Below are 72,089 nucleotides of genomic sequence, written 5' to 3'. Positions count from 1 at the left end.
ACTTTGGGAGGCCAAGGTGGGCAGATAACCTGAGGTCAGGAGTTTGAGACCAGCTTGGCCAACATGGTGAAACCCAGCCTCTACTAAAAATACAAAAAATAAGAATTAGCCAGGTGTGGTGGTGCACGCCTGTAACCCTAGCTACTCAGGAGGTTGAGGCAGGAGAATCATTTGAAATCAGTAGGCAGAAGTTGCAGTGAGCAGCGATTGCTCCATTGCACACCAGCCTGGGTAACAGAGGGAGACTCTCTCAAAAAAAAAGCAAAACAAAACCCAGTTATTGTTTATTTAACAGTCTTATTTATAATAGGGTCAGCTGGTAAGGACACTTGACCTATCAAAAAGATTAAGTACCCAATATATATGTATCGGCAATTAAGAAAAGTTACAAATCACCATGTACCTAGAATTATTCCATTTAAAAATTTTTTTCTTTAAAATAATAGTAGAGACAAGGTCTCACTATGTTTCCCAGGCTGTTCTTGAACTCCTGAGCTCAAGTGATCCTCCCATCTCAGCCTCCCAAAGTGCTAGGATTATAGGCATGAGCCATCATGCCTGTCCTCCATTTTTTTTAATTACATAAGCAATTAATGTCCTTATAAGTCAGAATTTCAACTCTCTTCCAAAATCTACAAAAGTGTGTGGCAGTGAGACAGCCAAGTAAAAGGGCCCCCTGGCAGAACCTTCAACCAGCCTGCACGCTGGGAGGAAAGGGTGGAGCCTCAGGAAGTTCATGCCATTTGCAGGTGGGAGGAACCTGGCCTCTCCTGTTCCAGGGTGGAACCTGGGATTCAATCTGTGAGGCAGGAAGCCAGCTAGCAGGACTTTTGCTTTGCTGAGAGTCCCTGTTTCCTGTTTTTTCCCTTTTTGCCCAATAAATTCCATTTTTCTCAAACCTTCAAAGTGTTTGCGAGCCTAATCTCTCATGGTTGTGTGACAAGAACCCTGTTGTTAGCTGAACTAAGGAGAAAGTCCTACAACAGCAGGGATCCTGCACACACTCACATCCCCTGTTTCACTCCAAGTCAGCCCCACTGGCTTCCTCCTCTTTTTCCTCTTCCTGGAAAGAATATCAAATATGCCAACCTCCTTCCTGCTGTAGAAGAGGAAAGACTTTTCCTCTACCCCCTTAGGTTCTGAGTCTGGAGATGATAGCTTGAACTGACAAAAAACAGACTAACAGGAGGAAAAGTATACACATTTTATTTGATATTAATTAATATTTTTATATAACATGGGAGGCTTCATAGAAAAAAGTGAAAATCCAAAGGACCGTTAGACCTAGGGGCTCATATACCATTTTAACAAAGGGCAATAAATTGTAGAGATGTGGCAAGATAAAGGAAAAAAAGGCTTGGGCTAGGGGTAGTGAATTGTGAGAAAGTGACTAGAAAATATATAAAGAAACGAATGGAAGATAAAAGTTATTTTAGTAAGACATGTTTTCATAGATTCATCTCAGTGTCAATTCTCCATCTCCAATGATAAGAATGTTCTACTCTTCTTGCTGGTACAGGGAGGGTACTTTTCTTATGGGAAATTTGTACTCTGCTTTTAGGTAGAAGGAGGGAGGGCAGAGAGCCCTTCCTGCATATGCTGTTTCTCAACTGCCTTCATCTGAAAATAATCAATACGCCAAAGCAGCATATTTTGAGATGGTACATTCTAATCCTTTACACTGCCCTGACTGACCCTTGCCTGGACACTCAGCTCCTTGTATCACTCCTTCCATTCTCATCTCAGCTGAAATGTCACCTCCTCAACAAGGACTTTGCTGACCTCCCTAAGTTAGGATATTCCCCCACACCTCCCTGACCCCATTATTCTATATTCTAAAAGCCTTCTCTCTTTTTAATGGCATTTTGTTTCAAATATCTCAATTTGTGGTCAATATGTTTGCTGATTTGTTTATTGACTTTCCCCTTCTCTAGACTAAGGGCAAAAGATAATATCTGCTTATTCTCCAAATTTCTTTTCTTTTGCCTACCTATATTTTCCAAGTTTTTTTCAAAAGCTCTGTTTTGTAATAAGAAAATAAGATTTCCTAGCCCTTTGGGTGGCCAAGGCAGGAGGCTCACTTGAGCCCAGGAGTTTGAGATCAGCCCGGGCAACATAGTGAGATCTCATCTCTACAAAAAATAAAAACACATTAGCTGGGTGTGTTGGCACAGGCCTGTAGTTGTCTCAGCTACTCTGGAGGCTGAGGCAGGAGAATCACTTGAGCCTGAGAGGTTGAGGCTGCAGTGAGCCATGATCACACAACTGCACTCCAGCCTGGGTTTCAGGTTCAGCCAGATTCAGGTTCTCATTATGACCCTTCCAGCTCCCAACTGTGTGCATGTGGGCAAACAGTCTAAACTCTCCAATCCTTAGTGTTCTTAGATATAAATTATTTTAAAACATCAATTTTCAACTATTGCTCTATATTTAACATTTTGATACTGGTAATATTCATGCTAGCTATTTTAAGAAGTTAACTCTTCAAAAAATCATGAAAATTGAAAACTCACCTATACCTTGAACCAAATAAAACTGGCAATATTTGATTATTTTTAAACTTTTTTTAAAATGACAATTTGATATGGTACAACATAATTTATGGTGGTTTTGACTTGGGGGTTCAGTGGGAAGCATAAAAATTTGGACTCTGCAAATAGCTGATGGATAGCTGAACCTCCATTGTCCAAGTCAATGGAGGTTCCCCAAATAGCACAACTCAATGGAAACCTCTGCTTTTTGCTTCCTACTAGTTCAAGGTCCAGGGGCATTGAGGAGAAAGCATTATTTTAATGTCCCATGGCTCCAACTAGATTGATAAGTTCCCAACTTCATGACTGTGTGCTTCATGAGAAGTCCTATAAGAAGAAAAGAAAAAGTATGACTCACTTAAAATTGAAGAAAAATAATTTTCTCATAAAGCCAAGGTTCACAAATCTGTTTATCTTAGCTCATAGATTACCACCTCCCCACTGTCTGCTCACATTGCCACAGCCACCCACAGTTTTTACCCCTTTTAAAAAGAATTTCCTTATTCCTTTATTGCTAAGAAGGTAAGTAAAGCATAGTTTAGACAATGAGTATATACGGGAAACCACCAGTTATAGAAATAAAGGAACACTTCAATGTTTTTTCTTCCAAATAAGGAAGCTCGTATTTATATGAGCTAAGTTAAATGAGGCAATAATAAAAATTTGGCCAAGTGCAATGGCTCACACCTGTAATCCCAGGCTGAGGCAGGCGGATCACTTGAGGTAAGGAATTCAAGACCAGCCTGGCCAACAGAGTGAAACCCTGTCTCTACTAAAAATACAAAAATTAGCTGGGAATGGTGACTAGCGCCTATAATCCCAGCTACTGGAGAGACTGAGACAGGAGAATTGCTTGAATCCAGGAGGTGGAGGTTGCAGTGAGCCCAGATCATGCCACTGCACTCTAGCTTAGGTGACAGAATGAGACATCATCTAAAAATAATAATAATAAAATTATTTAAGACATAATAGAAATTGAATTCTGTGACATAAAAATAATAGGAGAAAAACTTTTTAAAAAAATCACAATTGGTTGCCTTCCCCTTATGTCTGAGAGTGAAAAAAATACCAAGGTGGGCGTATTAAACTTCCTGCTTTGTTGCCAGTTGCACTTACATAGATATTTTGAGCCTAGCATGATGTATTCAAATATATCAACATTTTAATGTACTAATAATATTATTACTATTCCTAAACCAGTGAGTAAGAAGATAAAAAGGGGAAATGCCCCACATTTGTAAGTGAATAGATATGAAATAAATTAACAAAGAATATAAGCTTAGTTAATTCTAAACACCTCTAAACTGGCATGGTTTTCTATGGTCATCCTACCTAGATCTAGATTTTTATTTTCATTTTATTTATTTTTATTTATGTTGACTGATTGATTGAGACAGGGTCTCTATCTGTCACTCAGGCTGGAGTACAGCTGACGTGACTATGGCTCACTGCAGCCTAGGCCACCTGAGCCCAAGCGATCCTCCTGCCTCCACCTCCCAAGTAACTGGGACTACAGACACACACCACCATGCCCAGCTAAATTTTTTTTTTCATTTTTCATAGAAATGGGATCTCACTATGTTACCCAGGCTGCTCTTGAACTCCTGGGCTCAAGCTATCCTCCCACCTCGGCCTCCCAAAATGCTGTGATTACAGGCATGGACCATTGTATCCAGGCTTGGATTTAGATTTTTTATCCCAATCTCTCCCTGGTCTTCACAGACACAAATGTTAAACCAACATACCTGTTATGACTAGATTTGGCTGCCAGTGATTTAAAAAAAAAAAATGAACAAGATAAAGGTTAAGAGTCTACAGGTAGGCAATTTGGAGCTGGTCTGGTGGTGCCTAGAAGTCCTCAGGAACCCTGTCTACTTTTTCACCTGGCCATACCTCCAGTCAGGAGGCAGAAGAGGCTGACTTTATTCCAAGCAGCTATGTGCCCACCCTAGAACAGAGGGGATGAATGTGGGGTAGAAAATAGCAGTCTCTGCCATAATCAAATTCTACCAAACACGTAAAAAGACGCCAATACCTCCACAAATTCATCCATTTATTTGCATATTCACAAATGTGAACTACTTTCACACTATATGCCAGGCTTGCTCAATGAACACAGGAAAGCAAGAGAGCATGAACAAACTAGACAAGGTCCTGCCCTCACAGAGCATCCACTGAGTGGGTGAAACAGACATGAAAAAATCAGGGTGCATTGCATCTGTTGGGGACAAAAAGAGGGAGAAGTTAATTTGACTCTGGGATGAGGATGGTCACAAAAAGCTTTCTGTAACCTTCCTTACTGTTAATAAGCGATACACACAAGAAAAAAGAGGTACATGTTATAACAAACCAGAAATAACCCTGAAGTGAATTTTCTGTAGTGACTATGTAACCCTAAGCCACAGTGCAGCTTGCACTATGCTGCTTAATATAGTAAACAAAGTTCAGCCAAGGATCTTTTGCTGGAGGGAATAGCTTGTCCAATTAGAAAGCTCCTTTTGTTTCTGAAAGCTACTAAAAACTCAAGCCCTTCAAGTCATTTTAGCAACTCTGAGGGAACAATTACACTTTTGTGCACAGACTTTAAAGAAAGCATTTTACAGAGAAAAATCTTGGTGGTGGACAGAATGGATGGCACATTGCCCAGGTTTTTTATAAAGATGCAGGACTGAACGGATGTGATAACTCCAGCCATTTAGTCACAGAGGCACACAGGTTATAAAATGTCAACAGTAGGGCAGCCTTCTTGTGTAGATTAGAAGTTCTGGGAGGCCACAGTGGAGAGAGCCCTGGGAAGGCTAAACTAGCCACAGCTGGGGTAGTTCTGTGCTTCCGGTGAGCAAGAATAAAATGAAATCCCTCGAGAAGGAAAGGAGGCAATGTGTTTACCAGAAAAGTCATAGTTAAATGTAGAGGTCAAAAAATAAAAGGAAGGGAATGAGGCCAGGGGTGCTAAGCTTACCTGCATTCACAGAAAATACTACATGATTTGTGATTTACTTTACTTGGCAGCTGGGGCTGATGGCAGAGAAAGTCAAGGGCAAGCAAACCCCTTCTCTTGGTCTGCTCCTTGCACAGGGCAAACACGAGAATAAAAACTCATTGAGTTATTGCTGCAGGTTCTATGGTCTAGAAGCTATACAAAACTGTCTGATGCTTTTCATTTACCTTTTTTTTTCTTTGAGACGGAGTCTCACTCTGTCTCCCAGGCTAGAGTGCAGTGTGTGATCTCGGCTCACTGCCATGTCCCGGGTTCCAGCGATTCTCGGGCCTCAGCCCTCCTGAGTAGAAGGGACTACAGATGTGCACCACCACACCTGGCTAATTTTTGTTTTGTATTTTTAGTAGAGACGGGGTTTCACTATGTTGGCCAGCTGGTCTAGAACTCCTGACCTCAGGTGATCCGCCCACCTCGGTCTCTCGAAGTGCTGGGATTATAGGCGTGTGCCACCGTGGCCGGCCTCTTTTTTTTTTTTTTTTTTAATTTCAGACGGTTAAAATCACTTGATCACTCTCTTTGAGGCACCTGAAATCTGGATTTAAAACACCAGGGAAACATTGCAATGATTTTGCATAATTTTTTAGGTTGGAACAAATTGTTTCTTCAAGGAAGGAAAAAAATCTTCAATGAATCATGCTAATTCTTTCTTTTTCCTTTTCTTTTTTGACATGTAGCCAAAGATGAACTTTTTTCCTTTTTTATTTTTATCCATTTGCTCACTTATTTTCAGATATAGCATCTCACTCTGTCACCCAGGCTGGAGTGCAATGGCACAATCATAGCTCACTGCAACCTTCAGTTACTGAGCTCAAGTGACCCTCCCGCCTCAGCCTCCCAAGTAGCTGGGACTACAGGCATGCACCACCCCATCTGGCTAATTTGTTTACTTTTTGTAGATACAGGGTCTTGCTATGTTGTCCGAGCTAGTCTCCAACTCCTGACCTCAAGCGATCCTCCCTCCTCAGCCTCCCAAAGTGTTGGGATTACAAGCATGAGCCACTGTGCCCAGCTGTTATTTTTTCTTTTTTTAATTAAAGCTCTTAATACTGAGGGATGTAGTATAAAACTAGCATCTGATTCTCTAAGGTTCTCCAGTACAAAATAGGAGCAAGCTGATGTTCCTTTATACTATCCCCAGAAAAGATAAGTCAATGTGTCCTCTAGGCCCAAGAAAGGGCACAGGGCACAGAGCAAGTAAATCTTCTCTCCCTGACCCTGTTTGAGATTGTGAGCACAGTTCACCTTCCTAGCTCACAGCCTTAGAAGAGATGTAGCTGGCTGGGCGCAGTGGCTCACACCTGTAATCCCAGCACTTTGGGAGGCCGAGATGGGCTTGATCTCTTGAGGTCTGGAGTTCGAGACCAGCCTGGCCAACATGGTGAAACCCTGTCTCTACTAAAAATACAAAAATTAGCTGGGCATGGTGGCACACGCCTGTAATCCCAGCTACTCAGGAGACTGAGGCAGGAGAATCACTTGCACTCAGGAGGCAGAGGTTGCAGTGAGCCGAGATCGTGCCACTGCACTCCAGCCTGGGCAACAGAGCAAGACTCCATCTCAAAAAAAAAAAAAAAGAATTGTGTCTTTCCCAGTGTTTCCTGGCTAAAAGTTGGGAATTAAATGCCGGTCTCCTGACAGGCCTGGTGCCATAGATTAAGAATCTGCTGAGCCAGAGCATAGCAAATGGAGAAGAGGCCATGCTGAAGGAAGCTCCTGCACTCGGCACTAGCCTCTCCTCCCTTATCAGCACTATGTTTTCCATCCACTCTTTCCATCCTGCCTACTGGCTCCCCACAGGGTTTCCTATCTTTGCCAGTCCTATCTCTAACTGTCCCGTTTGTCCAAATTTACCTCTTCTACCTCCTACTCTCTTCCTAATAATTTTGAAATTTTCCCTGACTGGCTGCCTTTGGAGGCTGATTACTTCTATTTGTTACTAAGGGATGAGGGATGGATAGCTCCAGGGAATGGTGGCAGAACCTAAATGAATTCTTAACTGGCAACTCTCTGATAGTATAAGGAGATGAAAATGAATGCAACAGAGGATATTCCAGACAGTGGGTGGAGAGGCGTGTTTTCACAAATACTGTGGCAGAGGCCACGAGTTTCTCCCAGTATCCATTCTGTCCTCTTTCAGCATCATAGAGCACCCAATTCTTGACTGAGTGTGTGGCTCCCAAGAGTAAATACTTGCTTCTCAACCTCCCTTTTGGCTGTATTTGCTGCATGGCTAAGTGTTGCCAATGTGGAGTGAGTGGAAGTGATGTGTGCCACCTCTGGGCCCCACCCTGGAATGGAAGGGTTGACCCACCCCTAATGACCAGCTGACACATGGACAGGGCAGTGAGCCATGCTTGACGCGGAACAGCAACGCAGAAGGAGCTGAATGCCTAGACACCATGGAGTCACGCTGGACTCATGTTTGTACCTGGGCTCAGTGAGAAACTACCTTGGTTATTTTTTATTCTTTGAGGTCTCTGTTAGGGCAGCTAAAATAATGTCCTAAATAATACCAGGGCCCTACTTGCAAGTCTAAGACTATTTCATTCTTCTAGGTAGAAAGACTGTCCTTAGCCAAGAAGGGGTCGTTGGAGGTGTGCCTAATTCATCAGTGCCTAAAGGAGAAAGCCATTGAATCCTTGAGCTAGAAGAGGCTTGAAATGTAACTTAGCCTAGAGAGGGAAATTTATAAAGTTGGGAAAGATGGTCTGAGCTGTCGCCCACCTGGGGCTAATTGGAGTGCATAGCCTCCAACTAAAGAAACTTAAATTTGATTTTTTGAAAGTTGTCTCCTGGCCTGGTGCAGTGGCTAACGTCTATAATCGTTAAATGGGAGAGTTCCCTGACCCCCCTCAGAGACGCGTGACAGAGTGTGGCTCATCTCTTCGGCCACTGTGCACTCAAACCCTGCAGAGGAGAGGGAGCATGCAGGAGCTGGGGCAAGCGCTTTTTGGCTCCAACCCCACAGTAGCATCTAGGGGTGGGTGTCTGCAACTCCTGAAGCCCCAGTGGGCATATTACAATACTTTTTTAGCTCTGCCATCACAGATGGCTTAAGTGTTAACTAGCTCAGTGCCCTCTTGGTACCCGGGTCCTTGTCCAGCATCCAGGAAGAATCAGGTCACATGGACAAATTGAAGTGTGGCAAATGAGGAGGATTTTATTGCCAGATGGAGGTGGCTCTCAGCGGGATGGATGGGGAGCTGGCAAGGGGATGGAGTGGGAAGATGATCTTCCCCTGGAGTTAGGCAGACCCGCAGCCAATCTCCTCTCCAACCATCCTCAGCCAAACTCCTCTCGACGTTCAGATGTTCCTTCCCTTCTCTCCTCTGCTGCACTCTTATGCTCCTCTGTTCTTCTGCTCGTGGAGCCTGAGGTTTGGGGTTTATATGAGTACAGGATAGGCGGCATGGTGGGGCAAAAGGCAACATTTGGGCACAAAAACAGGAATGCTTGTTCCCATTTAGGGCCATGGGTTTCCAAGCTTAAGGGCGGGGCCTTTGACAGGGAACCGCCCTCTTCTACACAGTATCTCCCTGCCTTCTGTCTGTATCACTCCCAGCACTTTGGGAGGCTGAGGTGGGTGGACTGCTTGAGCTCAGGATTTTGAGACCAGCCTAGGAAACATGGAAAAACCCTATCTCTACAAAAAATACAAAAATTCACCAGGCATGGTGGCACGCACCTGTGGTATCAGCTACTTGGGAGGTTGAGCTAGGAGGATTGCTTGAACCCGGGTGGTCAAGGGTGCAGTGAGCCATCATCACACCACTGCACTCCAGCCTGGGCACAGTGGGAGACCCTGTCTCAAAAAAAAAAAAAAGAGATGAAGTTGACTCCCAAACAAAATAAGGACTTAGGCCAATTTTGGCCATGGGGCACCAGTCTTTGATTTAGATTTGGTCCAATTCCTTATTGGAAGAGCAGGGGCACAAAGAGATCAAATTACTTTTCTAAGATCACTGGCCCCTTAGAAACAGAGCTGTGCCTGGAATGCAGGTGCTCCACCTCTGGGACCTGTGCCCACCCCGCCTATTCCACTCTTCCAGCTTAACTCCAGGCATCTCTCCTTCCTGCCCCAGAACAAGCACGCATGGGGAGTCAAGTACTATTTTGATTCTGACTCGAAATTCTGCATTTAAGGAAAGATCCGTCTTCTTTCTCTACCTCTTATCTTCCCAAACAATTCAGTCCTGAAGCCATTAGATGGGTGAGAAGGGTGCCTCCATGTCGAAAAGCTGTGCAGGGGTGTAAGAGCCTGAACTAGGTGATGAGGGCACTCACATGAGGACAAGTCCAGCACCATCAGAACCGGAGAGAGGTGAGGAGGGTGTCCTCAGGGGATGAGAGATAAGTGATACACAGGGAGTGATCTACAAAAAAATGCATCAAGGGTAGTGAGGCAGGTTTCTCATCAGAGAGAAGTTGCAGATACTGAAAGGAAAAAAACTAAAAAGGAACGCTGTGGTGTTGGATAGGATTTGGATTTGGAAGTTTTCATGTAAACTCACACTTGTCTATGTAAACAGATTTAGAAATAAATGTAGATGTACATGTCTGCCAGCTGCAAGAGCCTGGGAGCAGTGACATCCCCACATCAACAGGCATCCCTATACCAGACTCTGGCTTATAAACATGATGCTTTACCAAAAAAGATCTGGGCTCCTGGAAGAAATGGCTGATTCCAGGGCTGGGGCAGGAAAAGTGCAAACTGAGCCCGGAACATCTTGTACCAAAAAGAAAGGAAGTGCTCAGAGAAGGACAGAAACATGTTGAAAGGACAGTGAAGCCAGCTTGAAGGGAGTCCTGCTGACCAAATCAGGGATATAAAAATTTATTTTGAGCATCAAAATAAGTAATGTAATAAATGGATTATAACTCATTAGATAAAATAGAAAAATTTAAGTACATACAAATATAAATAAGTGAATCAATGGGAAGTTTGATGGAGAGCAGGACATGTACATAGTTTCAAAGTATCTCCCTTCACAAAGACCTACTAATTTACAAAGGGTAACAGAGATGCTTCACAGTGGAGAACGCTGGCAGATACCATGTTAATCAAGAAATCAAAGTTAACATCATTGGTATGGGCAAACGGAAATCACATCGCACACTGCCTGATAGGATGCAGGTGAGAATACGGTGTTTTTCTGTGAGTGTATGGCTTAAGATGCACACCTGAATTTAATTATGAGGAAACATCAACTTGAGGGATGATCTATGAAATAAGTGGCCTGTGATTTCAAAAGCATGAAAGTCATTAGAAGACTAAAAGAGACTAAAGAGATATGACAACATACAAGGCGCAAAAGTTGAACGGGATCTGAGGATTAGATATTAGTAACACGTTGATATGATTTGGCTCTGTCTCCACTGAAATCTTACGTTGAATTGTGATCCCGAGTGTTGGAGGTGGAGCCTGGTGGAAGGTGATTGGATCACATAAGTGGTTTCTAATGGTTTAGCACCATCCCCGTAGTGCTGTCTCGTGATAGAGTTCTCGAGATATCTGGTCGCTTAAAAGTATGTAGCACTTCCCCCCTCACTCTCTTCCTCCTGCTCCGGCCATGTGAAGACCATGCCTGCTTCCCTTCGCCTTCGTCCCTGATTATAAGTTTCCTGAGGCCTCCCCAGCCACACAGCCTGTGGAACTGTGAGTCAATTAAACCTCTTTTCTTATAAATTACCCAGTCTCAAGTAGTTCTTTATAGCAGTGTGAGAACAGACTAATCCACATATCAATCCTAATTTCCTGATTTTGATGGTTGTATTGTAGATATGCAGGAAAATGTCCTTGTCTGTGGGAAATACACACTAAAGCATTTGGGAGTAAGAGGGCATCATATCAACAACATTCTCAAATAATTTAGGGGGAAAAGTTCTATGTACTTGCAACTTTTCTTTAAGTTAGTGATTATGTCATAATAAAAGACACTGCAAAAAAAAAAAGAAAAGTCAACAATTAAGAGAAGGCAGGGAAGGTGAGCAAATAAGAGCTCTGCTATTTCAGGAGCACTATTGACATTCATAAGAATACTAACTCTGAGGCCAGGCTACTTGGATTCAAATCTCAGCCCCATCATTGATTGATCAGCTGTGTGACTTGGGGTAAGTTATTCAACCTCTCTGTGCCTCAGTTTCCAAATCAATAAAGTAAAGGTCATAATAATATCTATTTCCTAGGGTTATGAGAATTCCATGGGTTTATATTTGCCAAGTGCTTTGAAAAGTGCCTGGAACAGAGTAGGCATCAGGTAAGTGTAAATAAAACGAATGACCCATGGAGTTGTTCAAAATGGAATAACCTCACACACATGCTCACTGTAGAGAAAGAAAAATGGATGGAAAATTTAAAAAAACATAAAAAAAGTTTTGTTTTGTTTTGTTAGGATAGGGTCTCACTATGTTGCCTAAGCTGGTCTCAAATTTCTGGGCTCAAGCAACCCTCCATCCTCAGCCTCCCCAAATGTTGGCATTACAGGGATGAGCCATCACGTCCAGTCACGTTTTTAACTTAAAAGATACAAACCTGCAATTATAGGCAGTAGGAAAGGCAAGTTACCAATGGTGCTGGAAAGTAAAGCAGCTCATAAATGTGGGGCATTGTCTGTTGACTGCAAAAACTTTTCCATGGTGACCTGGATACAAAGTCAACACAACTCACTTCCCTGCTAAACTGAGACGTTTCCTTTGACCAACAGTGACACCTACAGGCCAACACTGTAAAGACAATTTGTATCTGAATGTGGGCCAGATTTCTAGAACCCTGGAATTGCCAGGCTGTAAGGATTCTCAACAAGCAAATAGCAAACATTGAGTAGTTGTTGGATCTATGTTTCTATTTTCAAAACTAATTTACCTTGGGGAGTAAATGGTCTCTGCAATAATTTTTGCATAAGATGGGGAATCCCATTCACTGTAACAACTGAGCCGGGTGTGGTGGCTCACAACTATAATCTCAGCACTTTGGGAGGCCAAGGCAGAAGAATCACTTGAGGCCAGGAGTTCAAAACCAGCCTGGCCAACATGGCAAAATGCTGTCTCTACTAGAAATACAAAAATTAGCCAGGCTTGGTGGTGCGCATCTGTAATCCCAGCTACTCGGGAAGCTGAGGCATGAGAATCACTTGAATCCAGGAGGCAGAGGTTGCAGTCAGCTGAAATAGCACCACTGCACTCCAGCCTGGGCAACAGACCCTGAAAAAAAAAAAAAAAAAAGAAGAAGAAGAAGAAAATCCAAAATCATAAAATATATAGGAATAAACTTAAAACTTGTTAAGACATTGCATGAAATAAACTACAGAATTTTGCTAGGAGCTATAAAAATTTATCAAAATATATATCATTGATGTTTTTAAGATCTGAATATTATATATTAGTTCTTCCTAACTTATAAATTTGAGTCCAATAAAAATCCCAAAGAAATTTACTTTTTAAAAACCTGGAAAATGTTTCTAAATTTTATTTAGGAAAATAATTAAAACATTAAAAGCTGAAAATAAATGTGGAAAACATCTTCATAACAGTAGCCAACATTTATTAAGCCCTTACCATGTACCTACCAGGCACTGTTAACTTTTATAATTTTACTCTTTAATCCTAATAATTGTGTGGGACAGATATTATTAGCATCCTCATGCAGTGGAAATATATTGTTTAAGCTTAGCAGCATCTGTGTTTCTTACCTACGGTAACAACTAATTTATTTTAGGAGAATTATCTGTCCTTGATTTCAGCATTAGGACTATTAATCCAGGCATTTTGCTCTCCCCTTGCCAAGGGGCAGGTAAATTACCTTAAAGGTAAATGATCCATGCTAGGTGAATTGCCTGGTCCTTTCCTGCAGTTTTAATTTTGAGAAACAAAAAGCCTAAAAACAATTGAAGTTCACTCATTCTAGCAGTGGTGTTTCTAGAAGATGGTTGATTTTTACCTGCTACCTAACTAGGTCCCTAAAGGTAAGGAGACAAACGCAGGAAATGTCAACAGAATTGCATCTCCACTTGCAGACTAAAGGATCAAAAAAAGGGAGTCACGTTAGCAGAATCTACAGAGCTGCAGCAGAGGGGCCATCCAACAGGAGATGCAGACACAGAAAAGGAATAAGCTTTCCAGCGCAACGTCTCTAGAGAAGGATCTCCTTCACGCCTCTCCAGAAGAGAAAACCCGAGAAGCTCCTGGTGACAAACCAATTCCTTCTTCATGGATGTGAAATGACCAGGATACTATAAAGTCACCATGCTCTTTTGCCATGCCCGAAGCTGTGTGTGTTGACTGTTCCACTGTCCTATCAGCCTATGGAAGGACAGGCAAAGCTTACAGAAGAATGTTTCTTAGGAGGAAGCAGCACTAAAAGCACCCTGAATCAGGATGAATGGGAAACCATTCCAATAAACACGTTTTGGATACATTTTCCTTAAAAAAAAAAAAAAAGAAAAAGAAAAAAAAAGATAGTAACTACCACAGGCTGGCAGGGGCGGATTGGGAAAATTAATACTCTTACATTTTTTTCCCACTCTGATTTTCTACCACTGGCCAAACACAATTAGAAGCCAGAGGATAAACAAACCCAGATGAAGCAGACCGTAGAGATCAGCCCCGAAGGACGCACTGCAGGAGAATGTCAGAGAGTGGATCTGAGAGGCAAATTGGAACTGGGCTTTCCAAACAGTCCGTGTTTGCTAAAGACACAATTGGTTTCTGCAGCTTGCAACAAAGAAACCAAACTGATACAACCCACGTTACAGACAAGAAAATGAAGTTCAAAGAGATTAGTTTACTTTTTGCAGGTCACATAGATAATGTATGTAGGACTCTAAAACAATTTAAATAGAAGAAGTTTCAAAGATCAGAGAATTAAATGTTATTTTCCCTGGAGTTAGTAACTGCCCTTTTTATTGCTTAATTTGCTTTGTATGTTTTTTTCTCGTATTGTAAAATACAACATAAAACTCACCATTTTAACCATTTTAAAATGAGCAATTGAGTAGCATTTAGTATATTTGTAGAGTTGTGCAATGACAACCGCTATCTAACAGAATCCTATAGAGCCACGGCAAAGGGGACACCTGACAAGTGATGTAGTCATAGAAAAAGGAATGTTTGCCCTCGTGTCTGCACATGGAAATGGCATTCTATTGATCTATAGACACACACATATATACCAATTACTGAATCAGGATACACAGCTAAAAACAGATCCTGTTATACGTGTACTATATAAAAGAGGTATCAGTGTGAAAAGGACAGCTCAATTGTCTAATTGGGGTTGAGGAATTATTTTTATTTTTAAAAGGGAAATTAATGTAGACAAATCATAGCATGTACCCCAAATTCAAATGGATTAAAGACAAAAATGTCAACAAAACATTTGTGGACCTTTCCAATAGAAAAAAAAGAACAAACTCTAACTGCCACCAACATTTTAAATCTCGAATCCTATATTCAATTAATATGGGGATAAAGTTCTTCCCCTTGGATAGGAGAGATTTGGTTTGGTTTTCTTTTAATTTCCTCCAAAACAATCATTGGCAGGAAGCTTCTGCAGGATAGGCTCCAGCAAAAGAAGAGCATAAAGCAATAAAGAGAAAAATAGGATCCAGTGAACAAGAGACTGTAACATAGAAGAGCAGCAAAGGGGAGTCCAAGGATGACACCTGTGCAGCTGCCCTAGAGAGCGGCCACATGGGAGCAGGGGGACAAAAGACCCTTGGGGAGTCAATGCCAGGAAAAAAAGGCAAGCAAAACAAAGACTGAAACTGACACCAAGTAACTGGAAAATATTAATGATAGGCATGTGACACAGATCATCCAACTGTCTGGAAATTAGTAAGAGATTTCTGTTTATATGAAATATCCAGAATAGGCAAGTCCATAGAGACAGAAAGCAGAATCAATGGTGGCCGGGGCCTGGGGGGTGGGGGGAGTGGGGAATGACTGCTTAATAGGTACAAGATTTTTGGGGGAATGGCAATGTTTTGGATGGAACTAGACAGTGGTGATGGTTGCACAACTAGAAATATATAGGTAAATAAGAGAAAATTAGAAAAGTCAACAGTAGAAAAGTGGTTGTTGTGGAATGGAATCAGGAGTTGGGTAGCGTGGGAAAGTGAGCTGCTAGTTTTTATTATAAGCATTCTAGCCCCATTTGAATTTTTTTTTTTTTTTAAAGACAGGGTCTTACTCTGTTGCCCAGGCTGAAGTACAATGGCATGATCACGGCTTACTGCAGCCTTGACCTCCTGGGCTCCAGCAATCCTCCCACCTCAGCCTCACGAATAGTTGGGACTGCAGGTGATCGCCACTGCACTTGGCTAATTTTTGTATTTTCTGTAGAGACAGGGTTTCACCATGTTGCCCAGGCTGGCCTCAAGCAATCTGCCCGTCTTGGCCTCTCAAAGTGCTGGGATTACAGGCATGAGCCACTGTACCTGGCCCCATTTGAATTTTTAACTGCAAGCAAGTATTACTTTGATCTTTAAAAATACACCTCACAATAAAGAAAAAGCAAAAAGAGATATATTTGTAACCTAACTTTCAAAACTTAAATTGGAAAAACTATAAAAGATCATATATTTTATTATATGAAAAACCTAAAACTCTGGTACATCAACATGTACAGTTTTTGGGACTGAAGATTAATGGCAGCTACCTGCATCTAATCTCTTCACACCTCCTCTTTTAAAATGTTAAGACCAACAAATAGCACAAGTAAGATGAAACGAGTCATTATGTGGAAGGGGAGGTAAGTGCACAGAGGGTAGAAATTGCAGAAATGGTCACCATTGTATGTCTCCAGAGACCTAAATAAGGGATTCAAGGTAAGCAAGTGAATCAAGCCGGGTGTAAAAATAATAATAATAAAAATAAATGAGTGTGTTGGAGACCATAGGAATTTCATACAAATATTGAAACTGAAAACACTTAAAAAACATTCCAAATCAGCTTTCCAATCTGCAACCTTTGTTAGAATGAAGGCAACAGGAAAATGGTCTGAAAGTGCCAGGGAAGAGAAGAAGGACACTGAGCCCTTTTCATCCCTTCAGCATTTTCAGGAGACAGAATGCCACAGAGAATTTTCCACAGAGCTGGGCATGGTAGCGCACTCCTGTAATCCCAATAACTCAAGAGGTCGAGGCAGGAAGATCGCTTGAGGCCACGAGTTCAAGACTAGCATGAGCAATGTAGTACGACCCAATCTTTACCAAAAAAATCATTAGCTGGGCACAGTGGCATGCACCTGTAGTCCCAGCTATGGGGGAGCATGAGGTGGAAGGATAGACTGAGCCCAGGAGTTGGAGGCTGCAATGAGCCACTATTGCACCGCTGCACTCCAGTGTGGGCAAAACTGAGACACCCAAAAAAAAAAAGAAGTGTTCTGTGGTTGCAGAGCAGGAGAGAGAGAGGAGGCTTAACAGATTCCCACCCTGAAAGAGAAAGTGGGAAGCGGAGTACGTAATAGCACTCAATTTCCTTTGAGAAAACTGCCTCCCCTCCATTGTGAGAAGTCTTTATCTGGAGGGCCTGCCTCCTCAATGCTGCAGCCAGGAGCTAGGTCTTCACCCACTTCCCAGGGAGTCACAAGAGCCTGGCTGCTAGGCTCAGCGACTGGATGCTCTCTCCAAGAACAGCAAGATCCTAAGCAAGTTAGGCTTTAGTGCCGTGGCAGAAGCAAGCATGCTAACACAATTCCCCACATCCACAATGGAGGCTGGGCATTGTCAGCAGTGGCGGTTGGAACACAGGATTTAGGAGGAGGTAGCAGTTATGAAATGCTCAATATAACCAGTAACGAGCAGCACTAGACCCCTCGCACCTTCAAATATAAGACCAGTAATAACACAAATGTACGTTTTAACTTGGGTAGTTAAAAATACTAACAAGTGATTTATATCTGCTAAATCAGCAAAAAAGTACAAAGAGGAACAAATTGAAGGCATATGTTTTAATGAACATTATAACCAAAAAAACTGAGTCCTTGTGCTAGAAACACGTAGAAAAAAAATTATCAAATTGTTTCAAAGAAAACTTTCAGAATCAGTTTTACCTAAAACCTATAGCTAAGATTAGCACTTCCACCCACCTTCACCCATGATTTCTTCCTGCCAACCTTCTCTCAATAGCTGTATCATTAGCATTTGGCTTGATTCATGTTCAATTTTGACAATAGCATGTCTAGTTAAATACTACTCGCAGCTGGCCATGGGACATATTATGAATACCTTTGCTTCCCAGATACATTTACAATTGTTTAGTTTTTCATTTGCTTACCACTCTGGGCCATAATTTAACCCCAAATTATTTGCCATTTATCCAAATCTCTCCACATCCTGATGGATCAGGTTGTCTACAAATGTCATCTTGTTCAAAGGTCTCTGTTCCAGTCCAACCTGGCAGGAGTAGAGGGGTGCCATGCAGAGGGGGATCAGAGAGTGCCAGGAAGAAAGGAGAACAAAGGCCTCTGGACTGAACCATCCCAAAGACTCCTGTGCAGCTTCCCAATGAGAAGAGGTGAGACTGTCAGCAAAGAGAAAGTGAACTTTGCCCAGCTCTCTATGACCACACGCTGCCACACACACTGAGGACTGAGAACAGATCCAAGGGCAACTGCAGACACCTAAAGCTAAAGAAAAAGGTTGTATTAAAAAATCTAGATGCACTTTTTTTTTTGGAGACAGGATCTCACTGTTGTCCAGGTTGGAGTGCAGTGGCGCAATCTAGGCTCACTGCAACCTCCGCCTCCTGGGTTCACACAATTCTCCTGCCTCAGCCTCCCAAATAGCTGGGATTACAGGCGCCTACCACCACACCAGGCTAATTTTTGTATTTTTCGGTAAAGACGGAGTTTCACCATATCGGCCAGGCTGGTCTCAAACTCCTATCCTCTAGTGATCCACCTGCCTCAGCCTCTCAAAGTGCTGGGATTATAGGCGTAAGCCACCTCGCCCAGCCTCCAAACGCACTTTGTATACAATTCTGCTCAGGCAGTTTTGGCCTCAGAGTCCTCCAGCAGGTGAAAGACTCCAACACAGGAACAAAATCTTTGTCTACCCCACAAATCTCTTCCAGGTTGACACAGCCTTCATAAGCAAGAGCCACGACTGTGATGAATGCCTGTTGTCATTTTAAGCACTGCAAGTTATTCCACATGAATACTGAACTATGGTCCAAGCATATAAGGAAATGCATCTCCCTTTCAATCACATGCCATCCAATGCATGCCATAGGTGGGTAATGTCAAACAATATTCCCCCACCGAATCCTTTGCTTGGTCAGGAGACACCCTGTATCTACTGCAAAGACTTCTGTTTACTCCTCTGTTCTGTATTTTCCCAAATTCCTACCCTGGTATGTACTCTTTTTTCTAATTACAAAATAATCATTAACTTCTAAAAAGCCATGTACAACTAGTTGACATAAAAATCCATCTAACCCATCTGTTAGTAAATATGACTATGTTGTAACAATTTTATTTTGATTTTTAAAAAAGGAGTCTCTTGATTTAATCAGGGCCTTGGGGTCATAGGAGGATTAGTCACTGTCACAGTCATGGTGATGCCTTTATTCAGGGAAAACTTTAATATTCTTTGTCTTCTTCAAAAACAGCTGCCGGAAAACTTCAAATTAAGGAATGTTCATCTAAAACACCTTTACTGAAACTTGATTCCTTGGGCCAGAGGAAGGTCTTTACTGTAGTTGATAGTACTAGTGGGAAAAAATGAACAGAATTAATGATAGTACATACATAACAGAATAATTTCATGCCCACTTTTAAAACGTAGCAGATCTGTATATTTTAACAAGGTAAGATCTCCAACTTATAACTTTTTAAGACAAACCTTTAAGATAAAAGACAATTGGTCTCATTTTATTTAAAAGAAAAAAGAGAGAAACATAAAAATCTGGAAAGACAAATATCATATATGGTTTTTTGTTGGTTGGTTTTTTGGTTTGTTTGGTTTGTTTGGTTTTGTTTTGAGACAGGGTCTCACTCTGTCGCCCAGACTGGAGTGCAATGGCATGATCTCGGCTCACTGCAACCTCTGCCTCCCAGGCTCAAGCCATTCTCCTGCCTCAGCCTCCCGATTAGCTGGGATTATAAGCACCCGCCATCACGCCCAGCTAATTTTTGTATTTTTAGTAGAGACGGGGTTTCACCATGTTGGCCAGGCTGGTCTTGAACTCCTGACCTCAAATGATCCACTATGCCTCGGCCTCCCGAACTGCTTGGATTACAGGCATGAGCCACTGCAGGTATGGATCACCTGACGTCAGGAGTTCAAGACCAGCCTGGCCAACATGGTGAAACCCGGTCTCTACTAAAAATGCAAAAATTAGCCAGGCGTGGTGGTGCATGCCTGTAATCACAACTACTTGGGAGGCTGAGGCAGGAGAATCGCTGGAATCTGGGAGGCAGAGCTGAGGCTGCAGTGAGCTGAGATCAGGCCACTGCACTCCAGCCTGGGTGACAGAGCAAGTCTCCATCTCAAAAAAAAAAAAAAAAAAAAAAAAAAAGTGTGCCATCAAAAGTGCAAGCAGGCCGGGCGCGGTGGCGCAAGCCTATAATCCCAGCACTTTGGGAGGCCGAGACGGGCGGATCACGAGGTCAGGAGATCGAGACCATCCTGGCTAACACGGTGAAACCCCGTCTCTACTAAAAAATACAAAAAACTAGCCGGGCGAGGTGGCGGCGCCTGTAGTCCCAGCTACTCGGGAGGCTGAGGCAGGAGAATGGCGTGAACCCGGGGGGCGGAGCTTGCAGTGAGCCGAGATCGCGCCACTGCACTCCAACCTGGGCGACAGAGCGAGACTCCGTCTCCAAAAAAAAAAAAAAAAAAAGTGCAAGCAACAGCCCAGCGTGGTGGCTCACACCTGTAATCCCAGCACTTTGAGAGGCCTAGGCAGGCAGATCACCTGAGGTCAGGAGTTCAACAACAGCCTGGCCAACATGGTGAAACCCCATCTCTACTAAAAATACAAAAATTAGCCGGGTGCTGTGGCTCACGCCTGTAATCTCAGCACACTGGGAGGCCGAGGCGGGTGGATCACCTGAGGTCGGGAGTTCGAGACCAGCCTGGCCAACACGGAGAAACCCCATCTCTACTAAAAATACAGAAACCACGCACGAGACCATTTCATTGTTGGGTGCTGGGCACTAACTGAAGCTAGGTAAGAAAGCTAGAAAAATAGTACCAAATAGATACTCGGAGGAGACAGCTGTGGCATGCTGGAAAAATCAAATCAAATGGCAATGCACAAAGACAGCACAGACAGTAGAAGAGTGTAAAAGCACATTCCCAAAGGCTTTAAGCCCAAACTTATCTTCCCAAAGCCGTTTCTTACCAAGTAGACCTTCTCATGTAGTGTTTCCAGGCATCACTGCCAGACTCCCTGCCACCACCAGTGTGCTTTTCTCCTCCTAGAGAAATAAAAAATATCATTTGAGCAGTTTCTGTGTGGGCTCATAGTTGGTATCATTGAAAAGAAGACACCCAAAGGACACCAGAACAACCTGATTATTCACTTTACATTTAGCCCACAATATCTCCCCTGCAAACAAATACATCAAAGACAGGCACCAAGAGACCAAAACAAACACAAAAAAAGGAATTAAGAGGGAAAATAAAATAAAAGGAATTAAGAGGAAATGGAAACATATCAGAAACAAACCGTCAACAACAACAAAAAAATCCCATTTGCCAGGCATGGTGGCGCCTGCCTGAAACCCCACTGTGCCTGGCCCATACATGTTATTCATAGTTTTTCTTTTGAGCAGCGCACAAGAATATGGGCGCTGTAACTGTCTTCTTTATCTCGCTCAATAACTTGTATTAAATTATCAGGAAAAACACAGATATTCCCGTTTGATAGAAATACATTAAGAAAATATAATAATTTTGAAATAAAAGCTTCTCTATTAACTAGTCACCGGGTCTTTCTCATGAAAGGAAAAGAATCTCCATTAAATGGGTTCCAGAAAAAATCACAGCTGAATGTTTGCCCTTCTAGTTCTCAAATGCACAAGCAAAGTAAAAACAAACATAACTGATTTCAAAGAATGGGAAGCTGGTAAAAAGCCTGCACATGTTTGAAATAAAACAAGCCACAGCTAACAGCGCCTCTGAAATTCCTGGCAGGAACAGAGTCACAGAGGCTGTAAGGAACCAAGGCTGAGCACCTGCCTGAGGTTCCAGAGCTAGTGACAGCAGTAAATGGGACTGGGATGGTGTCTCTTTGTTCCTCACCCAGTGCTCTTTCTATAACACCCCATGGGTCTTCCCCAACGAACTCTTTTATTGCACTTGAATAAAAGCTATTTCTACCGAAGGTGGGCAGGGAGGGAGTAGGGGGAGAGCAAATAAAAGTAGAAGAATTGGGAGGCTGAGGCAGGAGAATGGCATGAACCCAGGAGGCGGAGCATGCAGTGAGCCGAGATCGCACCACTGTACTCCAGCCCGGGGGACAGAGCAAGACTCCATCTCAAAAAAAAAAAAAGTAGAAGAAATAAGTCCTAGTCAAAATCTCCCAAAAGACTCCCTATCCAGCTACGCACATGCTGGGTGAATGAACTAATCCACTTTCAAGGACCATGCTCACTATTCTGAGAGCTGGTACCCCACTACCCTCTGCTTGCTAGCCAGGCCTGCAGGGCCCTCCCTGCCTCTGTTTTCTACTGTTTCTTCAGTCTGCAAGGGTCCTGAGTGCATCCAAGAAGAAAATGAAAAGAACAGCTTCTTCTTCTTTCTCCTACTAGTTGACTCCCACCTACTCCTGGACAGAAACCTCTATCATAATAGAGGGTCAATACATAATGTCTGAAGTTGTCAGGAGATAGCAGTGAAAGCATACTATTTAGAAAAGCTGACATCACTTCAAAGGTAAATTTGCTTTTTTCTTTTAGTAAAAAGAATCTCAGCCAGGTACAGTGGCTCACAGCTGTACTCTCAGCACTTTGGGAGGCCAAGGCAGGTGGATCACAAGGTCAGGAGTTCAAGACCAGCCTGGCCAACATGGTGAAACCCCATCTCTACTAAAAAAAAAAAAAACAAAAATTAGCCAGGCATGGTGGCGTGTGCCTGTAATCCCAGCTACTCAGGAGGCTGAAGTGGGAGAATTGCTTGAACTGGCGAGGTGGAGGTTGCAGCAAGCCAAGATTGCACCACTGCACTCCAGCATGGGCAACAGAGCAAGACTCCATCTCAAAAAAAAAAAAAAAGAATCTCAATGTAGCCTCTGGGAAAGGAGGAGGAGAAAAGTATGGGCAAAACTCCTTTTTCCATTATACTTCTTTAAAAGTTTTCTTTATTTAGAGACAGGGTCAAACTCACTCTGTCACCCAAGCTGAAGTGCAGTGGTGGGATCATGGTTTATTGCAGCCTCAAACTCGTGGGCTTAAGTGAGCCTTGAACCTCAGACTCACGAGAAGCTGGGAATACAGGTGTGTGTGCCACCATACCTGGCTAGTTTTTTTTTATTTTTTGTAGAGACAGGGTCCTACTATGTTGCCCGGGTTCATCTCAAACTCTTGGGCTTAAACAATTACAGGCATGAGCTACCACGCCCAGCCCAAAACTTTTTTTTTTTTTTTTTTTTTTTGGGAAGACAGGGTCTCACTCTGTCACCCAGGCGTGAGTGCAATGGCACCATCTTGGCTCACTGCAAGCTCCACCTCCCAGACTCAAGAGATCCTCCCACCTCAGCCTCCCAAGTAGCTGGGACTACAGGCACACACCACCATGCCTAATTTTTGTATTTTTTGTAGAGACGAGTTTTTGCCATGTTGCTCAGGTTGGTCTTGAACTTCTAAGCTCAAGCGATCCGCCCGCCTCTGCCTCCCAAAGTGCCGGGATTCCAGGCATAAGCCAGTGTGAGTGGCCACCAAAACTTTAAAAATTAACTATAAAAGCTTAACTGAAGAATAGTCAATTGACTGGGTACAGTGGCTCATGCCTATAATCCCAACACTTTGGGAAGCCAAGGCAGGTAGATGGCTTGAGTCCAGGAGTCTGAGACCAGCCTGGGTAACAATAGTGAGGGCCTGTTTCTAAAAAAAAAAAAAAAAAAATTTTTAATTAGCTGGGTGTGGAGGCACACGCCTGTAATCTCAGCTATTTATGAGGCTGAGGCGAGAGGATTGCTTGAGCCTGGGAGGTAGAGGCTGCAGTGAGCTGTGATTGCGCCACTGCGCTCTAGCCTGGGCAACAGAACAAGCCCCCAACTCAAAAAAAAAAAAAAAAAAAGAAATAGTCAATTTGAGAGAGCAGGCATGGGTTGGAAACAGGGAAAAGATAGACACTCATGCATTCAGGCAACCGCACAGTGCAGCGCAGGCGTAAGGGGTGAACTGAAAACAGTAGTCTTTTGTCAGAGTCCGTGCATCAAATAGTAATTGTAGTATTTGGTCTAAAAATACAAAAGAATGCTACTAATGATATAAACTTTTACAAGTATTAATGAATGTTTGTTTTGCTTCTGTATTTAAAAAAAAAAAACAAGCAAATTTATTTTACTTTGGATCATATTTAATAAATAATACTGAATATACAAGGGTTAGGGAGAATTTTTTAGGAAAAACTACTACCCAGTTTCATCATTAATAATGCATGACTTATTAAGAGGAAACAGGAGCAGAGCCCAGTGAAAAGAAACAACTTAGTATTCTATCTAGTGAAAAAGAGTATGTTTAACATTTATATGCCTACTTTGCAAATAAAAACCAGACTATTTCATGTAAAATAGGGATTCTTAAGCTTTTTTGGGTCTGCAAACTTCTCCCCAGAAAACAAATGCCACCATTTCAGGGGTTCACACATTTCAGGTTAAGGGCCTCTCCTCTAACCTGATGCTGCCTCCGAGAAGACGACGCAGGACTCTATGCGATAACTTTGAATACAGAATGTAAGCTTTTTCAGGCATGTTAGATCACATTAGGTTATTTCAGAATATAAGGAGTGTTTCAGTCTCGTGGTCAACCTTTTCTAAAAGCTACTACTGGCTTTTCTTTGCTGCCCAACATGGAAACGGAGAAATGATTCTCTACGTACCAAAGGCACCTCCAATCTCAGCCCCACTTGTTGGAATGTTGACATTGACAATGCCACAGTCTGATCCTTTAGGTCTGTGTAAAAAGGGAGGCATGGTGAGAGCAATGAACAGGAAATTAAAAACAAACAAAAATAAATTAAAAATCTAAACCAAAGCTCAAAGGCTTTCAATACTGAAAAATTGATTTTCAGCTACAATGGCTGAAGTCCACTCACCACATAAATCAGACTTATATAAATTTTCAAAATAGAGAAAGTTGTACCCAAGCCAGCGGAAGATTCTGCCCAGATCTTTGGTAAAGATGCTACTTGAAAGTCCCTGTTTTACTTCATTATTCCATGCAAAGACCTCTTCTTCATTCTAAAAGGAGAGATATTGGAAGCTGTTAGATGTTACAGTGTTCAGGTCAAAAGTTCACTGACACAAAACTCATTTCCTGAGATGCACCCGTATAATTTTAGTATACAAAAAAAAGGAAACCAAAGAGTCAAGTTTACTAACTGTTTCTCTTATAATTCAGATCATTGATAATAAGTAAAACTTTTTGGGATTTTTTCCCCTAATTATAATTTGAGACACAAATATTAACACATTCTTCCTTTCATTCAAGCTACTACATATAATAGTTAATATCTATTGAGCTCTTATGTGTGTAACACACTGATCTAAGCACTTAACATGCATTTAGTTATTTAATCCTCATCCTATAACATAGCTTTCCTACTACCTCCCAATTTACAGATTGGGCAACTGAGGCCAAGAGAGGCTAATTTGCTCAAGAGCTCACACAGCCTCAAATGTACACACACACATTACAAAACACAAAATTATATTCTCTAGTCCCCATATGTGAAACGATAGGCAATTTAAAGCAAGAAATAAAGAAATGCAATCATGTAATTGCAACAAGATGCAATTCTCACTATTCTTTAACTGTTAATAATGGTACATTCAAATCTTGATTCAATCTCTCTGCAGTCTCAAAATTACTCCTAAACATTTACTGGCAAGGCTAGGGCCTGTCTCAAGCTGGGGAATGAGAGATCTTCTAATTTATTCACCTGTGTCGGTTTTTTGGGTTTTGTTTATTTGTTTGTTTTAGAGACAGGATCTCTTCCCACCTCAGCCTCCCGAGTAGCTAGGATTACAGGTACATACCACACCTGGCTAATTTTTTAATTTTTTGTAGAGACAAGGTCTCCCTGTGTTGCGTAGGCTGGTCTTGAGAACCTGGCCTCAAGTGAGCCTCCTAAAGCACTGAGATTACAAGCATGAGCCATTGTGCCCAGCTTCCTCACCTATTAAAACCTCTACAGTTTGAGATCAAGATATGAGAGCAGGGAAAACAAAACAAAACTCCGCGGCCTGTCCTCTGATGGAATTTATAACTATAGGTCTTTTTTTTTTTTTTTTTTTTTGAGACGGAGTCTCGCTCTGTTGCCCAGGCTAGAGTGCAATGGTGCAATCTCAGCTCACTGCAATCTCAGCCTCTCGGGTTTAAGTGATTCTCCTGCCTCAGCCTCTCAGGTAGCTGGCATTACAGATTACAGGCGCCCGTCACCATGCCTGGCTTTTTTATTTTTTAGTAGAGATAGGGTTTCACCACATTGGCCAGGCTGGTCTCAAACTCCTGACCTCAGGTGATCCACCTGCCTCACCCTCCCAAAGTGCTGGGATTACAGGCATGAGCCACCGTGCCTGGCCAACTTTAGATTACCTCCACATCTCATTTTGTCTGCTGACATGTTCATAGCACTCAGTCTGTCAAACCATCCAGTACCACGGTTCAGGAGAAGGTGACCCTATGGCCTACACAGCCCAGAATTAAGATGACACAAGAAATGATGACTACATACTCCATAAACTCCAACACTAGTGCATTACCCAATCTGGTTTCCCTGGCAGCTAGCTTGGCATGCTATAGAGTTTTAAAGTGTTTATCTCATATTTTATCCTGAACCTTCATATATCTACTATTCAGATTACTTTCTAAAACCCTCTTAAAGGCTCATCAAGTGAAATTTAATCCACCATAATTTTCCTCTTATCATTTATTTCAACATTAGACTAGCGAACAGAAGGCATTTTTACCTTGAATTTAAAGACATAGAGAATCGGGGCAAAAGTCTCTGTGTGTGCAATGGACGCATCGTGGGCAAGACCTGTCACAATTGTTGGTTCTACATAATTTCCAGGGCGATCCATAACCTAATGCAGAGAAATGAAATAAAAAGAATGAAAGCATTTTGTTGTCTAGGATTTGCGGTCAGAGGATGCAATCTTTGCCCACACTTATAAAGAAAAAAACTAGCATCATTTATAGGTGAATTATTTCTCCAAAATAAATTCCAATCATGAAAGAAAATTCTCTCTTCCTGACAATGGTTCTAACTTAGTTGGTCAGAGAAAAATGGAAATAAAGAGTCAGGAAGGGATGGAGAACCATGCCATGTGACACAACCAAGTTATGTTGAACAAACACTGTTGGAAGCAGTTATTTTCACTCAGCCTGGAGTGCAATGGCTTGATCTTGGCTCACTGCAACCTCTGTCTCCCCGTTTCAAGCTATCCTCCCACCTCAGCCTCCCAAGTAACTGGGACTACAGGCACGCACCAGCATGCCCAGCGAAATTTTTTTGTATTTTTAGTAGAGACCAGGTTTCACCATTTTGGCCAGGCTGCTCTTGAACTCTTGACCTCAAGTGATCTTCCTGCCTCAGTCTCCCAGAGTGCTGGGATTACAGGAATAAGTCAACATGCCCGGCCACAAACAAATCTTTTTATTTGGGGGGGGGGGGTTGTTTTTGATTTTTTTTTTTTTTTTTTTTTTTAGTTTGTTTTTTTGTTTTTGATTTGGTCTTGCTTTGTTGCCCAGGCTGCAGTGCAGTGATGTCATCACGACTCACTGCAGCCTCAAACTTGTGGGCTCAAGCAATCCTCTCACCTCAGCCTCCCAAGTAGCTAGCACTACATGTGCATGCCACCATACTCAGCTAATTTTTTTTTTAGAGACAAGGTCTCACTATATTGTCCAGGTGGGTCTTGAACTCCTGGCCTCAAGCACTCCTCCCACCACAGCCTCCCAGAGTGCTGAGATTGCAGGTATGAGCCACTGCAATCTGTGTTAATTTCTTTTTTAATGCTTACAATATGCTTTTTTTTATTCTGTGCCTTAACTGACTTTTAAAAATAACCAATAAATAGATTGTAACTGCTCTGAATACAAAGACTCCTACTGTACTATGAAAAGGAATTCTCCTTTCCATACAAATATTTAGGGACCCAATTCAAAAGCAACCATGACTCAGTTTCTTATATGTCCTTCCAGAAATGTCCCATGCATTTTCTGTTGTCTTTTTTTTTTAATATGGAATGCTTCAAGAATTTGCATATCATCCTTGTGCATAGGCCATGCTAATCTTCTCTGTATCATTCCAATTTTAGTATATGTACTGCCAGAGCAAGCACTGTCGTCATTCTTTAAAACATGTATTTCTGGCCGGGCACAGTGACTCATGCCTGTAATCCCAGCACTTTGGGAGGCCAAGACGGGTGGATCACAAAATCAGGAGTTCTAGACCAGCCTGGCCAACATGGTGAAACCCCTTCTCTATTAAAAATACAAAAATTAGCTGGGCATGGTAACGGGTGCCTGTAATCCCAGCTACTCAGGAGGCTGAGACAGGAGAATCACTTGAACCTGGGAGGTGGAGGTTGCAGTGAGCTAAGATCACGCCACTGCACCCCAGTCTGGGCAACAGAGCAGGACTCAGGAGCCTGAGGTGGGATGATTGCTTTAGCCCAGGAAGCAGAGGTTGCAGTGAGCTGAGATGGCGCACCACTGCACTCCAGCCTAGGCAGCAGAGCAAGACCCTGTCACAAAAACAAACAGAGCCAAGTGTGGTGGCTCATGCCTGTAATCCCAGCACCTTGGGAGGCCAAGAGGGGTGGATCACTTGAGGCCAGTATCGCGCCACTGCACTCCATCCTGGGCGACAGAGTGAGACTCTGTCTCAAAAACAGACAAACAAACAAAAACATGTATATCTGTGTTTTATAATAATATATGAACAAAGACGGTAGAAGAGGATGTCAAATGGGGTCACTTTCCCAATATGCCCAGAGCCCTGCTTGTGTCTCAAGGAAAAGGTTAAAAAGCTGTCACAACTGATCTCAGAGCATCCCTTACCTTGCCCCCATAGACCACTGTGCCACCTTCTTTCTTTGCTTCTTCCACTGCTCCAAGAAACATGCTCACTGCCTGCTTGGTGTGGAGTGGCCCATAGAGAACATTAGCTGGAGAGAGAAGAGGAAGGCTGGCTCATCATTTTGCCCTTTATGGCATCATTTTATTATTAGAACAGCTTTCTCAATGAACAGACCGATCCCTTCCTGTATGCTCTCAATTGAGAACATAAGTCAGCATCCTTTTTCCATAAAGAACCAGATGGTAAATATTTTATACTTTGGAGGACATACGTGATCTCCATCCCAATACTCAACTCCATAATTATAGTGCAAAAGCAGCCACAAATGACATGCAAATGAATGGGTATGTCTATGTGCCAAGAAACTTTTTTTTACAGAAACAGGCAGGGCTAAGTCTGTTTGCCAACCTCTAGCTTAAAGAATGGTTATCAATTCCTCAAAGTACTGCACTCAAAATATAGGGTCAGTTTACTCATTACAGTGTGACCATTCTCTAAGGAAACATCACAGTCTCAGTAGTTGGTGTGTAATTCAAGGGGGAAGAGAATGATGCTGTCCTATGTTATGGCTGCTGGAGACTAGAGCACTGACAGTGACCCAGCAACAGAGGAAGAAGGAAGATGTACGTAGGCCTCTATGAGGAGGAGGCATGTTAGCAGAGCCATCCCCACTCTGGGTGAAGAATGTTTCCAGCAGACAGCACAGCAGGACAGAGCCTGGCACGCCTGGAACACTGAAAGGATGTTGGAGAAGGTGGAGCTCTGGGAGCAAGAGGGAAAATGGACACAGAAAGGTTGGTGAGAAGGCAAGCAGGGCAGGAGGCAGAGAGCAGACCAGGAAGGATCAGGAGCCTGAAAAAAGAAGAAATCAAGAGGACTCTAGGTTTTAATCTAAAAGCAGGCCTGGTGCAATGGCTCACACCTGTAATCCTAGCACTTTGGGAGGCTGAGGCAGGCAGATTGCTTGAGGTCAGGAGTTCCAGACCAGCCTGGCCAACATGGCAAAACCCTGTCTCTACTAAAAATTACGAAAATCAGTCAGGCGTGGTGGAATGCACCTGTAATCCCAGCTATTCAGGAGGCTGAGGCAGGAGAATTGCTTGAACCCAGAAGGCGGAGGTTGCAGTGAGCCGAGATCAAGCCACTGCACTCCAGCCTGGGTAACACAGTGAAACTGTGTCTCAAAAAAAAAAAAAAAAAAAAAGAAAGGAAAAAAAGTCTAAAAGCAATGAGAAGTTACTGAGGAGTATTTTAAGCAGGAGAGTGAATTATCTGATTGCATTTTAAAAATCACTCTGTAGCAATGAATGCAGAAAGGTCAGTTAGGGGATTCTTGCAGCCTTCCACAAGAGGGCTGGTGTCGGCTTGGACAAGGGTAATAGTAATGAGAGAGAAGCGCACTAAATCTCACTCCACCTAAACAACCTCTCCCAGTCTCACCCACTAGCCCACATCAAGCACCCAGGGTCGACACCTAGGAGCAGACACGATACCCCAAATCCTAATAATCTGCTTCACGTGCCTTCAGGCCTCTCAGGAAAAGAAAAGAAACTCCAAACCTCAGACCAGAAACACTTGTTAACAACAGCTCTCAAAAAGGGATCGCTTTGAAAACAGAAGGACATACTCACAGTCCCATGGGTTCCCAACTCGGATCTGTGCATAGGCCTTTTTAAGTCTGTTTACAACCTCATCATGGATACTTTCATGTACAAACTAAGCAAAAAAAGAGATATTCAAGGGCATAGTGTGATAAATGTACACATTTTTAAACAATGAATAATTTTCTTGATAGTTACTGAAATACTATAATCTCTAAAAATATAAGCAAATCAAAGCATGTTTTTTTTTATTATATAATTTCTCATTTTAATATTAACTATATGAAGTTAAAAATTTCCTTTTAGGTAGATATTAGAATAAAATCATAAGCCCTTTTTTTTTGAGACAGAGTCTCTCTGTCACCCAGGCTGGAGGACAGTGGCGTGATCTCGGCTCACTGCAACCTCCGCCTCCCAGGTTCAAGCGATTCTTATACCTCAACCTCCCAAGTTGCTGGAATTACAGGCACCCACCACCACACCTAGCTAATTTTTTGTATTTTTAGTAGAGATGGGTTTTTGCCATGTTGGTCAGGCTGGTCTTGAACCCATGACCTCAGGTGATCCACCCACCTCGGTCTCCCAAAGTGCTGGGATAACAGGTGTGAGTCACTGCACCCGGTCCATAAGCCATGTCTTCATCAAGTTTCCAAGAATGTATTTGGCTAAGCTTCACAAATGCATTAAAGAAGGCCTCAAGTACATCTGTCCCATACTGTAACCCTAAGTCCCAGTGAACACAGAGCAGTCATAACTGACCTCTGCTGGGTAACTACAAATACTTAGCCCCAGGCTACATAGGTCTCCAGAGGAGGCCTTAATTAGGTGAGAACAACCCTTGCATTCTCTGGGTAGTTGTGAGGTCCATGCTATGCTCCAAGTGGCAGAGCTGAACTTGCCAAACCATCTATGCTCTGGGTTAGTCTCCATGTGATGAATGAATTGACATTATGAGAACTAGTCATGAAGCAGTCCACAGTATTGGAATTTTTATGTGTATATACTGCTAACTCTAAGGAAATCTATTTGGACAATGACTAATATTATCTATTAATATTTAAAACTAATATAAAGGACATCAATAAATATTTGCTCCAAAACACATGAAAAAAAGAAAACTGGCTGAATAGAGAAATATTTGGCTTTCGTGTCATTCCATATTTTAACATGTAATGTAGGGTATAATCATTCGGAATACATGGTTTTTTCTTAGCTTTAATATAATCTTTAATGCAATTTAATGTTTATGGTGAACACATTTAATAAACTTTAATGTTACAAATATAGTATCAGATTATTTGAGAATGTCAGCTATGTAAAAATAAAGATTTATTTTCATTTGTGCAAAACACCTGAAAAAACAAGTATGAAAAGTGTGAGCGGCCAGGCGCGGTGGCTCACACCTGTAATCCCAGCACTTTGAGAGGCCAAGACAGGCAAATCACCCAAGGTCAGGAGTTTGAGACCAGCCTGGCCAACATGGCAAAACCCCATTTCTGCTAAAAATACAAAAATTAGCCAGGCACGGTGGTCGGTGCCTGTAGTCCCAGCTACTCGGTAGGCTGAGGTGGGAGAATCACTTGAACCTGGGAGGTGGAGGTTGCGGTGAGCTGAGATCACACCATTGCACTCCAGCCTGGCCAACAGAGAGATTCCATCTCAAAAAAAAAAAGAAAAAAAGAAAAAACAAGAAAAGTGTAAAGATAATTTTCATATCTTTTAGCTTATTCTAATTAATTTAGATTATATCAGTCTTATAAAGAATTTGTTCACACTCATCATGAATGAAAACAAAAACCCAAAGCCAATTCCTTAATAATTCAACTGAATTATTCCTTTTTCATTACAAAAGGAAAACTCAACAATAATAAAAAAGGCTCAAGTCCAACAGAGCTTAAAAAGAATTTTTTTAAAATGGCAAATGCAGCCAAATTTTGTACCTAACTAAAATTTCCTCAGGGCCGGGCATGGTGGCTCCCACCTGTAATCCCAGCACTTTGGGAGGTCGAGGTGGGTGGATCACCTGAGGTCAGGAGTTCAAGACCAGCCTGGCCAACATGGTGAAACCTCGTCTCTACCAAAAATACAAAAATTAGCCAGGCAGGGTGGCACATGCCTGTAGTCCCAGCTACTCAGGAGGCTGAGGCAGGAGAATCGCTTGAACCCAGGAGGTGGAGGTTACAGTGAGCAAGATCACACCACTACACTCCAACCTGGGCAACAGAGCGAGACTCCAACTCGAAAAAATAAAAATAAAAATAAATTTAAAAAAGCAAAAAACTTGCTTATAGTATAGTCTTTTAGTACCAAAAAGTCATGAAAATCAAAGTTATAACACATACTAAACTGAAGTCCAGCTCAATCTAAGTATAGAGATTAAAATTCCTAAATCCCACACTGAAGCTAAACCACATCTCCTTACATACACTTCATATTAATCTGTCCTCTCTCTATATATACGTATGCAGGCTATATATGTATATAGAGAGATCACACATATACAGAGCCATTTGCTTTTTAATGAATCACATCATTTCAAGTCAAATCTAATTCTAGACTTGAGGCTAAAAATTAAAATGTTTATTGATTGATTGGTTGAGACAGAGTCTTGCCCTGTCGCCCAGGCTGGAGTACAGTGGTGCAAATCATGGCTCATTGCAGCCTCATTGAGCCCTTTCTTGGGCTCAATCAATCCTCTTGCCTCAGCCTCCCAAGTAGCTGGGACTACAAGCATGAGCCACCATGCCTTGCTAAATTTTTTTAACTTTTTATAGAGACAGGGAATCACTATGTTGCCCAGGCTGGTCTCGAACTACTGGGCTCAAGCAATACTCCTGACTTAGCCTCTCAAAGTGTTAGAATTATATGTTTGAGATACTGTGCCCAGCCTAAAATGTTTAACACGGTTTACTACTTAAAATGTTTTTATAAAAGAGCAAGACTCTATTTTTAGCTATAGTTTAATAATTTTTTTAATTTTTATCTTGTTTTATTCTCTAAGTGACATTGAACTTCGTCCATATTGTTCTAGGGGTAGGACTGAAAATAGGTCTCATCTCCTAGTCCAACTCCAATGAATTGGTAGTGGAACCCCTACTAGCTTGGGGTGGGAAAAAGGCAAAGTCCCTGATTGATTAACAACATCTGCCATGAGCACAGAAAGAGAACTGCACCACATATTTGCCAGCCACATCTAGAGAGCACATCGTTCTAGCAGTATTGCTGACACCTCCCTAACAGCAGAACTCATTAAAAAGTAGTATTTTAAAAGCAAGACAATCTCACGGGCCTATGCAGATATACTCACCAGTCGCCTCGCAGTCGTACACCTCTGGCCAGCAGTTCCCACCGCAGCGAAGAGAGCTGATGGAACAACTAAGCTGAGGTCTGCATCTTCAAAGGCTTAGGAAAGCACAAACACTTCCATCAGTGAACCAAAACAGGTAGACAAAGTATTTGTTAGCTAGTATAAAACAATGTTGTTTTCTGGTTTGGGTTTTGTTTTTTGTTTGTTTGTTTGTTTGGTTTTTTTTGAGACAGAGTTTTGCTCTTGTTGCCCAGGCTGGAGTGCAATGGCACAATCTTGGCTGACTGCAACCTTCACCTCCCGGGTTCAAGAGATTCTGCCTCAGCCTCCCGAGTAGTTGGGATTACAAGAATGTATCACCACGCTTAGCTAATTTTTGTATTTTTAGTAGCAATGGAGTTTCACCATGTTGGTCAGGCCAGTCTCGAACTCCTCACCTCAAGTGATGCACCCACCTTTGCCTCCCAAAGTGCTGGGATTACAGGCATGAGCCACCATGCCCAGCAAAAGCTTTTATAAAGCACAGTAAAAGAACATCAAAACTATTGTTGTAAAGTAAGCATATTAATGTCACAAAGACATATATACACATAATGGGGAAAGGCACACTCTTCTTCCAAGGAAGATTATGAGCTCTATGATCTTTGCCCAGATCATAGAAGGGTAAATTGAGGCTCTCGCCCCTCTGGCCTCTTCATCTTTTATTTCTCAGGGGTTTGTTTGTTCTTTTTTTTTTTTTTGAGATGGGGTCTCACTCTGTCACCCAGGCTGGAGTGTAGTGGCGCTACAGCCTTGACCTCCAGGGCTCAAGCAGTCCTCCCACCTCAGCCTCTCAGTGGCTAGGACTATAGGTGTGCACCACCACGCCCACGTAATTTTTGTATTTTTTGTATAGGTGGGGTTTCTTGTTTCTTTTTTTTTTTTTTTTTTTTGAGACGGAGTCTCGCTCTGTCGCCCAGGCTGGAGTGCAGTGGCCGGATCTCAGCTCACTGCAAGCTCCGCCTCCCGGGTTCACGCCATTCTCCTGCCTCAGCCTCCAGAGTAGCTGGGACTACAGGCGCCCGCCACCACGCCCGGCTAGTTTTTTGTATCTTTTAGTAGAGACAGGGTTTCACCGTGTTAGCCAGGATGATCTCGATCTCCTGACCTCGTGATCCACCCGTGTCGGCCTCCCAAAGTGCTGGGATTACAGGCTTGAGCCACCGCGCCCAGCCGTAGAGATTAAGAGTTTTTGTATCTTTTAGTAGAGACGGGGTTTCACCATGTTGCCCAGGCTGCTCTCAAATTCCTGGATCAAGTAATCTACCCACCTTGGACTTCCAAAGTGCTGGGATTACAGATGTGAGTCACCACGCCCAGCCTATTTTAACTTTTCAAGCCTCAGTTTCCTCATCTGTAAAATGGGGCAATAATGCCTGGGGTAATAATGGATGGTAGTAAGTAGATAAGGAAGAGCTGTGCTCTGAGGTCTGGCTACCAGGATACAAATTCTAGCATTTGTCATTTGCTATCCTGTCACTTCAGGTATATAATCATTGTAAGTCTCAGAATATAACCTTCAAATTAGATTAATAGCAATATTTACTTCATAGGATTGTTGTAGGGATTAAATGAAATAATGCATATAAAATAGCTGAACACAGTACCTGGCAGACACTAGTGCTCACTAAACGTGAACTATATTTTTTACTGAAGTCTCTCTTTAAAAGTTCATCTAGAGGCCAGGTGTGATGGTTTATGCCTGTAATCCCACCACTTTGGGAGGCCAAGGCAGGTGGATCACCTGAGGTCAGGAGTTCAAGACCATCCTGGCCAACATGGTGAAACCCCATCTCTACTAAAAACACAAAAATTACCTGGGCATGGTGGCATGCACCTGTAATTCCAGCTACTCGGAAGGCTGAGGCAGGAGAATAGCTTGAACCTGGGAGGTGGAGGTTGCAGATTGCACCACTGCACTCCAGCCTGGGTGACAGAGTGAGACTCCATCTCGAAAACAACAAAAAAAGTTCATCCAGAACAAACACTTCACCATATACTTCTTATATCTTACACATACTCCTTATGTGTGTCAACTACAAATATCTAAGCATTTTTGTGACAAACTCAAACAGGTAAAAAAGAGTATTAAGTAATCTCTAAGCCTATAGGTAAGTGATTTTTTTGTAATGCCTTAGGGACATGTTCTTTACCAATATAAAAGCACTCAACATTCCACTAAAGACAAAATAATGTTTTTGAAATCTAAAGAAATGATCAAGTCACATAAGAGTTACTTAAGTTATTCTAGAGAAATGTGGCCAGTTTTCAGCAAACAGAAGAAGAAAAAACAATAAATAATGCCACACTACAATGGCAATGGAAGTCTCACTCACAGATTCTAGATCATCCCAGGTAACATGTTTTAAACATGAATACCTTTCCTTTTTAGTTACCTCTGCCTTCAAACCAAGCTTGTGTCCTGTCTCCCAAGTAAAATTCCTAAACACAGGAACTAGGTCTCAGGCATATGCAACATGGAAGAAATGAGATCCAAAACAAGTTTCATATATTCAGGATGGCGATTGTGGAAACTGAACAGAAAACAAACAAAAACAAAGGGGCAGCCTTACCAATAATGGCATTGTTTCCTCCAAGTTCCAACAAACTTCTCCCTTTAAAAAAAATTATATATAAAAATCAATGCCTAGTTCCATATTTACTGCACACTGCTATATAGCCTAATCCCAATTATTAAATTATATAGCCTGTCCAATTATTTTTTATATAGCCTACCCCAATCATATAGCCTATCTCGATTACACCGTGTCCCAATTATTTTTCAACTTAAGATTTTCTAGTTTATAAAGTAGCATTACTATTGTATCAATATCAAATGTACTGATTTTAGTAACTACTGTGGTTATACAAGAGAATGTCAACATTCTTAGGAAATACACCAAAATACTTAGTAATAAAGGGGACGCATCTTTGACTTAATCCAAACAGTTCAACAATAATATGCACCCACAGAGAGTGTGTGTGTGTGTGTGTGTGTGTGTGTGCCCGCGCGCGCACTCGTAGATATTGCTGGAGAGAGAGAAAATGATAAATCAAATGGGGCAAAATGTAAGCAATTAGTGACTCTGATTAAAGGGTTTACAGGAATTCCTTATGTTGGTCATATAATTTTAGGTTTGAAATTATACATGAAGGTCTACAGCCAAACCAAACCACCCTGAACGTGCCCGGTCTTGTCCGAAATTATTCAAGAAAAATAAAGTAAAATAGGACAGCAACTGTAGAAAACAGTATGGCAACTGCCCCAAAAAATTAAACAACAGAGCCTGGGCAACATGGCAAGACCCTGTCTCTACAAAAATTAAAACAAATTAGCTGGGCATGGTAGTGTCTGCTTGTAGTCCCAGCTACTCGTGAAGCCCAGGAATTTGAGACAACAGTGAGCTGTGATCGCACCACTGCACTCCAGCCTGGGCCAACAGAATGAGACTGTCTCAACTAAGTAAGTAAATGAATGAATGAATTAATTAATTAATTAATTACCATATGATCGAGTAATTCCACTTCTGAGTATATAACCAAAGGTAGTAAAAGCAGGGACTCTGTAGATATTTGTACACCAATATTCATAGTAGCATAATTCACAATAGCCAAAATGTGGCAGCAACCCAAATGTGCATCATCTGATGAATTAGTAAAGTAAATGTGGTATATAAATACAATGAAATATGCAGCCTTTTAAAATTTTTATTAATTTTTTTTTTTTTTTTTTGAGACAGGGTCTGATTCTGTTGCCCAGGCTGGGCTATACTGGCATGATCATGGCTTACTGCAGCCTCAACTTCCTGGGCTCAAGCAATTCCCCCACCTCAGCCTCCTAAGTAGCTGGGACAACAGGCATGCACCACCATGCCCAGCTCATTTTTGTACTTTTTTTTGGCAGAGACAGGATCTTGGCATGTTGCCCAGGCTGGTCTCGAACTCCTGGGCTCAAGAGATCCTCCCACCTTGGCCTCCCAAAGTGCTAGGGTTACAGGCATGAGCCACCACACCCAGCTTATCATAGAGCCTTAAAAAGTTAATCCTACTACATGCTACAAGATGGTTGTACGTTGGGCTGGGCGCGGTGGCTGTAATCCCAGCACTTTGGGATTTTAGTCTCTACTAAAAATACAAAAATTAGCTGGGCGTGGTGGCGGATGCCTGTAATCCCAGCTACTCGGGAGGCTGAGGCAGAAGAATTGCTCAAACCCAGGAGGCGGAGGTTGCAGTGAGCTGAGATCACACCACTGCATTCCAGCCTGGCAACAGAGTGAGACTCCATGGTTGTACCTTGTAGACATTATGTTAAGTGAAATAAGGTAGTCACCAAAGGACAAATACTTACAACCCCACTCAAATGAAAGTAGTCCATATCAATGCAACAGAAAGAAGTAGAAGGGTGGCTACCAAGGGCTGGGTGTAGGGGGAAGGAGGGATTAGTGTTTATAGGCTATGGAGTTTCAGTTTTACAAGATGAAAAAGTTCTAAAGATAGGCTGTATGATCATGTGAATGTACTTGACACTACTGAACTGTGTACCATGTTAACCATTTTTAAGTAAATTTTATGTTGTGTGGACTTTCCTCGACAATCAAAAAGAAAGAAAGAAAGAAACCTATGGCCCATAAGGCCACCATAAAAATCTCTCCTTACAATTTGATAGTGTCTTCCAATCTTTTCTCTGTGAATTTATATTTAGTTGAGATTATTTCATTTTACTTTATTTTCTGATGTCTTACACCTTTCCCCTAAGTCATTAAGAGTCATGAAAAGAAAAATCACTCCACAGCATTCCATCATGAAGACATACCAAATTTTATTTAGCTGTTTCTCCAGTGTTTAATATATTTGTTGATTATCTACTTAGGTTAGGACTCTTGATAGACACTGCCAACCTATATTCTAGAAAAGTTATATAGCAGGCCATGAGTGCCATTCTTTTCTTTCAGTCGGAGTCTTGCTCTGTGGCCCAGGTTGGAGTACAGTGGCGTGATCTCAGCTCACTGCAAACCTCCGCCTCCTGAGTTCAAGTGATTCTCCTGTCTCAGCTTCCCAAGTAGCTGGGACAACAGGCATGCACCATCACGCCCAGCTCATTTTTGTATTTTTATTAGAGACAGGGTTTCGCCATGTTGGCCAGGATGGTCTTGAACTCCTGACCCCAGGTGATCCGCCCGCCTCGGCCTCCCAAAGTGCTAGGATTACAGGCTTGAGCCATCACACCAGCCCACCATTTTTTTTTCTTTCGTTTTTTAAGAGTCACCCAGGCTGGAATACAATGGTGCTATCATAGCTCACTGCAGCCTCAATTTCTGGGTTCAAGCAAACCTCCATCCTCAGCCTCCCAAGTAGCTCAGACAACAGGCACGTGTCACAACACCTGGCTTGTTTTGTTTTAAGAGATGAGTTTTCACAATGTTGCCCAGGCTCTGGTCTCAAACTCCTGGCTTCCAGTGATCCACCCACCTTGGCCTCCCAAAGTGCTGGGATTACAGATACGAGCCACTACACCTGGCCTATAAATGCCATTCTTACCTTACTCCTCCCAGCATAAAGATCTGAGAGATTTGTTTGCCTCAGTTTTAGACATATGTTTATTTATTTATTTCTGAGACAGACTCTCACTCTGTTGCCCAGGCTGGAGTGCAGTAGTGCAATCTCAGCTCACTGCAACCTCTGCCTCTGAGTTCAAGCAATTCTCTTGCCTCAGCCTCCCAAGTAGCTGGGCACGCCGCCACACCCAGCTAATTTTTTTGTATTTTAGTAGGGATGGGAGTTTCACAGTCTAGCCCAGGCTGCTCTTGAACTCTTGCCCGGCCTTAGACATACATTTATTAATGATCTTTTGACCATAAATTTCCTTAAGTGCACTTTAAAATCAGCTTCCATGTGAATAACTTTTATTCATTTGTGGTATCAGGAGCATATGTGACAACAGGAGAGTATCTTCTCATTTTCATTGCTCTGAAACAGGTAAGCATCAAGTGAATATTAATTATGAAGATGTGGCCGTTATTACCAAAAGCCACCAAATGCTACACCATCTCTAGTCTCTGCTGCAATCATTGAATTAACGACAGCTTGCTGGCTATAGCATAGCACTATGCTAGATGTTAAGAAGACAAGGAAGGAAACAGAAGCTTTTACACCTGCCATTAGCTTCTCCTGCCTGGCTGCAAGTGATGTTTGGCAGAAGAGGAGGGATCTATACTTTCTACATCCTTCCAGTTCTCTATCAGACACTCTCTGACTACACTCCTAACCACCAACTCCTCCAAGAAAAGCACCTATAACTTAAGAGAGGCAGATACATTTTAAAAATTATAATTCTACTACTACTACTACTACTACTACTACTACTACTACTACTACTACTACTTAGCCAAGAACAACAAACTACTGCCTTGAGTAAGGAAAAGGGGAGAAAGCTGAGAAGATGAAATCTGCTAGTGGAACTAATGATGTTGAGAATCTTTTCATGTGCTAACTGGCCATTTAAGATGTCTATTCTAGGCCTAGTGTGGTTGCTCATTGCTTGTAATCCCAGCACTTTGGGAGGCTGAGGTGGGTGGATCACGAGGTCAAGACCAGCCTGGCCAATATGGTGAAACCCTGTCTACTAAAAATACAAAAATTAGGCATGGTGGCACATGCCTGTAGTCCCAGCTACTTGGGAGGCTGAGGCAGAAGAATCACTTGAACTCAGGAGGCGGAGGTTGCAGTGAGCCGGGATCTCACCCACTGCACTCCAGCTTGGGTAACAGAGCATGAGAGTCCATCTCAAGAAAAAAAAAAAAAAGATGTCTATTCAAATCCAATGCCCATTTTTAATTGGGTTGTCTTTCATAGTCTTAAATTTGAAGAGTTCTTTAGATATTCCACATACAAGTTCCTTATCAAATAACTTCCAAACATTTTCTGCCATTCTGTAGGTTGTTCTTTTCACTTTTTCCTGATGTCCTTTGAATCACAAAGTGCTTTAATTTTGATTAAAAACTAATAGGTCTTTTAATTGTTGTTGCTTGTGCTTTAGTTGTCATTTCTAAGAAACTATCACCTAATCCAAGGTCACGAAAACTTATTCCTATGTTTTCTTCTAAGAGTTTTAAAGGTCTTTGATACATTTTGAGTTTGTCTTTGCATAGGAGATGTAGTAGGGGTCTGACTTCACACTCACGTGTATAGACAGCTGGTTGTGTCAGTACCATTTGTTAAAAAGACCACCCTTTCCCCATTGAAATGTCTTGTCACCCTTGACACAACTGACCATAAATGCAAGAGTTTATTTATGGACTTCCAATTCTATTCCATTGATTTTTGTGTCTATCGTTATGCTGGTGCCACATAGTCTTGATTATCATAGTTTTGCCATAAATTTTTGGACTGAGAAGTGACAGTCCTTCAATTTCCTTCTTTTTCAAGATTGCTTTGGCTTTTTACGGTCCATTGCATTATCCTATTAATTTTAGGATTAACTTGTCAATTGTTACAAGACAGAAAACTGGGATTTTTACAGGAATTGCACTGAATCTGTAGATCATGTGGACCATATTGATACCTTTACAACATTAAATCTTCCAAAAAATGAAAAGAGGATATCTACTCATTTATTTAGGTCATCTTTAATTTATTTTGATGATGATTTTAGTGCTCTGTGCAACAGACTTACACTTCTTCTGTTAAATGTATTCCTAAGTATTTTATTCTTTTTGATGCTACTAATAATTGAATTGTTTTCTGGATTTCATTTTTGGATTGTTCATTGTTAATGCATAACAATATAATTGATTTTTGTATCTCAATCTTGAGTCCGGCAACCTTGCTGACCTTTTTTATTAGCTGTTTTTTAATAAATTGCTTTGCCTAATAAAAAGCAACGCCTACATAGTTAAACAGTTGACAGATTAGTCAAATTTTGTCTTATGCTGGGGTTAAAGTCTAAAATTCAGCCTAACAGCCAAAAATCGATAGCCAGTGTTATCCTCGAAAACCTTAGAAATCATTCATAAAGCACAGTACAGTATACAAAGCTATGTCTATACAACTCTTTTCAATCATGTATCCATGATCCATAGCCATGATCCATATGCATATGGATACATATCCATGATCCATATATATGATTCATATACATGAAAGAGCAGATTTAAGCCTTCTATTCCAACTCACTGTAAGTTCTGTACTCAGTGCTCCTGTTTAAATGATGACATTTTTCTCACCACTATACTAATGAGAAATGACATTTTTCTTATTTAATTTGCCAAACAGGACTAGTACAATTTGATAAGTGTAAAAAGTAAGTAGAGGTTCCTCTTCAAAGACTTTCCTCCCCATCTAATTAAAACTAAATAACTTCTCTTAAAAGCAAAATTTATTCAAAGACCTATGCTCCTAAATATTTGCCCTGGCATGCTTACACTGGTCCAAGTACACATTAGGTTATAGCCTGTTCCTCTTCCTTATTTAAAAGTGTTTTTACTTTTCTCAGCATTCCGCAAGTTACTTTCTCCTTCCTTTGTTCTCCTCTACCTTTGCCTCTTTTAAAAAGTTCTAAGTTGCTAGCCAATCGGGACCAATACAAAATGTGAGGTTCCATTCCAGCCAGTGGAAACCGGACATAGCAGTAGAGTGGACGCGTCAGGTTATAAATGACCCTGTCTCCTTTGTCCAGTGTACTCTCGTACCAAAACTACTGGCGAGTGTACCCTTTCTACAGGAAGTAAAAATGGCCTTACTAAATAAATTTATGTTCAAGTACTATTTCTTTACAGTATGAAAAAACAAACATTTCAAACATAAATATTCTATGTGATTCAATTATACCCATTTAGAGAGAAAATGACTTCCTTTCATAAATTTTTTTTTAGATGGAGTCTCGCTCTGTCACCCAGGCTGGAGTGCAGTGACGCGATCTTGGCTCACTGCAAGCTACGCCTCCCAGGTTCAAGTTATTCTCCTGCCTCAGCCTCTCGAGTAGCTGGGACTACAGGCGCCCGCCACCACGCCCGGCTAATTTTTTGTATTTTTAGTAGAGACGGGGTTTCACTGTGTTAGCCAGGATAGTCTCGATCTCCTGACCTTGCGATCCGCCTGCCTCGGCCTCCCAAAGTGCTCATATTTTCATAAATTTTGGTATTTAAATTTAAGACTTCCCTAATATTCAACTGCTAATAACTGTACCCTTTTCTTTTACTTAGACATTCAAATAAACGTGACCACTGCCTCCATGGAAAAGGTTGAGGGGAAAACAAAAACTCAACTTTTAGATTTCACCTCCATATTTGAGAAAATTAAAATCCTCATTAGAAAGCCAACACTTACCAAACCTCTCCTGTACCATCAGGGCCACCTGTTTTCCCACCTGAGTGCTCCCAGTGAAGGACAGCAGGTTCACTCGTTCATCTTTGGCCATTGCTGTGCTACAAGGGAACAGACATGGTCGGTCACCCAAGCAGAGAAACCCAGCAATGACAACTTCTAATGGTACCCAGCACTGAAGTGTCCTTGGAAAAGCAGTCCCTCGAAGCTACAAGAAAGTCTGTCCCAGGGGAGCAAGGGAACGTCTTCATGAGAAGGAAAAAAGTTTTTCACAAGTAGAACCATATGGCAGAAGAGGCTAACCTGCTGTGAACATCTGAATAGAAATCACCTAGAGGAAGTTGTTAGGGAAGAAAGTCTTTCCTATACTGAATGAGTGACTGGACAATATGATCTTAGCATTTCCTTGCCGAGCATTCCAGTTTTACAGACTTTTAACTGCTGTGAAATTCCTTTAAGGATTAAAACTTGGGCAGGACTAGCCTAGGCAACATTGTGAAACCCCGTCTCTACACAAAATACTAAAATTGGCCAGGTGTGCAGGCATGCGCCTGTAGTCCCAGCTCCTTGGGAGGCTGAGGTGGGAGGATCACTTGAACCTGGGAGGCGGAGGTTGCAGTGAGCTGAGATCGAGCCACTGCACTCCAGCCTAGGTGACAGAGTGAGACCCTGTCTCAAAAAAATTAAAATAAAAGAAATAAAAAATAAAAGAATTAAAACTGAAAAGCCTGTAGGGAAATATCCTAAAGCAGGGGTCCCCAAGCCCCAGAATGCCGACCAGTACCAGTCTGTGGCCTATTAGGAACGAGGCTGCACAGCAGGAGGTAGGCAGCAGGCGACCCAGCAAGCATTACTGCCGGAGCGCCACCTCCTGTCAGATCAGTGGCAGCACTAGATTTTCATAGGAGTGTGACCCCTATTGTGAACTGTGCATGCAAGGGATCTAGACTGCATGCTCCTTATGAGAATCTAACTAATGCCTTATGATCTGAGGTGGAACAATTTCATCCTAAAACCATCCCCCTGCCGTGGCCCACGGAAAAATTGTCTTCCACTAAACCAGCCCCAGTCCGTGGTGCCAGAAAGGTTGGGGACCGCTATCCTAAAGTATTCCTCACAGAAGTTGGCTTACAAAGGCTATGCTAGGATTTCCAGTTGCTTCTAAGGAATGCAAATCAGACACTACTGATTTGAACCTCTCTGTTCCTAGTTCAGTGCTACAAAAGGTCCAGTGTTAGCCAAGCGGGGCAGCCACAGCATCAGTCTAACGTAGGGCTGTACAGCTTGGCTCAGTTACCTAGGTCAGTCTTCCGAGGTTCAACCTAGCAAGCACGAGCACTAATATTCAAAGTGGCTGCTGCTTAACATGCTCCTGTATATACTACCATAATTATCTGAGCTATTGCAAGGCCAACACAAGCACTAGATACCCAGAATACAAGAATACAGTCAAAGGCCGACTCATGTTTTAAACGACACTTAGATAATATTTCACTCTGCATTGTACATGTGGGAGTTGTATTTTGTAAAATTTTCTCATTAATATGAAAAACAGAGTAACTTACTGCTCCTTTTTGAGATTGCCCAGTAAGTACAACAGTATGTTAAAAGTGTGGGAAGGCGAGGAAACTAACACTTTAGCCACACCAGTATGGGTTGTAAGACTTGACTCCTGGAAAACTCACCTAATCAAAGTCTAAGCTGATAAGAACTTCAGCTTTTATCCCAGTTCAGCACAATTATAGTCCGTGTCATCTTAGTATCATGACAAGTAAAAGCAGCAAGACACAAAAGGCCACATATTATATGACTACATTTATACAAAATGTCTCAAATAGGCAAATCCATAGAGACAGAAAATTCTTTAGTGGCTGTCAGGGCATGAGAGCAGGGGGAATGGGAAGAGACTGCCAATGGGTATGGGATTACTTTCTGGGCTGATCAAAATGTTCTGGAAAAAGATAGTGGTGATAGTTGTACAATACCCTGAATATTTTTAAAACCACTATATTGTACACTTTAAAAGAGAGGATTTTATGGTACACGAATTGTGAATTATATGGCAATTTAAAAAGAAAAAAACAATTTTACTAAAAAGAGGCTGTGTTCCCAGGGTTCCCTTTTTCGGTCAGCTGAGAAACTCAGACAATAGGCTAGGTTCTCGGCAGGCAGTGAGACCCCAGACTACAATTTCATAGCTTTCTTTGTAAGTAAACACCTTGACAAACCAAGTGTCAGGAAGTCACAGGCTGCCCCCCATTACAGCAGTTTGTTATTTCAGGATATAAACACCTTAGAAACAGTACTTCTGGGCAATTAAAAAGACAATTCTTATTCATCCTCCAATAGAGGTTAGGCATTAATACAATAAGAACCCAACAAACTCCATAATAATAATGATTTCAAAAACCATTCTCAACTCCTTAGTTAAAAGTGAGTTCATTATTCTAGTAACGATGATTCTAGTTGGTGAACCTGGGGTCCTTCAACAGAGGATGCTCTCAGCCTAATAACCTACCCAATATCTGCTCCACCACAAGTCAAGGAACAAATCGCACCAGGCAGCCTGTTGTCCTCCAGAACCTTGGCTATTATCCTAGAAAGGAAAAAGCAATTATTGAGGCAATAATTTAATTTCTGAAGTCATTTTTTTAAAAACAAGGAATAAATTCCAACCACTTGACTCTCCTTTTTTCAACTTTCTCTCCCATCCCTCAAATATACTATTCTCTTGCTTTTTCAGCCCACTTTTCAATTTCTAAGTCACTGTTCCTAAATGGCCTTCTAACATTAAGAACACTCTTATACCAGACTCTGCCCTCAAACATTCAGACCTGGATTTCTCCTCACATATTGAAAATGCCGTTTTCAAAAAACTATTAGCAGAATTTTTTTTTTTTTGTCCTAAAAGAATCTTAAGGCCAGGTGTGGTGGTTCATGCCTGTAATCCCAGCACTTTGGGAGGCCGAGGCTGGTGGATCACTTGAGGTCAGGAGTTCAAGACCAGCCTGGCCAACATGGTGAAACCCCATCTCTACTAAAAATATAAAAATTAGCCAGGAGTGATGGTGGGAGCTTGTAAACCCACCAACTCAGGAGGCTGAGGCAGGAGAATCGCTTGAACCTGAAAGGCAGAGGTTGCAGTGAGCTGAGATTGTGCCACTGCACTCCAGCCTGGGAGACAGAGCAAGACTCCGTCTCAAAAAAAAAAAAAAAGAAAAAATGAGCCAAGCATGGTGGCATGTACCTGTAATCCCAGCTACCTAGGAGGTTGAGGCAGGAGAATCGCTTGAACCTGGGAGGCAGAGGTTGGAGTCAGCCAAGATTGTGCCACTACACTCCAGCCTGGGCGACAGAGCGAGACTCTCTCTTAAAAAAAAAAATTAGCCTGGTGTGGTGACCCACACCTGTAATCCCAGCTACTCGGGAGGCTGAAGCATGAGAATCTCTTGAACCCAGGAAACAGAAACTACAGTGAGCTGAGAAGGCCCCACTGCACTCCAGCCCGGGCAACAAAGACTCTGTCTCAAAAAAAAATAAAAAATAAAAATTAAAACAATTACCCTTGCTCTTTTCCAGCCCACCACTTTCCAATTCCTAAGCCACTATTCTAAATAATCGTCTAGGCTGGGCGCAGTGGCTCATGCCTGTAATCCCAGCACTTTGGGAAGCTGAGGCAGGTGGATCACAAGGTCAGGAGATCGAGACCATCCTGGTCAACATGGTGAAACCCCATCTCTACTAAAAATATAAAAATTAGCTGGGCGTGGTGGCACATGCCTGTAATCCCAGCTACTTGGGAGGCTGAGGGAGAAGAATCACTTGAACTAGGGAGTAGGAGGTTGCCGTGAGCTGAGATTGTGCCAGTGTGCTCCAGCCTGGGTGACAAAGCGAGACTCCATCTCAAAAATAATAATAATAATAATAATCTTCTAATATGAAGAACCCTCTTGCCCACAGACTCCACCCCAATTTCTCTACTAATAATTCTGAAATCAGAATGCAGACCAGGCAAGCAATGGAACATCAAAGGTACATCCTAATCCTACATGGGAAGGCACCCTAACTCTATACATCCTCCAAATTCCAGAATGATACATCAGTCCCATTGCTTTTATGACTTAATCAGAGCTCCCAAGTTCTCAAATACAAGTAAAACACTAATAATTGTTTAACCAAAAGATGCAATACATTTCAGTGTTAGATGAATCAGCAGATTAGTATAACAATCAATTTTGTTAACACTCTATTAAGCAAAAGCAATGTAAGTATTAACTGTATAGAAATCTATTCTCAAAACCATTAACTTGTTGAATAGTGAGAAAATATAGCTCCTAAATTGCAAAAATTTCCTTTCCACTGAAGATGCTTTTATTTTCCAAGTGACAAAATAATGTCTGCAAGTGTTCAATCAATATGTCAATATCTGGCATGTTTCCAAAGAGTTAAATTAAATGACAGGGCACTGAAAGCACTCTGTATATAAAAATAATATTACAAGCAAAGGAGAAAGAGGTTATTCAAATTCCATGCTATGTGACTCTTTGACATCAGATTAAAAAGTCATGGCTATTAATCACCCTTTCGATATCATTCCATACCCAGGAAAAAGAAAGCCACACGTACTTACTTTGTGACAGCCACACTAATGAGGGAAGTGGTTGGAGCTCCTTTCCTTAAGAAGGTTAAAACAAAAAAAGAAAAAGAAAAACTTATTGACATAACCCATAAATACCTTTTATTATCAAACAGACGCAAAAGTGTGAGAAAACGCTCTGTCCAATCAGACAACTGACAAATGAGTCTAGTAACTGAAACAGAAATCTGTCCTTTAGCTGGGTGTCTTTGAGACCTAAGGAACAACAAAACTTTCATGAACACAAAAATGGCACCAAGCAATTCTGAATCAGCTTGCTGCACTACTCGCAGGAATCGTTACATTAACCTCAGCCAATTATGGGAAATGAGTGAAGCAGAAATCTACCAACGTGCTGCATTAACTAAACTTTCCTTGGAAAACTCAGAGAGCCGAGGAAAACTCCACAATGAGCCTTTTTTGGATTCGAATGTTGGAAAACATGAGTTTGCTTCACCACATGGTGCAAATTATCAGTCCTCCCAAATATGTCCTATTTTAGAGTTTTTGAATAGATTCAACTGAGTACCACACATTTAAACTAGATTAATAACTAGCGGAACAGACGTAAGCAAAATGAGCCAAAAACAATTGTCCTGATTTTTCTCATTTAATTTCTTCCACTGAACACAAAAGCAAAAAACAAGTAACTGTTTGCCATCTATAATATACAGACATTTTTACTATCAAATATTTACTTAAGTTGAAAAATTTAAGACCTAAATGAGAACACTGACCAAGTGCCTCAGAATTACTTGGGAGTTTACTATCAAAGTTTTACTAGCCAGGTGCAATGGCTCACACCTGTAATCCCAACACTTTGGGAGGCTGAGGCAGGTGGGTCACCTAAGGTCAGGAGTTCAAAACTAGCCTGGCCAACATGGTGAAACCCCATCCCTACTAAAAATACAAAAAATTAGCTGGGCGTGGTGGCACATGCCTGTAATCCCAGCTACTTGGAAGGCTGAGGCAGGAGAATTGCTTGAACCTGGGAGGCGGAGGTTGCAGTGAGCTGAGTTCACACCATTGCGCTCTAGCCTGGGCAACAAGAGTGAAACTCCATCTCAAAAAAAGATAAAAAAGTGTTATTGAAGAAGCCAGGTGTAGCGACACACACTTATAATCCCAGTTACTCAAGAGGCTGAGGCAGTAGTATCTAGAAATGCTATTTTTATCACTCACTACTAGAGAGGAAAGTGAGCAGGTCTTACCAGAGGCAGACATTTCCACAGATCATGGCAATGGCATTGTTCCAGCCATACACTGCCACAGGGAAATTGAATGCCGTGATGATTCCAACGAGGCCTACAGGATTCCACTGCTCAATCAGCGCATGGCCAGGTCCTGAGAACAGGAAAAGGATGCAACACGCTGAAGCAAGTTAATTTAATGCCCATCAAGTTAATAAGAACAAATGTATAGCAGACCGGAGATTTCAGGTGCCTTATAGTGGGATATTGCTACACAGCCGTGGGATATCGGTACATTAACTAATGTACAACAAAAGTGGTTATTACTATACTACCTTGTAAATCATAATGATATTCATTATGCCTCTGATCTTCATAGGACTCTGCATAGATCAGAGCAGTATCAGTGCACCTGGGAGACAAGGACACTTTCTAGAGATGATGGGTGCCCTAGGTGGTATGAACACAAAGGGCAGAACATGACCAGGGCACAGGGACTTAGGCCCATGTTCTTTGTTTTGTTTGCTTTTGAGTCAGTCTCACTCTGTCACTCAGGCTGGAGTGAAGCGGCGCAATCTCAGCTCACTGCAACCTGCACCTCCCAAGTTCCAGAAATTCTCGAGCCCCAGCCTCCTGAGAAGCTGGGATTACAGGCACACACCACCATGCCCAGCTAATTGTTGTATTTTTAGTAGAGAAGGAGTTTCACCATGTTGCCCAGGCTGGTCTCAAACTCCTGACCTCAAGTGATCTGTCCACCTTGGCCTCCCAAAGTGCTGGGATTACAGGAGTGAGCCACCACACCTGGCCTCCCATATTCTTTATGTTACCCGATGAATCCCTGGGCCAACATCTCTGAATTCGAGACAAGATGGCTCATTTATTGGTGGAAGATGGGACGGGGGAGTTCTAATAATTATATATATGTTGAATAAATGAATTATGCAGGCCAGGCGCCTGCAGATTGGGGAGGCAGAGGTGGGCGGATCACGAGGTCAGGAGTTCGAGACCAGCCTGACCAACATGGTAAAACCCCGTCTCTACTAAAAATACAAAAATTAGCCGGGTGTGGTGGCACGTGCCTGTAATCCCAGCTACTCAGGAGGCTGAGGCAGGACAATCGCTTGAACCCGGGAGGCAGAGGTTGCAGTGAGCTGAGATCCTGCCATTGCACTCCAGCCTGGACAACAGAGGGAGACTCCATCTCAATACATAAATAAATAAATAAATAAAATGAATTATGCATATCTTTACATTCACTATAAGAAAACTAAAAATACAAATAAGCTTAACAGTGGCTCATGCCTGTAATCTCCAGCACTTTGGGATGCTGGGACAGGAGAATCACTTGAGCTCAGTTTGAAACTTGGATGAACATGGCAAGACCCCTGTCTCCACAAAAAAAAATTAAAAATTAGTTAGGTATGATTGGTATATGCCTGTAGTCCCAGCTACTTGGGAGGCTGAGGTGGGAGAACTGCTTAAGCCCAGGAGGTTGAGGCTGAAGTGACCTGTGATTGCACCACTGCACTCCAGCTTGGACAACAACAGAGTAAGACCCTGTCTCCAAAAAAAAAAAAAAGAAAAGAAAAAGAAAATACAAACAAAAATATTGTATTTTAAATACAAACTTTAAAGTCACCCATTATCCCTCAAGGTATTTATTTTAATTAAAGGCAGCTGGAACAGTATAGAACCATACCACAGGAATACAATGGTTCACAACTCCTGGTTAAAACCACAGATCAACTGGAAAGGCGGCTGTCCCAGCCATCAGTCTTTCTGACCACACTCATACTGCTAGCTAGGATGGGGGACCATACCACATGCAGCACCTCACTCCTGGGCCCTCCTTAATCTAGGCACCTTAATCCCTAGAGATGAAGTGCTGGCACAGCCTCTGCCTGGTAGGGCTCTCCTCCTCTCCTGCCCTCCCATCTCTGCCCTGATGTCACCCCCTTGCTTATAACCCTCTGGAGTTTGGATACCTACTGTAGCTATTCTCAGAATAAAGTCCAATCTCCTTGTCAGAAAAAGTCCCTTCCCAAGGTTCTCTTTCCGGTCCACCTGCCCTACCACTGTACCCTACAGCTGTGCTGAAGCAATGCAATCCCCCCACATAAGCCAGACTCGTCCAGCTTTCACACAGGCGTCTTCTTTCTTTAAAACAACTTCCAGCGCTCCACTCCTTCTCCTCTTTGTCCCATTTGGGACCTTACCTTGGCTGACCATCTCTTGGAGGCCTTCCCCGACTACACTCACGAGGCTGGGTTAGGGGCTCCCAGCTATGTGCCCACCATCCCACCGTCTACTCCCTCATATTACTTACCATGATGGAGTATGCTGGATATAATTACCTGTTTATTTATCTCCCACTGTAAGGTAAAATTTATAAGCTTATAAATCCCCTGAGGACAGGGACTATGCCTTATAGATTGAGTATCACCTAGTAGATTACCCGGCACCTGATAGATGCTCCGTAAGTATTTATTGAATTAATAAAGCCAAAGTTACCCCAAAGCTTCTACATAGATGAGTAAACTACTTTAAATAAAAAAAAAAAAAACTGTAAGCTAGGTGTAGTGGCTCATGCCTATAATCCCAACACTTTGGGTGGCCAAGGCAGGAGGATTATTCGAGCCAAGGAGTTCTAGACCAGCCTAGGCAACATAGTGTGACCTCGTCTCAACCAGAAAAATTTAAAAATTAGCTGGGCTTGGTGGCGTGTGCCTGTAATCCCAGCTACTCAGGAGGCTGAGGTGGAAAGATTGCTTGAGTCCAGGAGGTCCAGGCTGCAAGGGGTCACAATCACACCACTGCACTCCAGCCTGGGTGACAGAGATCCTATCTCAAATAAACAAACAAAAATGTACAAGCAACTGAGCAATGTTTTAATTGTGAGGCAGGCATCATAGTAGGTATAAATCAAAGGAGTTACCTGCTTGCACATGTACATGTCCCCAAATTGGAGGTTTATTAACTTTTTCTGAAACGGAGTTTTCCTCCTGTTGCCCAGGTTGGAGAGCAATGGCGTGATTTTGGCTCACTGCAACCTCCACCTCCCAGGTTCAAGCGAATCTCCTGCCTCAGTCTCCCAAGTAGCTGGGATTACAGGTATGTGCCACCACGCCCAGCTAATCTGTATTTTTATTAGAGATGGGGTTTCTCCATGTTGATCAGGCTGGTCTTGAACTCCCGACCTCAAGAGATCCACCCACTTCTGCCTCCCAAAGTGCTGGGATTACAGGCGTGAGTCACTGCATTGTTATTTTTTTTTTTTTTTTTTTGAGACGGAGTCTCGCTTTGTGGCCCAGGCTGGAGTGCAGTGGCCAGATCTCAGCTCACTGCAAGCTCCGCCTCCTGGGTTTACGCCATTCTCCTGCCTCAGCCTCCCGAGTACCTGGGACTACAGGCGCCCGCCACCTCGCCCCGCTAGTTTTTTGTATTTTTTAGTAGAGACGGGGTTTCACCGTGTTAGCCAGGATGGTCTCGATCTCCTGACCTCGTGATCCGCCCGTCTCGGCCTCCCAAAGTGCTGAGATTACAGGCTTGAGCCACCGCGCCCGGCCTCACTGCATTGTTATTAACTTTTTTTAGCTGGAAAAAAACTCCTGAAAGTGTTCAATGACATAAAATTAATATTGGATAATGGGAATCATTGCTAGATATCTAATTAAGGACATTAACTGTATATTAAAAAGACTCCCCCAACTCTTTCTACAAGAAGGGAATTTACTTAATATTCGGAGAAAAAGAGAAAAATATGATTTTTTAAAAAATATTTATTTCCTCATTATAAGGGCCGGGCGCGGTGGCTCAAGCCTGTAATCCCAGCACTTTGGGAGGCCGAGATGGACGGATCACGAGGTCAGGAGATCGAGACCATCCTGGCTAACACGGTGAAACCCCGTCTCTACTAAAAACACAAAAAACTAGCCGGGCGAAGTGGCGGGCGCCTGTAGTCCCCGCTACTCGGGAGGCTGAGGCAGGAGAATGGCGTAAACCCGGGAGGCGGAGCTTGCAGTGAGCTGAGATCCGGCCACTGCACTCCAGCCCGGGCGACAGAGCAAGACTCCGTCTCAAAAAAAAAAAAAAAAAAAAATATTTATTTCCTGATTATAAATGTAACCTAATAACCATCATGGAAATTTAGAAAATATAGAAAAATAGAAGAAAATCCACTACTAATAATTCTGCCACAGAGATAACCACTGCTACCACTTTAGCATACATTTCTATCCCAGCATTGCCAATACAGACATACAGTCACCTGTTTTGCTCCATCCACATTGCAAACATCAAAAATCGCACACACTCTTAACTGCGGTTTTTTTTGTTTTTTTTTTTTTTTTTTGAGATGGAGTTTCGCTCTTGTTGCCCAGGCTGGAGTGCAATGGCACGATCTTGGCTCACGGTAACCTCTACCTCCCGGGTTCAAGTGATTCTCCTGCCTCAGCCTCCATAGTAGCCAGGATTACAGGCATGCGCCACCACGCCTGGCTAATTTTGTATTTTTAGTAGAGACGGGGTTTCTCCGTGTTGGCCAGGATGCTCTCTAACTCCTGACCTCAGGTGATCTGCCCGCCTCGGCCTCCCAAAGTGCTGGGATTACAGGTGTGAGCCACCATGTCCAGTTTTTTTTTTTCTTACTCTTGCTGTCATCTTATTATCTTCGTTGTTATAACCTCAGAGTATAAGATTGGTTCTTACAGAACAGCTTATAATAGCAAAACACTGAAAACAATCCTACACATACATCATTTGGGAGCTGACTAAATAAATTATGGTCTCTTTATATCAAAATAGACAGCAGCAGACACAGCTGAAGGAAGCCCCTTAATAGACTAACATGAAAACAATTTCCAGCCTGACACAGTGGCTCACACCTATAATCCTAACACTTTGGGAGGCTGAGACAGGCAGATCACCTGAGCCCTGGAGTTCGAGACCAGCCTGGGCAACATTGCCAAATCTCACCTCTACCGAAAAAAAAAAAAAGTCAGGTATGGTGGCATGCACCTATAGTCCCAGCCACTCAGGAGGCTGAGGTGGGAGGATCGCCTGATCCCGCGGTTGTTAAGGCTGCAATGAACTGTGATCGTGCCACTACATTCTGGTCTGGGCAAGACAGTAAAATCTTGTCTCAAAAAAAGAAAACAAAAAAACAATTTCCAAGATATATTATTGAATATAAAAGTATAAAAGAGAATGTATAGTTTGCAGCCGGGCACAGTGGCTCACGCCTGTAATCCCAGCACTTTGGGAGGCCGAGTCGTGTGGATCATGAGGTGAGGAGTTCAAGACCAGCCTAGTCAAGACGGTGAAAACCCACCTCTACCAAAAATATAAAAATTAGCTGGGTGTGGTGGTGCATGCCTGTAATCCCAGCTACTCGGGAGGCTGAGGCAGAAAATCGCTTGAACCCGGGAAGCGGAGGTTGCAGTGAGCCGAGATCACGCCACTGCACTCCAGCCTGGGCAACAGAGCGAGAGTCAGTCTCAAAAAACAAAAAAAAAAGAATGCATAGTTTGCTATATATTTGGCTGTACAAGCTCTAAAAAAGATACACAAGGGCCTAGCAGGGTGGCTTACGCCTATAATCCCAACTACTGGAGAGGCTGAAGGGCAGGATCACTTGAGGCCAGAAGTTTGAGACCAGCCTGAAGAACACAGCAAGATCCTACAAATATAAAAAGGACATACAAGAAATTGAAAGCATTCACTACTTCCATGGGGTACTATGGCTTAGCCACAGGGGTAGGAGGGAAACTTTTCATCCTTTACCCTTTTACTGCTTTCTAATTTTCTGATATGAATCTATCGCCTCTTCAAAAAAAATTAACATTAGTATAATTTAAAAACAAGTAAATAAAACCTTCCTGTAAACGTGCGGGTTAGGGGAAGACAACCTTCACAAACATTATTTTTAGTACATGCTAATAGTCCACTAAAATTGGCTTAGATTTTTTCCCCTTATGATTCGACATTTAGGTCATTTCTAATGTTTTTAATTGATGCCACAATGAACTTCTTTACACATAACTTCTGTCTCACTTCAGATTATTTACTTAGATTCTTAAAACTGGGCTCTTTAAAGTTACAGCTCTTTGGGCATATTTCCAAATCATTTTACAGATGAGTTAAAAGTGTCTAACCATGCACTTGCCAACATTAAGTTTTATCTTTAAAATAAAAAGGTTCTTGATCTAACATTTTCATGTTTTAATTTACATTTCTTTGAAAGATTGAGGCTATTTTCACCTATTTATGTCACTTTAAATTTCTCTTATGGCCAGGCGTGGTGGCTCACGCCTATAATCCCAGCATTTTGGGAGGTTGAGGCAGGTGGATCATGAGGTCAGGAGATCGAGACCATCCTGGCTAACATGGTGAAACCCTGTCTCTACTAAAAACCCTGTCTCTACAAAAACATTAGCCGGGCGTGGTGGCGGGCGCCTGTGGTCCCAGCTACTCGGGAGGCTCAGGCAGGAGAATGGCGTGGACCCGGGAGGCAGAGCTTGCAGTGAGCCGAGATGGCGCCACTGCACTCCAGCCTGGGCGACGGAGCAAGACTCCATCTCAAAAAAAAAAAAAAAGAAAGAAATTTCTCTTTTGCACAGTCCATAGCCAGAGTACTTATTTTTTTTTTTTGGAGCTCTGTATATCAGAGTACAAAACTCAGCTTAACTAATTTCATTGCTTACTTTCAGAAGGCAAGATAGGTCCTCCAATCATCCGTGATAAACCAACAGCATAGTCACAGATATCCACATACTCCTGAACTTCACCCACACCTTCCACTAAGATTTTCCCCATCTCCAAAGACACCTAGAAATATAAAACGACAAGCAGAATTTTTCCAACAGAATTCACATTATAAACATTAAATTAAAGAAAGGGGGAAGCAAAACATATTTTGTAAATGTAATAAACTGAAGAAAGTCTGTTTTATTTTCCAAAGAATTTTCAAACACAAGAATTGCCTTCACTTTTTCCTGTCTACCTTGTTAATCTTTCCTCTAAGGAAAGAATTTTTAAAATACATAAAGTACAACCGGGCACAGTGGCTCATGCCTGTAATCCCAGCACTTTGGGGGGCCAAGGCGGGCGGATCACCTGAGGTCCAGAGTTCAAGACCAGCCTGGCCAACATGGTGAAACCGCGTCTCTACTAAAAACACAAAAATTAGCCATACGTGGCGGCCCACACCTGTAATCCCAGCTACTCGGGAGGCTGAGGCAGGAGAATCGCTTGAACCGGAGACGGGGAGGTTGCAGTGAGCCAAGATCCTGCCATTGCACTCTAGCCTGGGTGACTCCATCTGGAAAGAGCAAGACTCCATCTTGAAAATAAATAAATTATTAAATAATAAATAAATAAAATATAATATAAACTACTTTTCTTAAAAACTCACCTACCCAAGTGTGGTGGCCCATGCCTATAATCCCAGCACTTCAAGAGTCTGAGGCAGGTGGGATCACCTGAGGTTAAGAGTTCAAGACCAGCCTAGCCAACATGGTGAAACTCTATCTCTACTTAAAAAACACAAAAAATTGCTGGGCGAGGTGGCTCACGCCTGTAACCCCAGCACTTTGGGAGGCCGAGGCGGGCAAATCACGAGGTCAGGAGATCGAGACCATCCTGGCTAACATGGTGAAACCCCGTCTCTACTAAAAATACAAAAAAATTAGCCAGGCGTGGTGGTGGGCACCTGTAGTCCCAGCTACTCAGGAGGCTGAGGCAGGAGAATGGTGTGAACCTGGGAGGCAAAGCTTGCAGTGAGCCGAGATCGCGCCACTGCACTCCAGCCTGGGCGACAGAGCAAGACTCCATCTCAAAAAAAGAAAAAAAAATACAAAAACGTAGCCAGCCGTGGTATAACAAGCCTGTAATCCCAGCTACTCAGGAGGCTCAGGCAGGGAAATTGCTAGAACACAGGAGGCGGAGGCTGCAGTAAGCCAAGACTGTACCACTGCTCTCCAGCCTGGGTGACAGCAAGACTCCATCTCAAAAAAAATTTTATAAAACCTCACAATCAGCAGGGCGCGGTGGCTCACGCCTGTAATCCCAGCACTTTGGGAGGCTGAGGCGGGTGGATCACAAGGTCAGGAGATCGAGACCACGGTGAAACCCCGTCTCTACTAAAAATACAAAAAATTAGCCGGGCGCGGTGGCGGGCGCCTGTGGTCCCAGCTACTCGGGAGGCTGAGGCAGGAGAATGGCGTGAACCCGGGAGGCGGAGCTTGCAGTGAGCCGAGATCGCCCACTGCACTCCAGCCGGGGGGGACAGAGCGAGACTCCATCTCAAAAAAAAAAAAAAAAAAAACCTCACAATCTTATATATAGAAAAGCATGACAGCCTTATTCTCCACTCAAAGAATTGTGTATATACTACAAAAATACTTTACCAAGCTTCCTAGTACTTGGATCTTCTCCCGCAAGGCATCGCCAATCTGTCTTACAATTTCTCCTCGTTTTGGAGCAGGAATCTAAGAAAAGAATGCAATTTTTGTTTCTGATTCAAAGCATAAATCCATGTCTATAACATAGTATTGGATGTGTGCTGTAAAAGAACAAAGTACAATCATATCAAAGACTTGTGATCATATCAAGACTGTGATATGGCCAGACACTAAAGCTAAAATAAGTAGCAAGGCATTCCTGGAGCAAATACCTACTGGAAGGCACAGAGGAGAAGAAAAGGCAACAAATAACCACAAATTGCCATCAGGGTTATAAAGACAAAGGAAATAAAAAGGAAGCTGAGGAAGAGAAAAACAGCAAGATTGGAGGGGAAATGGGTAAGTTACTTTACCTAAAAGGTTGGCAGGAGGCCGGGTGCAGTGGCTCACACCTGTAATCCCAACACTTTGGAAGGCTGGGGGGGGGGGGGGGGCAGATCACGAGGTCAGGAGTTCGAGACCAGCCTGGCCAACATGGTGAAACCCTGTCTCTACTACAAACACAAAAATTATCTGGGCATGGTAGTGTGCGCCTGTCATCCCAGCTATTCGGGAGGCCGAGATGGGAGAATTGCTTGAACCTTGGAGGCAGAGGTTGCAATGAGCCGAGATTGCGCCATTGCCCTCCAGCCTTGGCAATAGAGTGAGACTCCATCTCCAAAAAAAAAAAAAAAAAAAAAGGTTGGCAGGAAAAATCTCAAAGGAGGTAATACTGAAGCTGAAACCTGAAGAATGGGAAAAGTCAGTCATAGGAATATTCTTCCCAGGGTAAGAAAAAAACATGTAAGAGGGATCCATGGAAAATAAAAGGGGCTGATTGGGAAAGCCAGTATGTCTAAAGCCAGAAGCTTGTAACGTGTTAGAATCTTACTCCAGGTGCAATGTGAAGTCTTGAATGGCTTTTAAGATGCAGAATAAGAGGATTTGCTTTAATTTTTAATATGCTATCAGACAAGTAGAGGATATGTTGAAGGGGAAAAGAGTAGAAGCAGGGAGCTCAGTTAAGACTGTATTATAGGCCAGGCGCGGTGGCACACGCCTGTAATCCCAGCTTCGGGAGGCCAAGGTGGGTGGATCATCTGAGGTCAGTAGATAAAGACCAGCCTGGCCAACATGGTGAAACCTCATCTCACTAAAAATACAAAAAATTAGCCAGATGTGGTGGTGGGCACCTGTAATCCCAGCTACTTGGGAGGCTGAGGCAGGAGAATCATTGGAACCCAGGAGGCGGAGGCTGCAGTGAACCGAGATCATGTTCATGCCACTGCACTCCAGCCTGGGCAACAAGAGCAAGACTCTGTCTCAAAAAAAAAAAAAAAAAAGATTACAGAGACTTAGTCTTAAGATTGCAGTGGTAGCCGGGCACAGTGGCTCATGCCTATACACCCAGCACTTCGGGAGGCTGAGGCAGGCGGATCACAAGGTCAGGAGATGGAAGCCATTCTGGCTAACACGGTGAAACCCCATCTCTACTAAAAATGCAAAAAATTAGCTGGGCATGGTGGCGGGCACCTGTAGTCCCAGCTACTCGGAAGGCTGAGGCAGGAGAATGGTGTGAACCTGGGAGGCGGAGCTTGCGGTGAGCTGAGATCACACCACTGCACTCCAGCCTGGGCGACAGAGCGAGACTCCATTCCAAAAAAAAAAAAAAAAGATTGCAGTGGTAACAAGGGGAACAACAAGTGGATTCAGGGTCTATTTTGGGAGTAGAATTGAAAGGACACACAGATGCAGGAAATGAAGAGCATAAAAGAACTCAGGATGACTTCCAGGTTTCTAGCTTCAATAGCTAGGTAGATGGAAGTATAATTACTGGGATGAAGAAGACTTGAAGGGAAACATCAGGTTTTGGGGGTAAAGAGCACAGCTTATGTCATAAAGTTTGAGATGTGATTCATGAATGAGACACAATTTTTCCAACTGTGACCATTACTCCCTCTCTCCCATCAAGTTCTTCCCAATTCTGCCTCTCCTTCAAAGTACAGCTAAGGCTGGATGTGGTGGCTCACATCTGTAATCCCAGCACTTTGAGAGGCCAAGGCAGGTGGATCACTTGGGGTCAGGAGTTCAAGATGAGCCTGGCCAACATGGTGAAACCCCATCTTTACTAAAAATGCAAAAATCAGCCGGGTATGGTGGCAGGTGCCTGTAATCCCAGCTACTCGGGAGGCTGAAACAGGAGAATCACTTGAACCCAGGAGGGGGAGGTTGCAGGGAGGAGCTGAGATCCCACCACTGCACTCCAGCCTGGATGACAAGAGTGAAATTCCATCTCAAAAATAAAAATAAAAAAATAAAGTACAGGTAAAACAAACACTCCCCTCCATGAAACCTTCCCCCAGGCAGAGGCCAATCACACCCTCCCCCTAACTCCCACTGCGCCTAATCACAGTACTGCTCACACTTGCCTCACAGAGCTTGACTGTGAGCTCAAGGCTTTTCCTTGCTCTCTCTTCTCCCCAAGTGTATTATCATGTCTTAGCACAGCTTTTCTGGATGGTCACTTTGCAATCTATTAACATTTAAAACATTCCTATCCTTTGTTTTATTTATTAATTTTTTTTTTTGAGATGGGGTCTCGCTCTGTTGCACCCAGGCTTGAGCGCAGTGGCACAATCTCGGCTCACTGCAACCTCCGCCTCTTGGGTTCAAGCGATTCTCCTGCCTCAGCCTCCCAAGTAGCTGGGATTACAGGCGCCTGCCACCACGCCCAGCTAATTTTTTGTATTTTTAGCAGAGATGGGGTTTCACCATTGTTGGTCAGGCTGGTCTCGAACTCCTGATCTCAAGTAATCCGCCCGCCTCGGTCTCCCAAAGTGCTGGGATTACAGGCATGACATTCCTACCCTTTAACTAAGCAGTTCAGCCTACAGAAACTGAGCTTATACATAAGTATGCAAAAGTATAGGTACAATGATATTCATTGCAGTGCTGTTTCTAGTAAAGAAAAAAATAAAACCATCCAACTGTCCATCAGCACATGATTGGTTAATTATGGAACAGTGATAAAATAAGGTCAATTTTTATGGGAAAACATTGAAAAGCTATGATAGGATAATAGAAAACAAGAAAACACTTATGGTAACTAAACTTTTGCTTAAATTTGGAGGAACATATACCAAACTGTTCACAATGGTTTTTTCTGGTGAGTGAAATAATAACAGATTTTCATCCACAATTTATATGTTTGCAATGTCTGTCATTTTCACAATCTATGCACACTTTTGGAAACAGGAAACAAAACCTGTAGCATTAAATCAATCAGCATACAACCTATACATTTCCTAGCACATGGTGTGGGTTTAATGATGTTTCAATTGAATTTAGTAAGCACATTTATACGTTTAGTTAAGTTGGTTAATTTCAACTCAGAATGGCCAGTATACATGGCCTTTTACCTCCCATTCTGGACACATTTTATTCAGTCAGTCAGTCAACAAATAATCATTGCACATGTTCTATGTGCCAGATACTGTGCTAATCCCTGGATACTCTACTGCAAATGAGGCAGTTACAATTCTTGCTCTCTATAGAGTTGACAGTCCATGGGGATGATAAAGGCAAGAAACAGGCAAGTACAATCTAATGTGGCAAATGCCACGAAAGGGGAGCTAGATTTCACAACTGGAGCAATCTGAAGTAGGCTTTTTACAAGTTTAGAGTTTAGGGCTAAGACCTAAAACATGCCAGATGTTGTGAAGAGGTAGGCAAAGTAGAGGAAAAGCATGGGGATAGAGGGGTACAGAGCATACACAAAGGCTAAAAAGCAAGAGAAAGTGGTTTTGGAAAATTATGGCTGGGGATGGTGGTTCACACCTCTATTCCCAGCACTTTGGGAGGCCGAGGCAGGTGGATCATTTGAGATCAGGAGTTCAAGACCAGCTTAGCCAACATGGTGAGCCCCTGTAAACACAAAAATTAGCCACATATGGTGCCCGTAATCCCAGGTTCTCAGGAGGCTGAGGCAGGAGAATCACTTGAACCCAGGAGGCAGAGGTTGCAGTGTGCTGAGATCACACCACTGCACTCCAGCCTGGGTGACAGAGTAAGACTCCACTCTTTCTCACCAGAGATGAGAGGGAAAATGAGGACACATGGGGATGCAGAGGGCAGAAATGGGCCCCATTCTGTGCTGAAACTGGCTCATAGAAGAAAGCAGCAGGTATATTCCTTAGAAAGAAATCAATTTCTATAAACTACCTTTCCATATGTTTCACTTTGTTTCCATTTCCCTTAAAGAAAAATGTTCCCTTTGAAAACTTCTAGGATTAGCCAGATGCAGTGGCTCATGCCTGTAATCCTAGCACTTTGGGAGTCCGAGGCGGGTGGATCACTTGAGGTCAGGAGTTCGAAACCAGCCTGGCCGACATGGGGAAACCCCATCTCTACTAAATATATTTTTAAAATTGGTGGCGGGCACCTGTAATCCCAGCTACTTGGGAGGCTGAGGTAGGAGAATTGCTTGAACGGGGGAGGCGGGGGTTGCAGTGAGCCAAGATGGCGCCATTGCACTCCAGCCTGGGCAACAAGAACAAAACTCTGTCTGAAAAAAAAAAAAAAGAAAAGAAAAGAAAAAGAAAAATTCTAGAATTAACTCAAATGAACTACATGAAACAGTGGTTTGTCCTAACACAGTCAAGGCCAGCTAAACAGACGAGGGCCAAGCAGAGAAGCCTCATGTGAGGGAGGATCAAGACAGGAAAGCTTCCGTGACGAGAAGGGGGTCAAGCTTTGGTCTGTTCTTACTGAGCCTCTCTAAGTCCCTGACCTATTGGCAGACGCCCCAGAGCACAGTTAGGAAAAACTCTGCCTCTTTGCTAAACCTTGAACTCAATTGCTTAACTCAAAATCAAACAAGTAGGATCCCCAACGGACTCTACTATTACCCAGTAAAGCAACCTGTTCTCACTTAGCACCCCCATTGTATTTATTGGGAGGTCTAAAAAGCACCAGAAGTATGAGAAAGGATATTAGGTGCAGAGGCTGGCATGGTGAGCAAGACTTGACTGCCAGATAAGATCCTGAATGTGAAAATAGCAACCAAAAAAAGTACAGCCCAATATTTAAGAAAGATCATAATGTCAGCTGGCACTCCCTAGGGCAAAGATAGATTTAAAAACCAGTCCATTCCAGGTGCGGTGGCTCATGCCTGCAATCCCAGCACTTTGCGAGGCAGAGGCGGGCAGATCACTTGAGGTCAGGAGTTCAAGACCATCCTGGCCAACATGGTGAAACCCTGTTCTCTACTAAAAAACACACAAAAAAAATGTTTTTGCAATGGCTCATGCCTGTAGTTCCAGCTACTCAGGAAGATGAAGCAGAATTGCTTGAGTCTAAGAGGTGGAGGTTGCAGTGAGCCAAGATCATGCCACTGCACTCCAGCCTGGGCAAAAGAGTAAGACTCAGTCTCAAAAAAAAAGAAAAAAAGAAAAAAAAAACAGTTCAGGAAAAGACAAGATCCTGAATTCATATAAACTCTTTTTTTCTTTTTCAAATGTGTTTGTATTTACCCTGGATAAATAGACACATACAATAGACGCTTCTAGTCAGAAGACAACATGTTAAGTTGCACTAGCATTCAAAACAGTCTATGCAAAGAGTGAACCCTCATGTAAATTGTGTACTTTAGTTAATAATAACACATCAACAATCACTCATCAGTTGTAACAAAATATGACATACTAATGCAAAACGTTAATAATAGGGGAAATGGCCAGGCCTGGTGGCTCATGCCTGTAATCCCAGCACTTTGGGAGGTTGAGGTGGGCAAACTGCTTGAGCCCAGGAGTTTGAGACCAGCCTAGGCAACAGAGCAAAACCTCATCTCTACAAAAAATACAAAAATTAGCCAGGTGTGGAGGAACATGCCTGTAATCCTAGTTACTAAGGAGGCTGAGGTAGGAGGATTGCTTGAGCCCAGGAGGTCGAAGCTGCAGTGAGCCACAAGCTGTGAACATGCCACTGTACACTAGCCTGGGTGACAGAGTGAGACTCTGTCTTAAAAAAAAAAAAAGGAAACTTGGGAAGAGAAATGAGGGAGTAATGGAAATTCTGTACTTTCTACTTGTTTTTCTGTAAACTTAAAACGGCTCTAAAAAATAAAAGTCCATTGGCCGGGCGCGGTGGCTCAAGCCTGTAATCCCAGCACTTTGGGAGGCCGAGACGGGTGGATCACGAGGTCAGGAGATCGAGACCATCCTGGCTAACACGGTGAAACCCCGTCTCTACTAAAAAATACAAAAAAATAGCCGGGCGAGGTGGCGGCGCCTGTAGTCCCAGCTGCCTGTAGTCCCAGCTACTCGGGAGGCTGAGGCAGGAGAATGGCGGGAACCCAGGAGGCGGAGCTTGCAGTGAGCTGAGATCCGGTCACTGCACTCCAGCCTGGGCGACAGAGCGAGACTCCGTCTCAGGAAAAAAAAATAAATAAAAAAAAATAAAAAATAAAAAATAAAAGTCCATTAATTTTTTTTTTTCTTTGAGAGGGAGTTTTGCTCTTGTTGCCCAGGCTGGAGTGCAATGGCTCGATCTCAGCTCACGGTAACCTCCACCTCACAGGTTCAAGTGATTCTCCTGCCTCAGCCTCCCGAGTAGCTGGGATTACAGGCGCACACCACCACGCCTGGCAAATTTTGTATTTTTTAGTGTAGACAGGGTTTCTCCATGTTGGTCAGGCTGGTCTCGAACTCCCAACCTCAGGTGATCCACCCACCTTGGCCTTCCAGAGTGTCGGGATTACAAGCGTGAGCTACCGTGCCTGGTCTATTTTTTTTTTTTTTTAAGTATAAATATATAAGAAGGCCAGGTGCAGTGGCTGACGCCTATAATCCAAACACTTTGGGAGGCCAAGGCAGGTGGATCACGAGGTCAGGAGTTCGAGACCAACCTGGCCAGCATGGTGAAACCATCTCTACTAAAAATACAAAAATTAGCCCGGCCTGCCACCCACTCTGGAAAGTGAGGAGCGCCTCTGCCCAGCCGCCGCCCCATCTGGGATGTGAGGAGCACCACTGCCGGGCCATCCCAGGGTCTGGAAAGTGAGGAGCGCCTCTGCCCAGCTGCCCACCTGTCTGGGAAGTGAGGAGCGCCTCTGCCCAGCTGCCCACCTGTCTGGGATGTGAGGAGCGCCTCTGCCCAGCTGCCCAACTGTCTGGGAAGTGAGGAGCACCTCTGCCCGGCTTCCCACCGTCTGGCCAAGTGAGGAGCACCTCTGCCCCGCCGCCCCACCATCTGGGAAGTGAGGAGCGCCTCTGCCCCACCGCCCCATCTGGGAAGTAAGGAGCACCTCTGTCTGGCTTCTGCCCTGTCTGGGAAGTGAGGAGCGCCTCTGTCCAGCGGCTGTGCAACCTTCCAAGTGTGAAGTGACAGCCTTGTGTGTGATCTTTTCTATCTTCCCCAAGTTTGCATTTTCGACATTAAAGCTTACTTTTTACTTAAAAGTTTTAAGTTGGAGAACATATTTAAGAAAAAAATTAGCCAGGCCTGGTGGTGCACACCTGTAGTCTCAGCTACTTGGGAGACTGAGGCAGGAAATTACTTGAACCTGGAAGGCAGAGGTTGCAGTGAGCGGAGATCACACCACTGCACTCCAGCCTGAGTGACAGAGCAAGACTCCATCTCAAAAGAAAAAAGTATATACATATAGGAAAACAACAATTTAAAAAAAATTACGCAGCTGGGCATGGTGGTTCACGTCTGTAATCCCAGCACTTTGGGAGGCCAAAGAGGGCAGATCATTTGAACTTAGGAGTTCGAGACCGCCCTAGGCAATATGGTGAAACCCCATCTCTACAAAAAATGCAAAAAAATTAGCCAGGCATGGTGGTGTGTGCGTGTAATCCCAGCTACTTGGGAGGCTGAGATGGGAGGATCCCCTGAGCCCAGAAAGCAGAGGTCACAGTGAGCTGAGATTGACTCACTGCACTCCAGCCTAGGTGACAGAGCCAGATCCTGTCTTTAAAAAAAAAAAAAGCAGTAACTCTAGGATGGTATGCAATACAATCATCACAGGTCACAGGTCACAAAATTGTATACACGCCATGTATATATGAACGTACAATAATCACAGCTATGAAATAAATACATAAAACATAGAAGACTGGAAGGAAATGCACCAAAACCTAAACCTAATAATCATTTTGCATTGCAGAGGTTGGGGTAAGGGGACTAAATTTGTTTATCTTATTTACAGCATCAATCTTTTCTTAAAAAAAAAAAAAAGAAAAAGAATATTGATTACTTTTATGATCAGAAATAAATAAAAGTAAGTTTTTAAAACAATGAAGGATACTGTTTTGGACACTATTCTCTATCCAGGTAGGGTGAACTTTACCTAGCACACTGTTTACTTGTGGAAGTGGTATTTTTCTGCCCAAAGACACTTTTGATTGTGTATAATGGAACCCGAGGCCATACTTCTATCCATAATTAAAGTAGAGGAAAGATGTGCTTCATGCTTTACACAAAGACGTCTCTTGGCTGATTAAAAGAAAAAAGAAAAAAAAAAAAGCTTCATCCAACCCAGGGCTCTCCTGTACAGGTTGCTACTCTGCAACCCACCCCAACCCCACCCAACCCCCCTTGCAATCATTGACTCAGAGAAAACACTGCAGCTCAGCAGTCCCTCACCCGGCAGCACAGGGTTTAACTCAAATGTATGGAGGCTTTTCCTGTGCCAGGTTCTCCAGTAAACACTTCAAATGATTAACTCATTTAACCCTCCCAGAAGGCAGGCACCCTCAGTCTTTTCTTTTTACAAGACAAAGCACACTGAGGATGGGGGTAGTGGGAAGGTTGGGAAATCAGGCTATCCTGGTTCGGTTTGCCTTTACTCTCCCCTTCTCAGCAGCCTAGCCCCCACCTAGTGACAAGTCAGTGTGGCCAGCCCAGCACCAGTCACAGTTCCTAAATTTGCTCATTTAACCAATGGTGGAGACTCAGAGACCAAGGAGGCTGACTCTGCCTCACAGCCTCATTAGACAGTCAAGGAATATGAGCTTCTGGCCCTAAGAAAGGGATGCTGCCACTGCTCTTTTTTTCCCTTTTTTTTTGAGACGGAGTCTCACTCTGTCGCCCAGGCTGGATGGAGTGTAGTGGTGCTATCTTGGTTCACTGCAGCCTCCGCCTCCCAAGCTCAAGCAACTCTACTGCCTCAGCCTCCCGAGTAGACTGGATTACACGTGCCACCATGTTCGGCTAATTTTTGTATTTTTACTAGAGACAGGGTTTCACCACGTTGGCCAGGCTGGTCTCAAACTCCTGACCTCAGATGATCCACCTGCCTCAGCCTCCTAAAGTGCTGGGATTACAGGTGTCAGCCACCAGGTCCAGTCTGCTGCTGTTCTTTAAACCAGGAATGCTGACCTATTGCTGAGATACTCCCAGACAAATCTGGCAGGGGGTAAGAGGAGGAGCAAATGAATATATCTAGCATAGGTCTTCTATTCATTTTCTATTTAATTATAAATTCAACTAATTTCAGTGAAGAATAGTGTTCACAGCTCAAGTTTATACTATACCAGCACAAAGTTTTAATTCATTTAAATTTATCCATTCAATGAATGGCAAGTACAGAAAAGGCACTACCCTAGAAATATGGCAGAGGTGTTACCAAGACAGCAGGAGCCCTAGTACAGTATCACAGCCCCCAAGGAGCTCACATTTTAACAAGGCAGCACTGACCTGCTTATCAGATGTTTATGTATCTCATTGCTTACAATAGGCAAAGTGACCTCTTCTGAATTCTAGAAACAAAGGTCATACTTACATCTGCCCAGATTTTCCATGCTTCTTTTGCTTTCTTTACAGTTTCTTCATAGTCTGCCACACTGGCCTAAATTAAGAAGTAGAGGGACAGAGAGGGGGAAATAAAGAAAAGTGATGACGATCTTCTAGAACACACAAATATTTTCAGAAGAGAATTGGAAAATCTCTAGGGTTCCCTAACACTTATGGCTGAGAAAGATTCCCACAGTCTACACTCCCCAAAACTAGCTAGAACCCGGTAAAACAGGTTGGAATCCAGCTATGCTTTAAAACCTTGCTTTTCAAAGCAAATCTGTCAGCTTCATCTGAGAACAACATGTGAGGCATATTAGAAATGCAGAACCTTGAGCTCCAACCCAAACTTCAGAAATCAGAAGCTTCATTCTAACAAAATCCTCAGGTACTTCAGAAGCACTGTCTTAAATGGCCCTCTGCCTAGTCTTTCTATGCTTCACCTTTTCTATGGTTCTTTCCTTTTCACGCCCCCACCCAAGGGAGGACAGTCTCCCCCAGACAGTCCTAAATGTCAAAAGAAAAATAAACACATTATTCTCTGCATTTGTGATTTTGTATTATTCTTCACCTACCTAACTGGCTTCTGCCTCTAAAGAAAGCCTGCACAAACTCTTTGTGTGTAATTTGAATTACACACACACACACACACACACACACACACACACGCACTTACCTGTCGGACTCTTGCTATTGGCTCATTGTTAGCAGGGCAATAGGTCGTAATAACCTTAAAACAAAAGGATGATGATCATGTATAGAAAACGTAATCCCTTCTGAAGTAAGGGAATAGACCAAACTTCAGGGGAAAGAAAAACAAGAGAGGAAAAAATGATATAATATCCAAACTCAAAAACCTTAGGTTAACTTCTGTTACACATAAACCACTCTACAGAGGTTGTCTTTCATTTCTGACTTAAACATTAGAAACTACCTTTACTGCAAAACTCTCCCCTGACATCTCAATATTAGGTGTATAAACAAAAGCTTTAATGTAACCAGTTATTTTGCCTCTTTTTCCATTAATAACAGCCCAAACTGACTAGTTTTAGTTATTCCTTCTCTCCCTTACTAGTGACAAGTCATCTCTGCTCAGAGATGAAATGGCCAAGGTGGGAAAACCATGGGAAAGGCCTGGGTCCACACCAGTTGGAGAGGTCTCAGGTCAACAATGAAAGGGAAAATCAAGGCACAGCTAAAAAGGCCTACTGATCAGATATCACATGGAAATCAAGATTAAACACTGAGGTTTGAGGAGCAATTAAAATTATCTGTATCTCCTACAGCCACTAATAACCAAAAGGAAGAAGTGTTCCCTTTACCAAGGCAGGTTCATTATATAATATACAACGTCCAACAAAGTTTAACTGTTGTATAACATCTTCTTATAAAAAATTTTCTTTTTAAAAAAATCTGGGCGATAATAACCTTACCTTTCCTTTGTATTCTATAAAACGTTGTATTGAGCAGTAACGGGCATCAGGCGCGGTGTTAAGCCCTGGGCAACGGAGAAATGCTGAAAACCCAGTCCTCAAAGGAGTTCACAACCCAATGTAAAACATGGCAGGATTTCAGCAAGTCCGAGCTTGCAAACTCCCAAGGAATTCAGGAAGAAGGATAACTTTAAACTACACTGAAGAACGTTACTTGCGGTGCATGTCACAGGTGAAGAGCCAAAGTTAAGCTCTAAATTAAGATCAGTTGCACCCCTCAATGTGCCATATTTCTCACTACAGATCCAAGACCACAAGGTTTTAAATATGAGCGGGAAGTTTAGCCCCCTACAGCTCCAAAATGACTTCGGTTCTGCATAGGACACAAGGACCTAAAATCTAAGTTTTCATTTTAAAGGCACCCTACACGAGAAAACTTTTACTGTGGAGTTTCAAAATCTCCCACTCTGTACTACCTCCTCCAACGCCAGCGGGGACTCGGTAGGTCAGTGCCCGCCCGGCCTCCTCGAGCGAACCCCGGCGGCTGCAGAGATTTCTTAAGCGCCCGCATACCTCTCCCCGGCCTCCCCAGCTTCCATTATACACGCCCTCGTTTTCCTCGCGGAGCCCCAGCTCTTTCAGCCACGCATACTGGGGTTGACTGATGAGGAGAGTGGACATGAAGGCGGCAGGCCTGCTCCAAGGTCCGGGGAGCTTGCTGGTCTTTGCAGCGTGCACACACAGCGCGCGGGGTAGGCGCCACATACTGAGCTCAGAATTCGGAAGGAGCCTAAGGCCGGTAGAGTTGCTGAAGTAGAGCCCCGCCCCCCGCCCGAGAGAACCCATTGGGCAGACCCGATCCCTCCCACAGGGTACGACCCCGCCACCGCCCCGTCGGCCTCTAGTCTTCCGGAGATGCCTGCGGCTGAATCCTGCCTGGAACAATGGGAGTGCCATGGGGAGGAGTGGGCTGCTGCCATCTGGTGAAAGACTCCGGGAGCCACGGCTCCAGCTAGGAATTCTTTTCAGCAAAATATTGGCGCTGAAGTACAGCAGGCTATAGCAGGGGTTCTGAAACTGTAAAATGCATGAAGTTACCTGGTGGTCGTGGTAAATGCTCATTCTGATTCAGTAAGTCTGGGCTACGGTCGGAGAGCCGACATTCCTAACCAGCTCCTTAGCGATGGCGATGCCTCTGGTCCCTGGAGTAGCCAAGGGAGGGTTTGTATTGAGGGGCGGGGGAAGGGTTGTTTGTTTTCACTGTTTTGGGAAATTACAAATTAAAGATTTGTAATTAATGATAAATATTAGATTGTTGCATTTCCTCTATAAATACCCTGCCTAGGTATATTCTTACTTTATTTTTCATTTATTTATTTATTTTGTTTTTTTGGAGACGGAGTTTCGATCTTGTTGCCCGAACTAGAGTGCAATGGCGCGATCTCGGCTCACTGCAACCTCCGCCTCCCGGGTTCAAGCGGATTCTCCTGCCTCAGCCTCCCGAGTAGCTGCGATTACAGGTGTGTGCCACCACACCCAGCTAATTTTTTTGTATTTTTAGTAGAAACGGGGTTTCACCATGTTAGCCAGACTGGTCTGGAACTCCTGACCTCTGATCTGCCCACCTCAGTCTCTCAAAGTCCTGGGATTACAGGTGTGAGCCACTGCATCCGTTCTATTCTTGCTTTTTTTTTTTTTTTTTTTTTTTTTTAGAGGGAGTCTTGCACTGTCGCTGGGGCTGGAGTCCAATGGCTCAATCTCAGCTCACTGCCACCTCCACCTTCTGGGTTCACGCGATTCTCCTGCCTCAGCCTCCTGCATAGCTGGGATTTCAGGCGCCCACTACCACACTTGGCCAATTTTTTGTACTTTGAGTATTGAGGGGATTTCACTATGTTGGCTAGACTGGTCTCGAACTCCTGACCTCGTGATCCACCCGCCTCAGCCTCCTAAAGTGTTGGGATTACAGGTATGAGCCACCGCGCCCGGCTCTTACTTTTAAAGAATAAAGACAGTTTTGATCAATTTCCTTCATTCTCCATTTCTTCTGTCTTCCTACACTATCCTTTCACTCATGCATGCCCCATCTCATTTCACAATAACTGGGCCGACCCTATAAGACGGAAATACTAATATCTCAATTGGCATTATTTGAACATGAGTTTAAAATATGCTTGCCCATGCTAGAGTGCCGTGGCAAGATCATGGCTTACTGAAGCCTCAACCTCCAAGGCTCTAGTGATCCTCCTACCTCAACCTCCCGAGTCGCTGGGACTACAAGCATGCTACCACACCCAGCTAATTTTTGTGGGTTTTTTGTAAAGACGGGGTTCCCCCATGTTGCCCAGGCTGGTCTGCACCTCTTGGCTCAAGGGATCTGCCCACCTCGGCCTCCCAAACTGCTGGGATTACAGGCTTGAGCCACCGGCCTCTCAAACTGCTGGGATTACAGGCTTGAGCCACCGCTCCTGGCCCCTTTCATCTCTGCATTCAAGCATGAGCTTTATCTCTTCCACCCTTATAATAAAAATGATTTGAACAAACACTCTGCATATATCAAGCAGCTACCAGAAACTGCAGTTAGTACTAGGCATACATGCAAGATGCTTCCTTTTGTAAATGCTACAGTTTTTTCCTATTAGGGCAAGGACCATCTCTGACTTGTCCTTGCATTGTTCCACAGTTCCTAGCATTGTTCCAAGTGTATGCTCACTTATATGAGTGTATGAACAAATGAACCAATGAATAACACCTTCGAAGGAGTAGCAATGCCCTATCTGACATCGGTAATCTCTATCAACAACGCTGCTGCTGTCTTCCATCTACACGGAGGACCACAGTGCTAATGTTTCTAATTTTAATTCTCAGCCTTCTTTTGTGTGTGTTTTTTTTGTTTTTTTGGTTTTTTGTTTTTTGAGGCAGATCTCACTCTGTCCCCAGGTTGGAGTACAGTGGCGCAATCTCAGCTCACCACAACCTCCACCTCCCAGGTTCAAGTGATTCTCCTGCCTCAGCCTCCTGAGTAGCTGGGACTACAGGTACGCACCATCACACCCAGCTAATTTTTGTATTTTTAGTAGAGACAGGGTTTCACCACGTTGGCCAGGATGGTCTCGATTTCCTGACCTTGTGATCCACCCACCTCAGCCTCCCAAAGTGCTGGGATTATAGGCATTAGCCACTGCACCCAGCTAATTCTCAGACATTTTAACTGACTCTCATCACTTTCTATCAGCCAACAAGATTCTTTGTCTGCATATCCCAAAACCACATTATTTATTCTTTTCTCTTCCATTCACTTCCACGAAATTAAAACACATAGACAGATGCACTGAGGATTAGGAGCAATACATAGTGTCCTCAAGGAGTGTTGGCTTCCCTCTCTTCAAGTCAAGAAGAGAAGTGTGGCCATCCTTCTAAACCAATTCTGGCTGGCTGGGCACAGTGGCTCATACCTGTGATCCCAGAACTTTGGGAGGCCAAGGTGGAAGGATCACTTGAGTGATCAGGAGTTCGAGACCAGCCTGGCCAACACGGTG

The 72,089-nt window shown here is 43.1% G+C and overlaps 1 protein-coding gene and 1 non-coding gene across 2 annotated transcripts; both read right to left on the bottom strand.

Annotated features, from left to right (window-relative positions):
* Nucleotides 1-18,974: 18,974 nt before the first annotated feature.
* ALDH7A1 (aldehyde dehydrogenase 7 family member A1) lies at nucleotides 18,975-69,369 on the bottom strand. The gene is made up of 18 exons (XM_073010717.1): nucleotides 69,124-69,369; nucleotides 67,794-67,847; nucleotides 67,107-67,172; nucleotides 57,290-57,370; nucleotides 55,586-55,709; nucleotides 48,903-49,035; nucleotides 47,686-47,730; nucleotides 45,574-45,651; nucleotides 43,059-43,156; nucleotides 36,308-36,349; nucleotides 33,696-33,790; nucleotides 30,419-30,503; nucleotides 28,769-28,875; nucleotides 26,671-26,787; nucleotides 24,842-24,939; nucleotides 24,579-24,652; nucleotides 20,878-20,953; nucleotides 18,975-19,239 (listed from the first exon to the last, which is right to left on the bottom strand). Exons 1-18 carry the CDS (start codon nucleotides 69,313-69,315, stop codon nucleotides 19,185-19,187), a joined length of 1,620 nt encoding a protein of 539 aa, XP_072866818.1. The 5' UTR covers nucleotides 69,316-69,369; the 3' UTR covers nucleotides 18,975-19,184.
* LOC119618450 (U6 spliceosomal RNA) lies at nucleotides 27,941-28,047 on the bottom strand. Its single transcript, XR_005234747.1, has one exon. It is a non-coding gene; the product is annotated as a U6 spliceosomal RNA (small nuclear RNA).
* Nucleotides 69,370-72,089: the final 2,720 nt, after the last annotated feature.

This window comes from Chlorocebus sabaeus, chromosome 23 (assembly GCF_047675955.1).
Source record: "Chlorocebus sabaeus isolate Y175 chromosome 23, mChlSab1.0.hap1, whole genome shotgun sequence".
Taxonomy (NCBI): Eukaryota; Metazoa; Chordata; class Mammalia; order Primates; family Cercopithecidae; genus Chlorocebus; species Chlorocebus sabaeus.
This window is presented reverse-complemented; position numbering and strand designations above follow the sequence as displayed.

What these genes read in the sequence shown, in the direction of transcription:
- ALDH7A1 (XM_073010717.1), bottom strand. Translation starts at nt 69,315, where the DNA reads ATGTGGCGCCTACCCCGCGCGCTGTGTGTGCACGCTGCAAAGACCAGC. An exon ending in ACCTATCTTGCCTTCTGAAA is followed by an intron (nt 49,036 to 55,585) that starts GTAAGCAATGAA and finishes TCCTGTTCTCAG; the next exon opens with GACCTGGCCATGCGCTGATT. An exon ending in CAGTGGTCTATGGGGGCAAG is followed by an intron (nt 26,788 to 28,768) that starts GTAAGGGATGCT and finishes TCTCTGCATTAG; the next exon opens with GTTATGGATCGCCCTGGAAA.